The 71,629-nt window shown below is 47.3% G+C and overlaps 2 protein-coding genes across 2 annotated transcripts; one reads left to right on the plus strand and one right to left on the minus strand.

Moving 5' to 3' along the window:
- Positions 1-3,757: 3,757 nt before the first annotated feature.
- Positions 3,758-12,640, plus strand: acaa1 (acetyl-CoA acyltransferase 1). The gene is made up of 12 exons (XM_079489459.1): positions 3,758-4,037; positions 6,081-6,174; positions 6,600-6,657; positions 6,784-6,863; positions 7,068-7,110; positions 7,667-7,765; positions 8,926-9,006; positions 9,127-9,317; positions 9,718-9,897; positions 10,173-10,228; positions 10,426-10,571; positions 11,659-12,640. The coding sequence occupies exons 1-12, from the start codon at positions 3,876-3,878 to the stop codon at positions 11,732-11,734; spliced, it is 1,266 nt and encodes a 421-aa protein (XP_079345585.1). The 5' UTR covers positions 3,758-3,875; the 3' UTR covers positions 11,735-12,640.
- A 358-nt stretch (positions 12,641-12,998) lies between these two features.
- On the minus strand, positions 12,999-35,707 carry dlec1 (DLEC1 cilia and flagella associated protein). Its single transcript, XM_079489152.1, has 19 exons — positions 35,595-35,707; positions 34,880-35,030; positions 34,383-34,499; positions 33,377-33,495; positions 29,847-30,047; positions 29,272-29,333; positions 29,020-29,171; positions 27,935-28,050; positions 26,936-27,006; positions 26,381-26,613; positions 25,155-25,316; positions 23,194-23,316; positions 22,453-22,547; positions 22,179-22,266; positions 18,510-18,719; positions 15,988-16,152; positions 14,612-14,762; positions 13,688-13,802; positions 12,999-13,158 (listed from the first exon to the last, which is right to left on the minus strand). Exons 1-19 carry the CDS (start codon positions 35,687-35,689, stop codon positions 13,023-13,025), a joined length of 2,562 nt encoding a protein of 853 aa, XP_079345278.1. The 5' UTR covers positions 35,690-35,707; the 3' UTR covers positions 12,999-13,022.
- Positions 35,708-71,629: the final 35,922 nt, after the last annotated feature.

Below are 71,629 nucleotides of genomic sequence, written 5' to 3' on the forward strand. Positions count from 1 at the left end.
TCACATTACTGATAGGGGGGGTTGTTTTCCCTGTGTGGGTCTGTTACACGGAAAAGTGTGTCCCAGTATTAATCTGTGTCCGACGTGTCCGTCCCAACATGCATTTCACTGGTGACCCGGAAGCCGTCCCAACATGCATTTCACTGGTGACCCGGAAGTGGACAGACAGACAGACAGCGATCGCTAAATTATTAGATAGATATACGGATGGTGTGTCAGCAAAGTGTGGTACTGCAGCCTCAAGGCCCGGACCACGGGACCACTGGACCACGGGCCCACGGGACCAGTACAGGCAACTGGACAGCTTTTTCCATCAGGCTAATGAACAATGGAGAATGGACCCCAACGGCCTATTGCTTTATGCAGGTTATTACTGTCTCACACCCATTTTAACATTTAGGTCCATAATATATAATTAACAAGTATCAAAATAGTGCTGTTCATTTATTTCCAGTGCTTTCTTGGCTATACATTCTCACACACACACACACACACACACACACACACACACACACACACACACACACACACACACACACACACACACAGAGCAGATTATTATTATTAATAAGGCAGCACCCTACACCACACATTCAGGGATCATTGGTCCCTGAATTGGCCAATGCTGGGCTGATGATTCTATTATTTAAAATATATATTGTGTGTGTGTGTGTGTGTGTGTGTGTGTGTGTGTGTGTGTGTGTGTGTGTGTGTGTGTGTGTGTGTGTGTGGTAGGTTATTACAGTAAAATTGATGTAATAATGAAGTATATATTGCTTCTTAAATATCCAATCTGGTGAGTTGCTTCAGGCATACATACATTATGAGAGGCTAGCCTCAGTGGGACCTGGATGAAGTTCACCCGAATCCCCCCCCCTCTACCACCATGGAATCAATACTCCAAGAACAATGGCCTCCGGTTTGTTTTGTGGTAGATTCTCTGGTGGGAAACTACTAGTAATTGCCTTGGAATACATAAGTGAGCATAAGAAAGACATGTCTAGGAGGAGAAAGAAGGAATACATCACAAAGGCCACACGTAACGCTGCAAGGTCTGTTCCTCCTCCTTCCAATGAAAGGTCTGTTCCTCCTCCTTCCAATGAAACTAAAGCCCTGTTTAACTTCACCAATAGTATTTGGATCACGTGCGAACTAGAAGACTGACGGTGTGAGAAAAGGAGATGTTTTCTCACACAGGCGATGTGAGAGTAGACAGACTTCATACCACTCACAACCAAACAACCAATGTATACATATTGTACACAAACTCAACACACACACACACACACACACACACACACACACACACACACACACACCCCACACAGGGTGCATACTTAGTTTAGACTAGTCATTGGTTAGACATGGGTTAAGGTTAGGTTTAGGTGTGCTGCCCCGTGGGAGGTTAGGGTTAGAGATAGGTTGTAGTTGTAGGACTAATGACTGGTCTAACCAATGACTACACAGGCCAACAGTGAAACTAGACAGAGACAGACTCCATACCACTCACAACCAAAGTATACATATTTTACACACACACACACACACACACACACACACACACACACACACACACACACACACACACACACACACACACACACACACACACACACACACACACACACACACACACACACACACACACACACTTTGTTTGGAGTTAACTCAACCATAAACAAGTGCAAAGTCTCTTATCTAAAAATAGCATCTTATAGTGTGCTAACAACTAACATTCTGATGCTGGCTGGTGTGGACTGTGGAGCCTGGGGACATCGTCACATAAATTAGGAAACTTACTGTGTGTGTGTGTGTGTGTGTGTGTGTGTGTGTGTGTGTGTGTGTGTGTGTGTGTGTGTGTGTGTGTGTGTGTGTGAGTGTGTGTGTGTGTGTGTGTGTGTGTGTGTGTGTGTGTGTGTGTGTGTGTGTGTGTGTGTGTGATATATAGCATAGATTCTCATTTTTAAACTGTAGTTAAATAAACAAAATAAATCACAGTATTTCTGTGCAATGAGGAAGTCTGTTCTACGCATTGCAGTGTTGCAATGTAACTGTACAAACTGTACAAATCAATTGGAAAGTGGGAAATGAAACAACAAGTCGTGGTTATTAATGTTCAATATTAATTTCGTACAATAAACAAAGCATGTATTTACCTTGTTACCTGCTGGGTGCCTTCATTCTTTGGTAAACACACAAGCCGTGCCTGCACTATACAGTACTGTATTGGGTACTAATATAGTGCAGTTATTAATAATCAAACTGGGACGAAAAAAAAGGCAAAAAAAAAAAATCCAGTAGATGCAGCTTTCCAAAAAAACACTATCCCGGAAACTGCGCTCGGCTCAGTTGTGGTACGTGGAGCGCAAAAACAATAGCAAAATAAATGAAATAAAAATGTTGTTGTTCAACCTCCGTACTGCATTTATCTTACCATCTCCTCCCAGGTGCATAAATATAATCCAGGTATATGCCAGCAGCTATAGTCGCCAAGTACAAAGATGAAAAAGATTTGCAATGGCTGCTGTTCTTCTCGCTCAGAGTAAAGTTTCTAATCGTCTGCTTGTCTTCTCTCACTACACTGAGAGGAGGATCTGCTGGGGTTTTTTTTTTTTTTTTTTTTTCCATGGAAGCGTTTGGTTCTGATGTCAGCAAGAACGTGAGCTTCAGGAAATGGTGACGCGCTCGGTTCTAAGGCCGATCTACAAGCTCACACCACCTTAGAGCGCTGAGACTGGTGTGGGCTTGTAGATCTGCTGTTTTCGGGCGCGCGACACGAAAGGCGCGGGGGCGGACCCATACCAGTCTGTCTAGCTCAGCAGGCTCGAGCTGGCATAGGGTAGTATTTACCGCCCTCTGCTGGACGCCATGATGAATGATGATGAATTCCTGTTCTGTTCTTTGACTATATAGAAGTGTCTATCTAACTGGCGGAGTCAGGTTAGTGTCTAATCTATCTGTACGTCTCTAAATGTTTTGATGAATTGAACAAGGTGGACCCTCTTGTAAACAAGTGTAATGCTTAATTGTCTTTGTATTGAGTTTGTGCTGCAAACTGTTAATACATATTTCAATCAATCAATCAAACCATGAGACAATTGCATTTGTTTTTGGTTGATTGATTGATTGATTGATTGATTGAAAATGGTAGTTTGCAGAATGAGTACATTTCGAATGAAAGCACACGTCAATACAAAAACTGTTACTATGGACGACAGACACCATGATAAAGCATTACACTTGTTTACAACAGGGTTTTCAATACAACCATTTTTTCAATGCATCATCAGAATACTTTATGTAATAAAAGTAAACTTTGTGAATTAGTTTGTAAATAGTAGAGTTGTACGATTTTACAATGATCGTTAAAAGGATAACCCAAAAGGGTTTGAATTATTATATTTTTAATTGTTTTACAGTATATTTTAAATGGAGAAAAAAATATAATGAAGCTCTACGCAACGCCATATTTAGTGTATATATCATCTTAGCTTATTCGTGTTTATAGCCCTAATGCCCTTTGCTGCCGTTAGAGCTATATGCGTGTGTGTGTGTGTGTGTGTGTGTGTGTGTGTGTGTGCGCGCGCGCGTGCGTGTGTAACGGACAATTTTATATTCATGAAGACAGTTAATCTAAAAAATTGCGACCACTCATGACAAGACACACAGTCAAGTTCAAGTTCAACCTGTCAAAACATTCGCAAACGTGTCTCGTTCTGGTTCGATTTGTCCCTCCTTACTTCCCGTGGAACACATCACAACAAGGAAATGCACTTTGTAACACGTTCATTATGCGATTGTTACAACACAGTGTTTGGTAATATAGTATTGTACTAAACATTGAGTCTATTAGGTGAACTGCTCAAACCACCACGATGCATAGAGTGAAAGTAATCTTCGGCCATTTGATTCCTTCGAATACAAATGGGTTATTAATAAATGAATGCAGTGCAAGACCAGCCACTTGTCCAGACGACATAGTAGTTGTCCATGGCATGAGGACGGCCATCGGCAAAGCTAAAAGAGGCTCGTTTAAGGTAAGATCTTCAACCTTTTTGTGTGTGTCACTGTGGAGCCCCTATTAGCCCGTCTCCGGACCCCCCGGGTTGAGCTCCTTTGGACCTACCACGTAGGGTCCGGTCTCACCGGATTCAAGCGACATGGGATGCAATCTGATTTCCCCTGACTTAGCCCTGTGCTGCGGTGTGGGTGTCACGCTGACATATTCCAAACGAAGCATATGAACGCTATAGGAGACAACGAACCATCTGACCCCCCCCGCGAACGGCTCAGAAGCCGTTAAGTATTTTTAATGTTTGTACGACCGCTTTGGCAGCTCTGAAATTCTCTCTTCGGTCCCTCCTTGTTGACATCTCGGTTGGCTAGCTGCGCCTACGGTTGGCTAGCTGCGCCTACGAGGCGCGTAGGGAGGCGCTGCTAGCCAACCGAGATGCTGGAGGCGGTACAATGGGATGTCAACAAGAGAGAATTTCAGAGCTGCCAAAACGGTCGTACAAACATTAAAAATACTTAACGGCTTCTGTGCCGTTCGGGGGGGGGGGTGAGAGGGTTCGTTGTATCCTATAGCGTCCATATGCTTCTTTTGGAATATGTCAGCGTGACACCCACACCGCAGCACTGGGGTAAGTCAGGGGAAATCAGATTGCATCCCATGTCGCTTGAATCCGGTGAGAAGGAACCCTACATAAAGTCATCAAAATGTCAGAAACTTTAACGTAGGGTTCCGAAAGGAGCTAAGCCCCTATTAGCGCCGGGGAAATATGAAGCAGGGAGTGTTGCAGATTTTCATAAGTTTCATAGATAGCTTCATCATAGACTTGTTTGACAGAACCTCTTTGACAGAACTATCATCAGTGGATTCATGTCATGTTGATTGAATTGATTGATTGCAGAAAATACATTTACAGTTCAATACTTGAGCCTCAATGTTACTACAGGGAACATTAAAGGAATGTCCTCAAGGGTAGGGTATAATATAATAAGTTCAAGGTAGCTGTGGAAGATTGTCAGGTGTGTGTGTGTGTGTGTGTGTGTGTGTGTGTGTGTGCGTGTGTGCGCGCATACGAAAGTCAGGATTGATCAAAGTAGTACAGTCTTGGTTGGTCCAAGACTAATTAGAAGATAGACTGTTGATCTGGTGTGGAGTTGAGCAGAATGCAAAGTAGTATAGAAAACAAAAATCACACCCGTGTGAAGCGAGTGGTGCAACTCCGTGTGGGGGTGGGCGGAAGTTCCAGACCAACAGGAACGCACCCAGGGTGCCGGCCCTTTTCCGGCGAGCCGCCCCGCGTCCGAAACGGTTGAGAAATGACAGTTACCGTGTGGGGGTCCCTCTACTGTACCCTCTACTGTACTGTACTGTACTGTCACTGTACTGACCCACAGGAACGCACCCAGGGTGCCGGCCCAATTCCGGCGAGCCGCCCCGCGTTCGAAACGGTTGAGAAATGACAGTTACCGTGTGGGGGTCCCTCTACTGTACCCTCTACTGTACTGTACTGTCACTGTACTGTACTGGTACACCCAAAATCACCATACAGTATATAGTTAATATATGCGTGTGTTAGGTTGCGCACAGGTGGTGAAAAACAACCATGCTGTTTCCGTGCTCAGACACACCCACCCACCCACCCAGCCACACGCATAGCTCCGTAAGGGAGTGGTTGCACCACTCAAAATACCCCAACTATTAGCTTGTAACACAAGCACATGCCTCGAATCTTTGCTTTTAATGTTAATCATAACATAAGTAAGCCTTGCAGAGGCCCATATGGCAGGAGTAGCCTATCTCCTGATCCTGTAGCATGAGACAGCTTGATGTACAAGTACACCCCCTGGACATGACGCTAGTATGTGACTTACCCCCAATCCAACCCTTGATGCTGAGTGCCAAGCAGAGAGACATTGGGTCCCATTTTTAGGAGTCTGTAATATGACCAGGCTGGGGGGAATCGAACCCTGACCTCACAAACTCGGGGCGGACACTCTAAACGCAAGCCAAGTCCACTGTCTGAAACGGATCGTAACACACCATAATGACATGTATTATTTCTTGCTAGGAAACCACCCCTGATGAGCTGTTGAGTGCAGTGATGACAGCTGTCCTTTCACATGTGGGGTTGTCTCCTGAGAAGCTGGGTGACATCTGTGTGGGTGGGAACATGCTTTGGATATTCTTTTATTAGTCTTTACATTTATAGTATTTAATAATAAATACTTTGTTGTTGTCAGAGATATCTTTCTTAGGCTGGTGCAGTAGGTTGGCAGGTTTGTCATTGGCCTAAAAAGGTCTTTAACCCATTTTGGGCGGGAACCCCTTTTGGTGTTAGCATTATGTTATGCTTTAGCTATTGAAAAATAGCAGATCTACAAGCTCATAGCGCGCCACCGAGTGGCGCGCTACGAGCTTGTGGGTCTGCTATTTTTGAAAAATCGATGAACGACTGACATAGAAACATAGCTTTTTCAGAAAACGGTCAGGATGTAGGCACCCGCTTCGACTGTTATCAATGGACAAGACGTTTTTAGAATCTGATCTCATGTCAAAATGGGTTAATATCACACATGACTCCCTACAGGTAATGTGCTTCAGCCAGGGGCAGGTGCACTGGTGGCAAGAGTGGCACAGTTCCTCAGGTTTGTAATCTATGGTTTACAAATTTGAAGTAATGCCTCTAGTAAAGATTAAAACAAAACAAATTCCTTAATGCATTTTGTCAAGGCATACTGTCTTTGACAGCTGTACTGAATATTCCTTTCCAGTGGAGTTCCAGAGACTGTGCCTGTCTACACTGTCAACAGACAATGCTCCTCTGGTTTGCAGGCACTGTTTAACATAGCAGGTAAAAAAATCTCTGCTGCCCAATATTGTATTATAGAGGGTAACACGCCACACACACACAACACGGTTGCCAGGTCTATGAAAGTGTCAGCCCTTCGGTCGCCGTCGCCTTAAGGCGTCTTACTGGTGGTACTACTAAGGGATGCATGTCCATTGTCCACCCTTGATTCAAACAACTGTTCTGCTGTCCATGTTGTGTCCACAGGATCCATTAGGAGTGGGTCAATTGACATGGGCCTTGCCTGTGGGTAAGTAGTGAGTGAGTGAACCTGCTACTTATTTTTAGACAGCACAGGCTCCTGTAATACACTGTAGTATGACATATCACATCACACATTCTCAGCTTAAAAATTAGCTCTTGTCTGCGACAGTTGTGAATGAATTAAACCATTTTGGGCGGGAACCCCTTTTGGTGTTTTAAGCATTGTGTTATACTTTAGATAATTGAAAAATAGCAGATCTACAAGCTTGTAGCGCGCCACCAAGTGGCGCGCTACGAGCTTGTAGGTCTGCTATTTTTGAAAAATCGTGAAAATGTGGCACAAATCTTTGAATATATATTCTTTCAGAGCCAAGGTTTTCAACTCAAATCTTTGCTTCTGGGAGGTTCCTGAAACAACATATTTTCAGATGGGGGTCGGCAGCCAATTACATATAATTTTTGGGGTCCTTGACATGAAATATTGAGAACCACTGATATAGAAACATTATTTCAGAAAACTGTCAGCATTTAGAAGACATTCTTTTATTTAGACGTCAGGTCTCTAAATGTGTTAACCTTCTGTGTTTCTCTGTTGATGTCAGTGTGGAGAGCATGTCATTGCAGTCCGTTGGTGTCCCAGGCGATGTGAGCTCCAGGCTAATGGACTATGAAAAGGCCAGAGACTGCATTATTCCAATGGGGTGAGTGACTTCTGTCCTGTGTTAACCTCATCGCATCGCCAGGCTTTCCACACGGACGAAAGCCTGGTTTTCTTTCTAAAAACAGAGCCATGTGATACGGTTGTTGCTGCATACTGTTTCCCCTCACAGGTCTGTAACTCTTTATAATGTACAAGCCTTACGGTTCCATTTGGTCCCATTTGTTCACTCTCAGAGTTCTGGGGGTCCTTGAAATAAAAAAAGCAGCTTTTCCGATACTGGTATCGGAAATATTCAAGAAAATAGCCGATCTACAATCTCACAATGCATCACAATTTGACATGTTGGGTACACCGGTCAACTAAGTACAGTATACTGTATAGGGTTTAAGTGGTTAACATGTTTTATTTATAGCCTACAACCCCCACAATTCTAAAGTAACTAGTGTAATTTATTTTAGCTTGTTTGACGTTTTCAGAATACCGAGCCATTGCAGGATACTGGCTGTACAACTGCAATAGATATATAAATAAGCTTATCTGGGTACACGGAGTGTTTAATGCTAATTCTGTTGAGCTCTTTTCAGCTTATTAGTGCAGGGCACACGAATAATAAACAGCTTGATGCCCTTGGACCCAGCACAGTTCTCTTTAACCCATTTTGGCCTGACGTAAAAATAAAAAAAACGTTCGCTCTGAAAGAATATATATTCAAAGATAGCAGACCTACAAGCTCGTAGATCTGCTATTTTTCAATAGCTAAAGTATAACATAATGCTTAGTTAAAACACAAAGGGGTTCCCGCCCAGAATGGGTTAAGCCTAATTTTATGCTTATTACACGGCGGTGTCAACCACGAGCGTCAAAAAAAGCAGACCTACAAGCTCACAGCGCGTCACGGATACGACACGTTAGCTTGTAGGTCTGCTATTTTCTGTGTGACAACAAACCGCCATGCGGCGAAGTATGTATCAGGCGTTGGGTTTGTTCCACACAGCAGAGCTTCACTGTGATCAGACATGCCTCAGCACAGAGACAAAACACTTGACTGAATGCCATGAATATCAATTGGCCATTTGCAACTCTCGGTGGGTTTTCCACAATTTGTAGATGTCTGTGTGGTTCTGAACTGGCCTGCAGACCGACTGTGTGTGTGTGTGTGTGTGTGTGTGTGTGTGTGTGTGTGTGTGTGCACCCACGCAGCATCACCTCGGAGAACGTGGCAGAGAGATTCGGGGTCTCGAGGGAAAAGCAGGATGCCTTCGCTCTCAGTTCTCATCAGAAGTAATCAAAAAGCATTTGATTCTGCAGCATTATTGGTCCTCAACAACACAGTCTTTCATAGTTTGGTCACGTATACCGACTCCACAACTACCTGTACTCCCAATTGTTTTCTTCCGACAGGGCGAGCAGAGCACAGCAGATGGGACTGTTCGATCAGGAGATCGTTCCAGTCACCACCAAGCTGGTGGACGCCGAGGACAAAGAACGTGTTGTGACCGTGACCCAGGACGAAGGGATCAGACCCGGGACGACCTTAGCAGGCCTGGCTAAACTCCGGCCCGCCTTCAAACCCGACGGCACCACTACGGCAGGTATACTGTGCTACGTGTTCAAGAATGTACAGTTCACTAGAGGTGACGCCTGACGTGGTGCTCAATATTTCATGTCAAGGACCCCAAAAATTATACGTAATATGCCGCCGACCCCCATCTGAAAATATGTTGTTCCAGGAACCCCTCAGAAGCAAAGTTATGCTTGGTTGTGTGCGGGTGTCGCACTCCTAAAATAGCCGATCTATTTTTGCTAGCCCGTCTACAAAATCATCACGACGACGGCATCAAGGCCTAGCAAAACAAATGTTATCCTGAAATCTAGTCAACTAAAATACACCCAAAGATGACGAAGAATTTGACTGAAACTAAATGGATTTTTTTTTATTCAAACGACTGACTAAAACTAAATAAAGATTTGCTGTCAAAATGAACCCTGTAGGGAACTCCAGCCAGGTCAGTGACGGAGCAGCAGCGGTGCTGCTGGGTCGGAGGTCTACGGTGGAGGCCTGTGGACTGCCCGTTCTGGGGGTCCTGAGGGCCAGCGCAGTGGTCGGGGTCCCGCCCGATGTCATGGGCATTGGACCAGCCTATGCTATCCCTGCAGCACTGGAACAAGCTGGTATGTCATACATGTGCACCCCATTCGACCCTTATCTGTTATCAATAGTTGGAAATGACACGTCCACCAGGGGGAAACCTTGACCAGGCTATGTTCAGCCAAGGGTGAGTACGGTATGCCAGTATGGCCATACTGGCCTCATTCTAAGGTGCTGATAACGGATGATTTTGCAGATTCAATGAAGAGATAACGGTCGAATGTGTGCGTGTGCATCCTCTGTCATCCTTTTGACCTTTGTGTAACATTGTTTTAAGAACGGTAATTTCTCCCTGCAGGGCTGACTGTAGCGGATATCGACGTGTTTGAAATCAACGAGGCCTTTGCCAGCCAGGTAAGACCCACAGGGACAAAGCAAGCTTCAAAAAAGACTTAATTCCTTTAAATCATCAGATTATACTTTGCGTTTGATAGTGATGGACTTTCTACCTTTAGTCCAACTCTGTTGCATGTTCTGGTAAATTAGAGGCTTATACAATATTAATATCCAGAACCAAGAATGTGCGCGTCATTGGTATTCTGTCTCATCAGGCTGTGTACTGTGTGGAGAAACTGGGCATTCCAGAGGAGAAGGTGAACCCGAACGGAGGAGCCATCGCTCTGGGTCATCCTCTGGGCTGCACCGGCGCTCGTCAGGTGGTCACCCTGCTCAACGAGCTCAAACGCAGGGGCAAAAGGTTAGCCCTCACCACCACCAAGCTATGAGCAACAGTTTATTACTGAACCTGTCCACTGGAGGGCACTATAACACTGTTTATTACTGAACCCGTCACACGCATGCAAAGGTGGAACAAATACTCCCGTTTTACTTAACCCATTTTGGACTGAGGTCGATTTAAAAAAAAAGGCTTCTAAATCCTAACATTTTTCTGAAAAACCCTATGTTTCTATGTCAGTGGTGCTCAACCTTTTTCATATCAAGGATTCCCAGAATTATCTCTATTGGGCCACGGACCCCCATCTCAAAATATGTAGGGACCCCCCAGAAGCCAATATTTTAGTTAAAAATGTTCGCTCTGAAATATATATTCAATGATTTGCGCCACATTTTAACGATTTTTCAAAAATAGCAGATCTACAAGCTCATAGCGCGCCACGAGCTTGTAGATTGCTATTTTTCAATAGCTAAGTTATAACATGTTTAAAACCCCAAAATGGGTTAAATAAAATCATCAATACTACAGTGTATAAATACGGAATGTCCCATTTCAGAAGTTTTCAAAACGCATAGTATACTGTACAAACAAGTTTGAAAATAGCCGATCTACAAGCTCACACTGTGACACATTGTAAGCTTGTAGTCCTGCTGTTTTCAAATAGCAGCCCTATCAAGTATAGGGCTGAAGTGGTTACGGTATGTTTTGTAACTAGAACTATAAACCTGTCAAATAATTGTAGTTAGTTTATTTCGGTCATTTGTTAAAAACAATACAGTTGATAGGCATACAGTAGCCTACAAGGTGACTAAGTTGTAGGCTGTAAGTTTGGGCTGAAAAGGTTAGGGCTGAAGCCGAAGCTTATATTGCCACCTTATCACAAAAAAGGTATATATAAAATAGAATAGAAATACACAGTTAATGTATAAACAAAGCAAATGAGCTTCAAATATTAGTAGTGCCTCTGCCCTCCGAGATGTAATGGAGTAGTAGTAACTATTGGAAATACTCAAGTAAAGCTCAAAATTGTACTTTAAACCACTGCAATTATGCTATGGAATGTCTTGTGACTTCCTGCTCTGAATGCTTGTCAATGTTGTGTCTGTAGGGGCTACGGCGTGGTGTCCATGTGCATTGGGACTGGAATGGGAGCTGCTGCAGTCTTTGAATACCCCGGACCATGAGAGGGAGGGAAGCAATTCATCACCAGAAATTCCTATTTTGACATTTCACAAGTCCCACTGCATGTCAGTGACTACAGTGCCTTGCGATATTGATTTCTACTACCCGTGTATAATCTGTATAAATTAATTCCACTAACGCTAATGTTACTGTAGCGTAACTGGTACAGTAGCTACTCAAATGTGAGTAATCTTAAGTGCCTTGAATTTCACATGGCTTATTCACTTTGATATTTCAATGTACAAATCATGCATTGTGTACATATAATATACGTATGTTACGTCGTTTGGTCAGTATCTTTTGAACATGGACCAACCTGAGATGTTAGTTTTTGTCTTTGATCTCCGTCTGCAATGAATCAGACTGAAGTGTAAATGTTCCAAACAGAAAAAAACAGTAATGGTTTCTGCTCATTCTTCACACTGCAGCTTTGTATAATAACCGATTTATGCTTAATAAAATGGCTGAAAACAGACAAATGAAGGTGGCATTTGGGCTGCATGGGCAACAGATCCATGATGTCAATTCCTCGTTCACATTCCCAGTGTTTAATCGACCCCTCAGGCTCTGAGTGGAAAAACAAAACCAACAGCAAAACAGAAGGAATGCATTTTGCACCATACAACAAGTACCGTTTGGGTATATTTATTGTCATTCACCTCTTCGTTCCCTTCTAGTTGGAACTCATTCAGGGGTGTTGAAGTGGTACAACTACAGGTTTTTGATTGATTGAAATATTTATTAACAGTTTGCAGAATTACAGTACATTTCCAGCACAACTCAATACAAAGACTGTTAACTGTGAGTGGACGACCCAATTAAGCATTACACTTGTTTACAAGAGGGTCCACCATGTTCAATTCATCAAAACATTTAGAGACATACAAATAGACCCTTCTATATAGCCAAAGAACAGAACAGGAATTCATCATAAAGGAGGTAAAAAGGGAAAAGAAAAATTCAGTGAGGGGAAAAAGGGGTGGGGGGGGGGTGTTCATTAGATGGTAAATGGTGCATTTATATAGCGCCTTTATCCAAGGCGCTTTACATAGATTGTGCATTACGTGCATTACATTCACCCATTCATACACAGATTGCAGCGGAAGCCATGCAAGGTACCAACCAGCACATCGGGAGCAATTTGGGGTTCAGTGTCTTGCCCAAGGACACTTCGACATGTAGACAGGAGGAGCCGGGATTCGAACCACCAACCCACGGATCATTGGACGACCTGCTCTACCTCCTGAGCCACAGTCGCCCCATTGACTTTGTTCAAAGTGACCAGCAGGGTCAGTTGTGTTCCATTGAAACCAGACTGGCCCTGAATACCTCGTCGAAGGAGCCTCTCCCCTTGACCTGCAGGGTGAGAGGCAGCTCCACCAGCACTCCCTGGATCTTCACCGTGGCCCTGAAGTCCCTCGCCACACTGTAAAGCACCGTAGATAATATCCAAGCTAGACTGATTATGTTTGATATTATTCATGTTTAATAATATCAACATACCTGGCACTGCACTCCCTGTGGGGGTGTGGGACGCGTGTGTCGAATGTGAAGTCGGTGGATCAAACGGTTCTCGAGTTACGTGCATTACAACCGGACACACACGCACACAGAGACGTGGCGCATTTATAGTAGGATACTGTAGTGTAGGCCCTATAATGTAGGCTGTAGGGCTTATGCTGCATTCACATGGAATCAGGCAAAAACCTGCTGGACGGCACGGAACGGTAAAAAGATTAAATATTTTAACATTGATGCCCGTCTGCTGTTACCGTCAGCGGTTCAACTTCTGGCTGCCGTGCCGTCCTGCTCCCCGTCCACTAAAATGAAGTCCGGTTTTGCCGTCTACCGCTTGCCTGAGTCCATGTGAATGCAGCATAAATTGGTTATGAAAATGGCTCGGTTTTACGAGTCAAACCCTATAGATATGTCAGTGAAAGGCTGAGGTGTACTACCTGGCTTTGAAGCTGATTTGCAGAGGCTGTCTGCTGCTGTTGGCTGGAGCCTCCAGAGGCCTCAGGACCCCAGAGTCTGGGGTCACTGTGAACACACCGGGTTCCTCATCTGATTCTACAAACACACACAGGCAGGCATTAGGGAGCATTGAGTGTTGGGTGTGTGCGTGCCACTCTGTCTGCAGTGACTCAATACACATCAAACCACAACAGAAATCCAAGGACTATCTAAAGAGGACGAGAAGCGAAGACCGTACGGTGGACGCCATGTTGCTCCCTGGAAGGAAAGAAACATGCGCAGTTGAGACCAGGAAGTTGTACATGCACAAATTTAGGCATGTACAACTTCCTGGTCTCAACTGCGCATGTTTCTTTCCTTACATGGAGCAACATGGCGTCCGCCGTACGGTCTTCGCTTCTCGTCCTCTTTAGATAGTCCTTGCAGAATTCCAGGACACTAGATCTCTAACTTAATCTGAGAATGAGATTGGTTGTCACGTACAGTACTGTCAGAGGTCAATGATTGACCCTTCATTAGATTATGGAGTACAACCTGTGAATTATACACAATAGAAAGATGAGACATATTACTTATGAAAGCTAGTTCACCTCCCTGTACCGGGTCAGTTCCCTCCAACTGCGCCTTGGTCTGCCCCAGGGTCTCCTCCCAGTGGGACGTGCGTCGAGGACCTCCCTAGGGAGGCGCCCTAGAGGCATCCTAACCAGATGCCCGAACCACCTCAGCTGAGTCTAAATCTTAGGCTAAATTGATGTCAAAGTTTGGCATTTTGCAGCTTGGCTATGTACACCACTACATTAGATAACCCTTGTTCAGAACTGCAAAGAAATCCCAGAGACAAGTTCTACTGAAAGCAATGGGTGTATGAAGAACATACACAAACTTATGACCTCCATAATAAGTACCTATTACTGTTCTCCAGAAGGTAGCCGCCCCGTCGCTGTAGAGATGAACCTCTATCGCCCGTGTTTGCCCCACATAGCAGGTGCCAAAGTCAATGCTGTCAGTGGACAGCCAGTGGGTCGTCAGATACAGGTGGGCACAGAGAGGCACCGTCTGCACAGACACAAGAGATACAGGTGGGCACAGAGAGGCACCGTCTGCACAGACACAGAGATACAGGTGGGCACAGAGAGGCACCGTCTGCACAGACACAGAGATACAGGTGGGCACAGAGAGGCACCGTCTGCACAGACACAAGAGATACAGGTGGGCACAGAGAGGCACCGTCTGCACAGACACAAGAGATACAGGTGGGCACAGAGAGGCACCGTCTGCACAGACACAAGAGATACAGGTGGGCACAGAGAGGCACCGTCTGCACAGACACAAGAGATACAGGTGGGCACAGAGAGGCACCGTCTGCACAGACACAAGAGATACAGGTGGGCACAGAGAGGCACCGTCTGCACAGACACAGAGATACAGGTGGGCACAGAGAGGCACCGTCTGCACAGACACAAGAGATACAGGTGGGCACAGAGAGGCACCGTCTGCACAGACACAAGAGATACAGGTGGGCACAGAGAGGCACCGTCTGCACAGACACAAGAGATACAGGTGGGCACAGAGAGGCACCGTCTGCACAGACACAAGAGATACAGGTGGGCACAGAGAGGCACCGTCTGCACAGACACAAGAGATGGAGTACATTACATTTATTTTAGCCCATTAAAACCTGATTCTATAAATGTCTTCTAAAACGGTTTTCTGAAAAACGTATTCCACTTCGTCAAGGACCACCCAAAATTGTGTTTGGGATGCATACCCCCCCCACCCCCATCTCAAAATATTTTGTTCCAGGGACCCCCAGAAGCAAAGATGCAAGTTTAAAATGTTCGCTTTAAATATATACATTTAAATTTGAATGACTTTTTCAAGATTTAAGGAAGGATGAGAGACCCGCACACCGCCACTTGCTGGTTCAAGAAGTTTATTTTGTTAAGAGTCGTAGCAACGTTTCGGCCTTCTTCAGGCATGATGATGATTGATGCCTGAAGGCCGAAACGTTGCTACAACTCTTAACAAAATAAACTTCTTGAACCAGCAAGTGGCGGTGTGCGGGTCTCTCCTCCTTCCTCATAACGTTTGCTGTTCTGCCAGGACCTATATGCACCTGCTATAAAATTGAACCGGGTGTGCGGAAGTCATCTCTCGAATACATTTTCAAGATTAAAAACAAAACAAAAAGCAGATCTACAAGCTCATATATCACATGTATTACACACACACAAACCTGCCCCTGTAGCCCTCCTTACATAAAACACCTGAAAAAACTGACCTGAAGACTATTTTCGCTATAATGCAGCAGCAGATTCCGTCGGAACGTCAGCTTCCTCGGCCCACCGACGCTGGGCTCCAGCATCGCTGTTTGCGTAACTCCCTCGCCATTGGGTTTTGCATCGTGGTCCAGGAGGGACAGAGAGCAGTGGAAGGCCACCTTCACCTGTCAATCGCAACACAAATGGACGTCAAACAGTGTTCAGTTAGATTAGAACAACATGGACAACAGTGGGACCAGGGGTCTTCTTCTGACGTTTTTCAACCCAAGGACCCCCCTAGCAGATGAAGCAGGGGCCCCCACTATATACGTATTATTGTGTTGCACTTGCAGATTTAACTTTTTTACTGTTTTCATAGACTTGTTTGATAGCATGAGTGTTGTGTTGGATTCATGTTGTATTTTCATGAATTAACCACTTAAAGGAGAATTCCATGCTAGAAGGCTTTCTTACCTTTCTTTGTAGTTGTTACGTCCCCACAAAGGTGTTATTTTGTGCAAAAGCGCAGTGTTGGCTATTTCCCCTACCATAAGCCCTCAATGAATTGCATTGAATTGCATTGCATTGCATTGAATTGGGCTATGTGTTGGGTTGTGCCGATTCGCTTATTTCCATCACTCAATTTTGTTTTGTATATATCCTCTCTTCATAATGTAAATAGTATCCCAAGCGGCACACTTTACTACTTATTTCGATGGAAATGAGCGAATTTGGACAAAACCCAACCCCCATTGAGGGCTTATATTAGGGGAAATATAACACCTGGACCTCTTTGGTGGGGACGTAACAACTACAAATAAAGGTAAGAAAGCCTTCTAGCATGGAATTCTCCTTTAAAGCGTCAATACTTAGTAAACTTGACCTTCACTCTGCTCTTGGTTTCCCTCTACAAACCTATTTTACAAACCTAAAGTTCTCCTTAGAATAGGGTGCTAGGGTTTAAGTGGTTAATGTAAAAAAAAAAAAGGAAAAACAAAACCCATCACAAAGATTTGGTGGCCTCCCTGTAGTAACTCTGAGGACCCCCCCCCCCCCCCCCCCCCCCCCAGGGGTCCCGGACCCCCTGTTGAAGACTCCTGACTTAGACGAATGGCTTATATTTTGTGTAGTGTACTTAGTAAGCAGCTGTACCCACTGTTGGAATAACTTTCCGTTGAGATATCCTTTGCTTATATTCTCTTCAATTATATTGTTGTCTAATCATATCCATTAATCTTTAAAAAAAAAGTGCCAAGTAGTTATGGCATAGTATAGTTTTGCTGAATATTATGAGTATATTATGTTATTTTGTGTCTATGCTTGAACACTTGACCCACATTATTAGTTGTAGGTTGTCTTCCCAACAGAATACCACATGAAGCAGTTCATTCAATCAAGGCCACCCTTATAGCTCTCACCTCTATAGGAGGTGAGAGGAGGCTCTGTAGAGAGCTCCTATAGAGCGTCGCAGTCCCGCCTCCTACCCTGGACCAGGAAATGAAACCCAATGCATTTTCCTCATAGACATTTCTTAAGGTATTTATTTAAAGACGGTTACGCCGCGGACAAAGCCAACTCGAGTCGTGACAACTCATTACAACACAAACAATATTTTGGATCAAACAAATAATTAGAAAGAAGAAAAAAACGGCAGGTTACAACACTTTTTTTGTTGTTTTTCTTCTTTGTAATTATTTGTTTGGTCCAAAATATTGTTTGTGTTGTCATGAGTTGTCACAACTCGAGTTGGCTTTGTCCGCGGCGTAACCGTCTTTAAATAAATACTTTTCGAAATGTCTATGGGAAAAATACATTGGGATTCATTTCCTGGTCCATGGTAGGGGGCGGGACTGTGACGCTCTATACTCAGACATGTTGTACATACTGTGACAATGTATAGTATCCTCTCACAGGGCAAAACGCCCCATGCTGTCACACCAGGCCAGAGATAGGCACCTCTCAGGAAGTATTGAGAAACGAACATATACATCCACAGCAACTCAAGTGTTCAAGCGATGACTGACTGTTAACCCATTAATTCCCATAATTGTCTTCTTTCCTCTTTAGGTTGAAAATGGCTTAATGTGACCAATATATCACCCCAAGGAAAAGCAGAAGTCTCCCAGAAGGGGACGCACAGAGAGGATTCAGTCGAAATAACCATTTGCATTGTTAACGTATAAATGGGCGAGGGAAAGTTAGGAGAGTGCGCCAGACTTCATGTACTGCCACTCGGTGATTTTGTATTGCTGAGAGGAAGAGCATTTTGGACGCCCAGAGATCTCTCTAACTCATTCTATTACTCAATCTGTAATATTTTATCTTTATGCAATTTGATTAAATACATGTTAAACCTTAATACCTTTGTCCGTTCTTAAACTTCACCAATTAAAGGACGCGCAGAGATAGCGTGCTCCATGAGGGTTTTCTAAATTGTCTCAATGCACTATTTGTTTGTACTTTGTTGTCATCAAGAGCCTATCTCCATCACCACACAAAAACTATCTGTGACATCAATGGCTGCTACTGTATCTCAACAGACCTGCATGCTGTGCTGGGGCTGGAGGAGCAGCGTTTGGCCCTCGCTGGTCGTGGGGTTGCTGGAACGGCTGGTCTTGGTCCTACGCTGGGTCTGGGGTACTCTGGGGCACACCAAGAATGGAGGCTGGGTCTCTAGCGTGAAGTGCAGGGGCATCTCTGAGGCGTTTCTCAGCTGGAAGGTCTGGGTGACGTCAAACTCCTCCACCGACATCTGTGTGTGGAGCCCAGTTCAATGTTGTTGCATTTTTCATTTGTTTGAATTTCTTTATTCGTGCCAAACTGCCAACTTTTAGATTAGTTAGTTAGTTTAGTAGGGTTTGCTAATTTAGATTAGTAAATAATGTTTTAGCGGCGTTTCTCGGTTTTCCGAAAAACGCGGCCGGTGTGCAACCACCTTAAGAGTCAAGATTCAAAAAGCTCAGAAACAGCAGATCTACAAGCTCACAACACGTTGTAGACCGGCTATTTTCTTTTCTTTTTTTTACCATTTTTGACAACAATGCTTAAAACTGCAGGCACAGATTGTATTGGAATATCCGATTTTATATCCACCCAAAATACTAGACTTATGTACTAAAACTTAGTTAACTCTAATAATAACCCTGGCCCAGACAACCAGTGAGCTGACCACTATCAACAGCCAAATCGCTCAGAACGCTTACGGACTTCATTATGGCCTTTTATTGCCGCATGTGAAATATATGAGCATCAACAAGTTATGCGTATGAAGTGCAGCAGAGCGGGGTTCCGTTTCCGGGTCACGACTGAGTAGACGTGTGCTGCTAAGCTAACGCTCCCACGCACTTCAAATATACCTTTTAAAAACCTCACCGTTGCATTAAACTTCGCTAAAGTGCATCGGTTATATCCTCTACGCTATCTTGCTTCGTTTCATCCGAAAAAGTCGACCTAAAAATGTCCAGAAGGGGAAACAAGAAGACCGACTCGGCGCCACCGGCACCGACACCACAGGCAGCTCCCGTGGACATGGACATGGCCACTATCGCCAAACTGATCGAGGAACTCAAAACTACCCTCACCGTTGAATTTAGGACATCTATCTCATCCCTGGAAGCCAAGCTGGACAACATTCACATCACGCATTCTGACCATGGACAGCGTTTGACTTCGCTAGAAGACGGCGCAAATACATACAGCGACAGAGTGGATGAGCTTGATGCTAGGTGTACGGCTATGGAGGAATCCTACGCTAAAATGAAGACAAAAATGATTGACACCGAGTCACGTGGCCGACGAAACAACATAAGATTAATCGGGCTGGCTGAATCAATTGAAGGAGATCAGCCCAATTCATTTTTCTCTCAGCTGCTGGTCGAAGTCCTGGGCAAAGAATTGCTTCCTACACCACCCGAGCTTGATATTGTTCACAGGGCCTTGACCGCTAAGCCAGCCCCAGGATCCAAGCCTCGAGCGGTAATAGCTCGCGTCCACCACTACAGGGTAAAGGAGATGATCGTTCGGGAAGCTCGGAAGAGAAGGGGGCAGCTAACCTACCTCTAAGAATATTCGATGACCTGCCCCAAGAAATTGTGGAGGAGCGATTAATGTATCGGGACGTAATGTCCACCTTGTACCTACAGGGCCTCAGGCCATCACTTCTCTACCCATCTCGGCTCTTTATCGTTACTAAAGACGAGAAAAAACATCTTAAATCTCCGAAAGAGGCCGCAGACTTCCTGAAGAAGTTTCAGAAGGACAAGGAGCCTTCAGTTCCTGTTCCACCACCCGAACGAGATAAGAGACGGTAGTGGGCTATGTCTGTCCATGCGACTAACGTTTTGCTAACCAGTATATGCTAACATTCTAATCTAGATGCTATGCATCCATCTCCTTTTTGTAGAAGCCCTTTTCTTACTTATTTTTTCGCTTTAATGATGATACTCAATGTTAAAACATAACGCTTAGACCTATCCGTTCTTATTACTACTGATCTGCCCGTTTCTAAGTCTCTGATTCCATGATGTTTGTTTGTTTGATCATTATGCTGTCGCGCTGAGTGTTGTTTTCTTTATTTATTTTATTTCATGAAGGGTTTGTGGAGAATACTGTGTTAGGGAGTGCTCAAATGCTACTTCACTTATCGATGTGTGTTGGTCATTGTTGAGCCTTGATGGCGCATTTTGTTTTGTTTACAAGTAGTAATGTTCGACCGTCACTTATATTGGGTGGTTTTTCAGTGAGTGGCCCCCCCTCCTCTTTGGTCCGTTGGAGTAAACACTGAACACTGAACCTTGAACTGTGAACTGCTTCTGACATCTTGACGATTTTAGGGGCAACAGCGCCCTCTTTGGTCTAGTGGTCACTTACTCTGACAGGACTGATTCACAGACAGTATTATTTTTCTCCGTTGAGGTATGCCACACTTGAAACTATGACATTGTCACATATGTCATTGATGATGAAACGCCACAAGAACTGTATTTCATACTAACCACTTTTATTTTATTACTTTCAATATTAGAGCTGTGATGGTTGGTGATGACACTGATTATTTCCATTGTTGATATTACTACACAAGCGGATGTTTGTATGCACTTGGATATTTACATTAACCTATATTTATATTTATATACAATTTTTTTTATTTTTATTCATCTTTCTATTTACTTGATACCATTTCATTTTGTCCCAAATTTTCTAGAGGCACTATATTTGTGGGGGGGTGGCTGTAAGCTGTCTGCTCTGTTGGGACTTGGTTGGGACCACTATCGGGGCGTCCGGGTGGTGCAGGTTAAAGTTCCTGCCCACCACCATGGAGCTTAGCCTTCATGGTGCATACGGCTTGGCCGGGCGCTCCAACGAACACAATTGGCCGTGTTCGTGGGTGGGAAGCTGAATGGGGAGGGCTCATCTTTGTCGCTGCATTGATGATCCCCACAAGCGGTCAGGGCGCCTGTTCAGGGGAGGGAGGAGGTGGGGGGGATAGCGTGTACCTCCACATGCGTTACGCCCCCCTAGTGAGACCTTTCACTGTCGGGTGTAAAGAAGATGTTGGCTTGATGGCCCGGGTATCGGAGGAGACCCGAGGCTTTCTTCACCCTCCCAATGACTGATTGTGGGGGTTAGCAGAGATGGAGTACTTGTAGAGAGGCTGGGGAATTGGGAATTGGCTATACTAAATTGGGACTTGAAGGGGAGGAAATGTTTTTCTTTTTTCTTGAAGGGGCATGTTTTGCACAGTCTTTTCATTATGTCTGCCCACGATCTCTTTGATTCATACAGTAGGCTACGTTTGTTTACCTCAGTCACTGATACTAAATCTGATATTTTATTTTTATTTTTTCTATGAACCTGTGACACCCATACTGTTAAAAAACGGGAAAACGGAAATAAAAAGATTTTGAAAAGAAAGAAGTGCAGCAGAGCTCCCCGACCCCAGACCCACCCACCTCGCTGGGGGACTCCCCCGACCCAGACCCACCCACCTCGCTGGGGGACTCCCCCGACCCAGACCCACCCACCTCGCTGGGTGACTCCCCCGACCCAGACCCACCCACCTCGCTGGGTGACTCTCCCGACCCAGACCCACCCACCTCGCTGGGTGACTCTCCCGACCCAGACCCACCCACCTCGCTGGGTGACTCTCCCGACCCAGACCCACCCACCTCGCTGGGTGACTCCCCCGACCCAGAGTCCCAGACCCACCCACCTCGCTGGGTGACTCTCCCTTCAGTAAATCACTGGCTGACGCACGAAACTCCAGCACCCCCCCGTCATCCTCCATCTGCACCGACAGCCTGCGGAGAGAGAGAGAGAGAGAGAGAGAGAGAGAGAGAGAGAGAGAGATAGAAAAAACATGTAACTCACTGAGGCCACCCTTGAGCTCCATTTTCCGTGCCTCCGTTGATATTAAAACTGGATGCACTATTTCGCAATTAAAATGTCAAAAGCAACAGTGAGTTGAGAGTGGTATTTTCCCTTACAGTGCTGGTTTAACAGTTGCTCGCAGATCCATTCTGACAGGCTCCAAATCCAGACCCTGAGCCCTCTGAACTCTGCCTGGGATACAGGCAGACATCTATGACACACACACACCACAACCACATTAACAAAACCCTTTCATAAAATTAAGCACCTTGTATGAGGCTAATATATGATAAACTATGCATGTGTAGTGATCCCAAGCCCCAGTAGTCTCCCACTCAGCAAAATGACGCACAACCTATACCATTCTAATAGTACCGTTCTAACAGAGCTGAGCCCAGGAAGGGCGAGATTTGGTAGCGACCAACGACCTGGTCTCGACTAGTTTCTTATTGGTCGTTATTTTCCTCGACCTGGTCCCGACCCATTATAGTCGTCGCAGCTAGTGGTTAAATGGTCGCAACCAGTTGTTTTCTGGTCTCGACCATGTCGACCAGTTGCGACTAGGTTTCGACCAGGTCGTTGTCGTCGCAACCTGGTTGTGGTCGCCTGAGTTGTTGTAGCCGAGTCTCGTCTGAGGCACTACGTCTTTCATGGCCCTCACGCGAGAACCTCCTCCATGTCCTGCCGACTACGCCATAATGTAGTAATTTAGACCCGAGCTCAAACCCCAGTCTTCTACTGGGAAAAACAACGTACCGTGCAAATAGAGCAGTTGAGTTATTGTAGCCGGGTCTTGTCTGGGGCACTACACACACATGCATAGTGTTTTGCTTTTCTAGGTTTACAATCATCGTTACCTTGGAGTCCAGGCTCATGAAGCCCAGAGCCAAGCCCACACACCTGGACTCACAGACCGGACCTGATAGGGTCAAGGGGGTGAAGGACACATGGATAGTGCTGCTGCCATTCTTTGGAATCACCTGCAGTTACAGAGAGTTCAGTACAGTATGTTATCGTAGGAAGACGTAGAGTCAGATATTGTTGCATCTATAGGACCATTTATAGGACCATCTATAGGACCATTTATAGGACCACAGTGGATGCTAGTCCGCGGGATGTTTTTAGTCTTATCCTTTTAGCCTTAATGTCTAATGACTAATAAAGTATTCAATTAAATCAATCAATCAATCTATAAGACGTTGAAGCGCACTGCAGAATGTTGTGACACATACTATTTGCTGTGGAGTGATGCCATAGGGGTAGTCTGAGATGTTACCCCTGTGACATACGTACTATTTGCTGTGGAGTGATGTAGTAGGGGTAGTCTGAGATGTTACCCCTGTAACATACGTACTATTTGCTGTGGAGTGATGCAGTATGGGTAGTCTGAGATGTTACCCCTGTAACATACGTACTATTTGCTGTGGAGTGATGCAGTATGGGTAGTCTGAGATGTTACCCCTGTAACATACGTACTATTTGCTGTGGAGTGATGCCGTAAGGGTAGTCTGAGATGTTACCCCTGTAACATACGTACTATTTGCTGTGGAGTGGTGCAGTATGGGTAGTCTGAGATGTTACCCCTGTAACATACGTACTATTTGCTGTGGAGTGTTGCAGTAGGGGTAGTCTGAGATGTTACCCCTGTAACATACGTACTATTTGCTGTGGAGTGTTGCAGTAGGGGTAGTCTGAGATGTTACCCCTTGTGACATACGTACTATTTGCTGTGGAGTGATGGAGTAGGTAGTCTGAGATGTTACCCCTGTAACATACGTACTATTTGCTGTGGAGTGTTGCAGAAGGGGTAGTCTGAGATGTTACCCCTGTAACATACGTACTATTTGCTGTGGAGTGATGCCGTATGGGTAGTCTGAGATGTTACCCCTGTAACATACGTACTATTTGCTGTGGAGTGATGCAGAAGGGGTAGTCTGAGATGTTACCCCTGTAACATACGTACTATTTGCTGTGGAGTGATGCCGTATGGGTAGTCTGAGATGTTACCCCTGTAACATACGTACTATTTGCTGTGGAGTGTTGCAGTAGGGGTAGTCTGAGATGTTACCCCTGTAACATACGTACTATTTGCTGTGGAGTGATGCAGTAGGGGTAGTCTGAGATGTTACCCCTGTAACATACGTACTATTTGCTGTGGAGTGATGCAGTATGGGTAGTCTGAGATGTTACCCCTGTAACATACGTACTATTTGCTGTGGAGTGATGCAGAAGGGGTAGTCTGAGATGTTACCCCTGTAACATACGTACTATTTGCTGTGGAGTGACGCAGTATGGGTAGTCTGAGATGTTACCCCTGTAACATACGTACTATTTGCTGTGGAGTGATGGAGAAGGGGTAGTCTGAGATGTTACCCCTGTAACATACGTACTATTTGCTGTGGAGTGATGCAGTCGGGGTAGTCTGAGATGTTACCCCTGTAACATACGTACTATTTGCTGTGGAGTGATGCAGTATGGGTAGTCTGAGATGTTACCCCTGTAACATACGTACTATTTGCTGTGGAGTGATGCAGTATGGGTAGTCTGAGATGTTACCCCTGTAACATACGTACTATTTGCTGTGGAGTGATGCAGTAGGGGTAGTCTGAGATGTTACCCCTGTAACATACGTACTATTTGCTGTGGAGTGTTGCAGTAGGGGTAGTCTGAGATGTTACCCCTGTAACATACGTACTATTTGCTGTGGAGTGATGGAGTAGAGGGTAGTCTGAGATGTTACCCCTGTAACATACGTACTATTTGCTGTGGAGTGACGCAGTAGGGGTAGTCTGAGATGTTACCCCTGTAACATACGTACTATTTGCTGTGGAGTGACGCAGTAGGGGTAGTCTGAGATGTTACCCCTGTGAGGTCTGACGTAGACAGAAACTAGCTTTTTGTTTTGATGCCACAGACGAAGCCTTTCATCTTCCTCCTCCTCCTCCTCCTCCTCGGCCACACATTCTTCCCCTTCCATGTCCTGTGGAACAGACAGAGGGATGCAGAGTTACATATACTGTAGGTACTGTATGCTTTGTCAGGGTATTGTTTTTCTTGCGGTACCTTTCATATTTTAACACAATCTTTTTTTTTTTTTAACATAGGTTTATTGATTTTTCTTTACAACAACAATAGTAATTTCAAAACAATTATTAACATATATTTCCCCCCCCCCCCCCCCCCACATCCCCATGGCAGCACAAATACAAACAAAATCTTCGAAGAAACATCAGGAAATGGTTAACACAATCTTAATTTTTTAAAAGGCCGATGCACACCTCAAAGGTTGGTGACTGACAGGGACGGCAAATGTTCATAAGGGGGAGGCAAATGTTTAGAAGAGGATCTCTGATAAACAAATCAAAGACTTGCAAAAAGGATGCTCTTTATTAAGTTAGTCCTTCATCAGGATCAGGACAAACATCTTTTTGCAAGTTCCAGACAGTGTGTGGGGCCTTTTTCTTTGATTTTAGTACAGGAAATCTATGGAAAATACATTGTCAACCTCAATCGAATTGCAAAAAAAACAAACTCAGCTGATTTAGCATCTTCAATATATCCTGAATAACAGAAAAAAAGTTGCCTGGAATTGTCTGAGGGGAAAGTGTTAAATGGCCTGTACAGTATGGCCACCATTGACATCCTATTATAAGGCAATATTTTCTAAATTTCCTTATGCTTTAAGTAGCATGTGACATGTCAAACTATGGGGTTTTCATGATGCTGAATCCATTCCAAGCATTAGTTTTGCACAAAAACGCTCATTGGGCTAAATTTGGCCATAGCAACTTGCCCAAATGTGATGTCAGCACATTTGGGCAAGTTGCTATGGCCAAATTTCCTTCTGAACATATTTCTTATTGAAATATTGTCAGCTTACAGAATAGGATAGACGGTGATAAACTAATTCTAGTTTTTGGCAAATACAAACACACAAGACAAACAAACCCTCCCACCCCCCCTCTCAGAAAGAGGGTGGAAAAATAAAGAAAAGAGCTCAACAAAAATGGAAACATTTTGATGACTTTCAAACTGTAAACTCACGCTCTCGGTTTGGAGGGACAAGGTCGTTCCCTCCGAGGCAGCAACGCTGTGGCTCCCGTCCCACATACGGCACATCGGTGGGATATCGTCATCTAAAGTTGCCGAAACCCCGCCGACTACTTCGTTGCCATCTGCGTCCTTGAGGGAAAAGGCTTCTCCGTACGCCACGACAACATCCAACAGTTTCCTGTCATTTGGATCTATGTTGTAAGTCTCCCAGTCCACACGGATATCTGGAAGACATCGAAGGGGAGAAGCCTGTACCTTTTGACACATACTGTATCACAATCATTTGGATAGATCTGATCAGCTGAGAGGATATTTCATTACATCTTTTCTTCCTGAAAACAACTTTCACCCACTTCTTTACACCTGCAAACCTGTGATGTGAACTAGCTACGAGCTTGTTTGAAATAGCCAAAGTCAAAGTTTTGTAATAATAATCAAAACCATTACAAAGTAACTAGTAACTAAACTAACTAACAAACAAATATTTGACTACATGAACTAGTTTCTTTCCACCACTGGGTGTATTTATGTATCCGTGGTACTCACCGTACGGGCTGGGGTTGTTGATGCGAAGAGAACGAGACACTGTGTCTCCTCCCGATACATGAGTCCCGAACCTAATGAAATAAAAACAATATGAAAACGAGAATAAGAGAACGAGACACTGTGTCTCCTCCCGATACATGAGTCCCGAACCTAATGAAATAAAAACAATATGAAACAGGCCAAAATCTAAGAAATTGCCACCCGACATTGCTCCTATATTTGGAGCTGTTTCTTCTCTAATAGTGGTTTTCATCAACCAGTGGTCCGGGGACCACCAGTGGTCCTTAATTGAGGGGGTTCCAGGTTCCAGGGGGTCCCAGTTAAATGGTGGAGAGGTGGTATATTAGATCTTTAACTCTTTTACGGGTCCATTTTGTTTCATTTTACACTCTCAAGTTAAATAATTGTCAAACAAATTTACAAGATGTGGACAGAACAGAATGTAGAAGAATAGTTATTTTGATCAATGTTTGCCTGTCATCGTTCCTATAATGTTACCGACATCAATATAGCATGGAAATGTGGACACAATCTTAACAAAATGTTCTACGTTTTTGGTTTGAGAGGCTAAATCTGATCAAATGTCTTGTATGGAGAATATAGGTTGCTACCTTCAGGAAGGAGATCTGGTGTACCAGCATACAATAAGGTCAGACTGAAGAGGTCCTTTGTCCACCAGTCGACCTTGAGGCTTAATCGGGAGTCGTAGTAGCCACAGGATAATCTAAGCGGTGGATATTGCTCTTGTCTTCATGTCTTCATGTATGTAAATTGTCTTGTTCTTTGTGTTATGTAAAATGTGTGTATATGTGTTCTGCATACTTGGCTGCTGGGTCGCAAGACACATTTCAGTGTGAACTGACAATAAAGTACTATATCATATATATATATATCATATATCAAATGGTGGTCAAATGGCTCAAATGCTGAATAAATAATGGAACTTGATATGAAAAGGGTTGAAAACCACTGCTCTAATATGATCATTATGGAACGCACTGTGCGGTCGGTCCCTGGTTCTGGTGGTCCGGCTGTGGACCGGTCATCTGGAAGTAGAGTGGACAGCCCCTCACGGTCATCTGCACCGAGATGAGCCTGGGCTCCAGGTCTCCCACCTGAGGCCGGAAAACACTAATAAGGACTCATATATGGAACGATTCACACAATTTCAGTGTTCATCCAACTCCCAAATGGACACTTCCATGTGGGCCTTGTTTTACACACGTTTAAGCGATTTTTACTGTGCATATATGTGAATCTTTATAGCCTGCTTTTAGCCAGGCCAGTGGTTCTCCTGTGGGTCGGAACCCAGAGGGGGGTCCCCAAAGCATTAGCTTAATGTGCAACATACAGTAGTTCTCACTCAACAGTAAACAAACCAACATATACAGTATACAGGGTATCTGCACATTTCCAAAGTGACAATTTAATTACTTTTGTCATTGCGTCAAAACAAATCAACAAACAATCGAATCAACAACAATCACACCTGTGTGAACTGAGGGGCGCTCTTATCATCACACATCATCTCATTCCGGCCAATTAGAATTTGCGTCCTCACCTTTGTCTTCAATGTTTGTGTTTACACAAACACTCAAAACTGGCCATATTCATTGTCAATGGCATTCACTGTTTGTGTGTTAGGACAAACATTGTGTTTACACGCACCCTCAAAGCTGGACATATAGGAGGAGCTAGCGCCCCTAAAAAAAGGTCAAACAATGGCCAAATATTACCTAAGAAAGAGGCAAAAAAGACAAGGTATATTTTCACACTTTTTATCTGTGGAACCAACTCAAACAAAATGTAGTGCGTCAGCTCCTACAATTCCAAGTGCTCATCAGGGTGGGGGTAACCTGACTCCGCCAGATGGGGCAGCAGAGAGTACACTAGGAGGGGGGAACCCAGTGTACTCTCTGCTGCCCCATCTGGCGAAGTCAGGTTAGGGTGGGGGGTCCCCTGTTCACATATTGTATTTTTGGGGGTCGTGGCCTAAAAAAGGTTGAGAACCACTGTTTTAGCCAATAGTACAGTCAAATGTTTTCCATAAGTCGCTACATTCCTCTACAGATCAGCATACGTACCATGCATATGAGATGATCCCTGTATTCGCCCCACATGTCAGAGTAGGCAGTAACGTCTACGGTCTGGGTCTCAAACGGTCCCAGCATCCCATTGTGTGGCTGGACGTAGAACGCTGCACCTTTCCCATGAGCCAGCAGGCTGCTCACAAAGTCTGCCAAACGGATCATCACAGCCAAAAAACATCAGAAACGATAAAAGTTTGCTGCAACAGGAATTCATTTGAAAACATTTGAAAAAACTATTCCATATACCCTCGTATGCTCTCTCTTCTATTTTCCTTGCTTGGACCGAGTGAAGTGGATTCTTACTGTATCTGTGTGATCATTAAAGTGCAGTCAGTTACCTTTAAATTAGCCTGGGCACCATTTCATTTAGGGTTTATGATCCTGTCGGGAGCGGATGATATCGTTACGTCATGTTGTAGTATTGTTTTGTAGTCGACAGGCAGGAACAACGGGGCGGCAACTTCCTTTTCCCTCAAACCGATTTTTCTCAATAAAAGCTCTCGTAGCCTGTAGCTTTTATTGAGAAAAATCGGTTTGAGGGAAAGGGAAGTTGCCGCCCCGTTGTTCCTGCCTGTCGACTACAAAACGATACTACAACATGACGTAACGATATCATCCGCTCCCGACAGGATCATACAGACTTTTGAAACAGAGACCAGGCTTTCCTCCGAGGTGGTGGAAAGCCTGGTGAGGCGAGGTTACCTTTAAATAGCAGTTCAGTAATCATCACACCAAAGATTAACAACATGAATAGTGTAGTAGTGTAGTAACACTAGTAGTGTCTTCGAGACTTCAGCTCAAAGAAGTATAAGAAGGACTACCTTTTCTGGTGCTGCTCCTTTGATTGTGAGTTCGAGGGAGCGTGCCCGGTGAAATATTCTGCCTCTATCGTGAAAGGAGCAGTGATTGCAGTGTGGTTGGTTATCATCATCTGCTTGGTGACGGCTTTCTTCAAGATGACATCGTCCCCAAAGTCCAGCACCGATGGTGAGGAGTCTTGAGCCTCTGTGGCAGAGGCAGAGCTAGAAAGGGAAAGAACAGCAATGAAGGTGAGAATGATTCAGTTCAAGTGGTAGCTCAGTGCTCGCTCGAGCCGCAATAACTCAGCCAATAGGTATGAAGTTTATTTTTCTTGCAGTGGTGGAAAGTGCTGCTTTTTCGCCTGGAAAGGAGCCAGTTTAGGTGGTTCGGGCATCTGGTTAGGATGCCTCTCGGGCGTCTCCCTAGGGAGGTCCTCGACGCAAGTCCCACTGGGAGGAGACCCCGGGGCATCTGGTTAGGATGCCTCTCGGGCGTCTCCCTAGGGAGGTCCTCGACGCAAGTCCCACTGGGAGGAGACCCCGGGGCATCTGGTTAGGATGCCTCTCGGGCGTCTCCCTAGGGAGGTCCTCGACGCAAGTCCCACTGGGAGGAGACCCCGGGGCATCTGGTTAGGATGCCTCTCGGGCGTCTCCCTAGGGAGGTCCTCGACGCAAGTCCCACTGGGAGGAGACCCCGGGGCATCTGGTTAGGATGCCTCTCGGGCGTCTCCCTAGGGAGGTCCTCGACGCAAGTCCCACTGGGAGGAGACCCCGGGGAATCTGGTTAGGATGCCTCTCGGGCGTCTCCCTAGGGAGGTCCTCGACGCAAGTCCCACTGGGAGGAGACCCCGGGGCATCTGGTTAGGATGCCTCTCGGGCGTCTCCCTAGGGAGGTCCTCGACGCAAGTCCCACTGGGAGGAGACCCCGGGGCATCTGGTTAGGATGCCTCTCGGGCGTCTCCCTAGGGAGGTCCTCGACGCAAGTCCCACTGGGAGGAGACCCCGGGGCATCTGGTTAGGATGCCTCTCGGGCGTCTCCCTAGGGAGGTCCTCGACGCAAGTCCCACTGGGAGGAGACCCCGGGGCATCTGGTTAGGATGCCTCTCGGGCGTCTCCCTAGGGAGGTCCTCGACGCAAGTCCCACTGGGAGGAGACCCCGGGGCATCTGGTTAGGATGCCTCTCGGGCGTCTCCCTAGGGAGGTCCTCGACGCAAGTCCCACTGGGAGGAGACCCCGGGGAATCTGGTTAGGATGCCTCTCGGGCGCCTCCCTAGGGAGGTCCTCGACACACGTCCCACTGGGAGGAGACCCCCGGGCATCTGGTTAGGATGCCTCTCGGGCGTCTCCCTAGGGAGGTCCTCGACGCAAGTCCCACTGGGAGGAGACCCCGGGGCATCTGGTTAGGATGCCTCTCGGGCGTCTCCCTAGGGAGGTCCTCGACGCAAGTCCCACTGGGAGGAGACCCCGGGGCATCTGGTTAGGATGCCTCTCGGGCGTCTCCCTAGGGAGGTCCTCGACGCAAGTCCCACTGGGAGGAGACCCCGGGGCAGACCAAGGCGCAGTTGGTGGAAATACATTGACCAATTGGCCTTGGAACGTCTCGGGATCCCCCAGGAGGAAGTCACTAATGTTGCTCTGGAGACGGAAGTCTGGAGCACTCTGGTGGAGCTGTTGACCCCGCGACCCGACTACGGATAAGCGGTTGAAGATGGATGGATGGATGGATGGTGGAAAGTAACTTATACGAACATTTACTCAAGTACTGTACTTAAGTACAATTTTGATGTACTTTAATTACTTTTACTTCACTTGGGTATTTCAATTTTTCAATCTCAGAGGTAAACATTGTACAGTACTTTTTACTCCCCTACAATTATTCAAACTTTAGTTAATAGTTTGTTGATTTTGATTATGAATATAAAACACCCTAAGCACTCATCCTTTCTAAGGTGTGATTTCAACTGATTGTGAACCAGGGACCACCACCCTGACTTAGAATCAACCTGGGGACCACCACCCTGACTTAGAATCAACCTGGGGACCACCACCCTGACTTAGAATCAACCTGGGGACCACCACCCTGACTTAGAATCAACCTGGGGACCACTATTGCGTTGGGTGGGGATATATGGGCTAAGATTAGCGCTTTTGTAAGGTAACACTTGCTATGCATTCCATGTGTATACATCGCACTGTTTCTCAACCGTTGACTACTACTGGTAAAATGTCCTAATAATAATGACTCAACCAGACAATCCGGTGCACTTCCCCCTTCTTGAGATTCTAACTCCCTTTTTCTGTTGAATTTCTTGAACTCCAACTTGTCAGTAAATTACTGCATGAATACACTCATCATAGGTCACCAGGTCATTCAGTTCACGGTTTCTCAACTAGTGGAAAGAACATTTAAAACAAATCAACAAATCCTACATTACTAAATCCATGGTCAGGGACCACCAGTGGTCCACGGACCACCTGTTGAAAACCCATGAATACTTAGATAGAGAGGGGGTGAAATTATGACAGGCAGTTGCTGCTGTCAAAATATGACTGCCCATTCAAAAACACTTGTGTTTGAGGTTACTAGCACTACACTCGGAGGACAGTGGATACAGTATTTGGCTCAGGACCAAATGTTACTGCTCAAGGTGCAGAAGATAAACTCACCGGACGCTGGACAGTGAGTAGGACATAAACTCACCAGACGCTGGACAGTGAGTAAGACATAAACTCACCAGACGCTGGACAGTGAGTAGGACATAAACTCACCGGACGCTGGACAGCGAGTAGGACATAAACTCACCGGACGCTGGACAGCGAGTAGGACATAAACTCACCAGACGCTGGACAGTGAGTAGGACATAAACTCACCAGACGCTGGACAGTGAGTAGGACATAAACTCACCGGACGCTGGACAGTGAGTAGGACATAAACTCACCGGACGCTGGACAGTGAGTAGGACATAAACTCACCAGACGCTGGACAGTGAGTAGGACATAAACTCACCGGACGCTGGACAGTGAGTAGGACATAAACTCACCAGACGCTGGACAGTGAGTAGGACATAAACTCACCAGACGCTGGACAGTGAGTAGGACATAAACTCACCGGACGCTGGACAGTGAGTAGGACATAAACTCACCGGACGCTGGACAGCGAGTAGGACATAAACTCACCGGACGCTGGACAGCGAGTAGGACATAAACTCACCGGACGCTGGACAGTGAGTAGGACATAAACTCACCGGACGCTGGACAGTGAGTAGGACATAAACTCACCGGACGCTGGACAGCGAGTAGGACATAAACTCACCGGACGCTGGACAGCGAGTAGGACATAAACTCACCGGACGCTGGACAGCGAGTAGGACATAAACTCACCGGACGCTGGACAGTGAGTAGGACATAAACTCACCGGACGCTGGACAGTGAGTAGGACATAAACTCACCGGTCGCTGGACAGCGAGTAGGACATAAACTCACCGGACGCTGGACAGCGAGTAGGACATAAACTCACCGGACGCTGGACAGCGAGTAGGACATAAACTCACCGGACGCTGGACAGTGAGTAGGACACACTGAGCCTCTTGGCTTTGGAGTAGAAGCCCAGGACAACGGGAGCGTCCATGCCCTGCACCACACACACAGCTGCCACAGAGGTCAGCTCCAACTGTAGTTCAAGAGCAAAAAGGAGGAACATGGCTAAAACCACAACAACATAGTAGTGGTAAAAACAAAAGTCATCCCATACTGTACGTATCGCCAACAATCCCAGATACTGTGATAGAACCAAACCTATAATGTGCAGTACACAGTACACAGTACACCGTGTACAGCAGGTCACGGACCAATTTGTATGGGTAAATATCTAATTTTTTCTGTTTCTTACATTTCAAAAGGTTAAAAAGATTTAAGCAAAGACTTCATCAATTAAAAACAATTCCAACATTTTTCAAAAGTATTTCATAAATAATCTAATCAAAGTTTGAGTCTCATTTGGGTCTCGAGCTAAAAACGTTAGCATGGGTCTACATAGCATGGGTCTACATCAGATCAGGGGTGCCCAAAAGGTAGATCGTGATCTACCAGTAGATACCTGCACATCGGCTGTGCAGGTAGACCACATGACATGCCCCTAAAATATACAATTTAAATAAAGAAAAAACTATTTTTGGCATTTGCCACTTGAATTAAGGTGACTTCATTGGATTGACATAAAAAAATGACAGCTCAAACCCACAATGCAATAGTTGTCAAAAGCGTTTTGCACAAACATCAGTAGTACTAAAAAGAAAAAAAGTGCATTTGTCTAATACGTAACTACTTTCAGCAATGGGTTATATATATTTTTGGTGGGTAGATCTGGTTGAGCTGGTAATTTTGAAAGTAGCTCTCAAGTCTAAAAAGTGTGGGCATCCCTGGTCTACATGATATGTATAGCACTGTAGCTACAGCACATTGCATACTGTTCATTGTGCACCCATTGGGACTTGTGTGTGTGTGTGAGGGGGTGAGTATTGTCCATGCTGGCATTAGGCCCCAGAGTACCAGACTTACATGTGTGTGAGCAGCGAAGGTAACAGTGATGTCCATGTTGGCATTAGGCCCCAGGGTACCAGAGGATGGCTGGAAGCTAGCTGTACACTGAGAGGCCTGCTTACCCTGGAGATGAGGCTGGTGCAGAAAAAACACAAGACTTATATAAGCAAGTATCTATATGTACAGGGAATACTTTGTTTGAACCCTGCCTGCACGGCGTCCCTCCCCCGAACACGGGCCAATTGTGTTTGTTCTGATGCAACCCCTGGACATGACGCTAGTTTGTTGCAGGCACTTACCCCGATCCGACCCTTATGCTGAATACCAAGCAGGGTCCCATTTTATTAGCCTGTGGTTTCTGGGCTAGAGGGGCGCATTCAAATGTTTTCCAGAAAATAGCTGCTAGCCGGTGGATCCTATTGGTTCACCTATCTGTGTGCCTGCCCCCGCTCTAACCTCATATCAAGGCCACTGAGCTGGCAGAGAAGGCAGTGTGTAAAGCATGAGCAGCGTACCGTCCAGGTGAAGGGTGCAGGGAGCATGGTCTGGTTGAACAGGGTCACCACTCCCTGGGCAGGAACCCCCACGTAGAGCTCAGAGAAGACCAGCTCGCAGCTCAGCAGGCACACCTGGGGACGTTGGACATCTGCCTGCACCGACAAAGCACTACACGGAACAAACAGATTAGGTTAACGGTTCTTCCCTCACGCCGAAGTATATTCCATTTAATACTGATTTTATATCACATTACGTTGACTATTGTAGTATGACATGGGAGTGTGTGTGCGTCGTGTATGCATGGCTGACAACACATCTCAATGGAGGAGTTAGAATTAAATCGAATTATGTGGCCGAATCAAAGGTGAGATATGTATCTGGCTGAAACGGCAAGCTTTTAACTTTTATTTAAAATCTCTTCTGGTTTTCTCCAGAATATATATGAAACTGAATTACTATGACACTACGGCACATTAGGAGTCCACTAGTGGTTCTCAAAGGTTTTATTTACGCCCGTAACTCTACGAGTGTTTAACTCTCTTTGTACACTCTCAGAGTTACGGATCTGTTATGGTCATTTAGGACTAGCTCTTTATGTGTTTCTGGTAATATTGTCCGCTCAATTTGCACGTCCAGGGCAAAAAAAAATACATTTTACAAAAATGTCCTCCACAAGCCAACATGGCGATGATGACCCTCATATCAGTGCTGTGTCCTGAGTGTCCTCCTCACCATCCAGCTCCTTTGTCCACTGACAGCTCCAGCACTGAGTCAAAGTGCTGACAGGAATGTGGCCTGAAGAGGATGTCTACACTGCAGCCGCCCATAGAGGGCAGCACACCTCCACATGGATCCACGGACATCTAGGTAACAACACAGAGCACAGTAGACACAGCATGTAATACTGTAAAGTGGTGGAAAATGTACTCAAACTAGTACGTACAAGAAGTCCGTAATTCAAAATATACTTGAGTAAAAGTACAAGTATTGGCATCAAAGTGTAGTAAAGTAGTAAAGTCTCTTTTATAGCAGACAGCGGCCCCGCGCCGCGCACACACAAGGGAGGGAGAATTACAATGCCCTGCTGTGGTGTTTATTCTAGTTGGGCTGGCCTGCTAAAGGTTAGAAGTGGTATTTGTCAGCAGTACCCAAGTTAGTGCTGCACACGATCTAGTAATATTGTATCATGGCCATTCATAAATGGCGGTTGCTCATTTAGTGTTGCAAAGGAAAAAGCTTACAGCACCTGGTATTCCCAGGCGGTCTCCCATCCAAGTACTAACCAGGCCCGACCCTGCTTAGCTTCCGAGATCGGACGAGATCGGGCGTGTTCAGGGTGGTATGGCCGTAAGCAACAGAATTGGGGCCGGTCGGTCTTTTATAGCTGACAGCGGCCCCGCGCCGCACACACAAGGGAGGGAGAATTACAATGCCCTGCTGTGGTGTTTATTCTAGTTGGGCTGGCCTGCTAAAGGTTAGAAGTGGCATTTGTCAGCAGTACCCAAGTTAGTACCTTTTGATCTGTTCCTGTATTGTACTGTATTGTATTGTGTTTTTGTATTGATATAGTGTTGGGTGCTTGCACATATGGCATCAACGCATGGTGTTGTGTGCTGGCACACTATACACTCTGTCTTTCTTTTATCATTCACTTTTTAAGAGCCTGCCCAAGGACTACAGATGAAATTTAGCTTTGGCTAACTCTGGCCCATTTACATTGAGGTGAAAACTGACATGTTGATTAATGAGCTTTGTCCCTGTCAAATAAATAAATAAAATAAAAATAAATAAGTGCTGCACACGATCTAGTAATATTGTATCATGGCCATTCATAAATGGCGGTTGCTCATTTAGTGTGGCAAAGGAAAAAGCTTACAGCACCTGGTATTCCCAGGCGGTCTCCCATCCAAGTACTAACCAGGCCCGACCCTGCTTAGCTTCCGAGATCGGACGAGATCGGGCGTGTTCAGGGTGGTATGGCCGTAAGCAACAGAATTGGGGCCGGTTGGTCTTTTATAGCCGACAGCGGCCCCGCGCCGCACACAAGGGGAGAATTACAATGCCCTTCTGTGGTGTTTATTCTAGTTGGGCTGGCCTGCTAAAGGTTAGAAGTGGTATTTGTCAGCAGTACCAAAGTTAGTGCTGCACACAATCTACTAAAATTGTATCATGGCCATTCATAAATGGCGGTTGCTCATTTAGCGTGGCAAAGGAAAAAGCTTACAGCACCTGGTATTCCCAGGCGGTCTCCCATCCAAGTACTAACCAGGCCCGACCCTGCTTAGCTTCCGAGATCGGACGAGATCGGGCGTGTTCAGGGTGGTATGGCCGTAAGCAACAGAATTGGGGCCTGTCGGTCTTTTATAGCTGACAGCGGCCCCGCGCCGCGCACACAAGGGAGGGAGAATTACAATGCCCTGCTGTGGTGTTTATTCTAGTTGGGCTGGCCTGCTAAAGGTTAGAAGTGGCATTTGTCAGCAGTACCAAAGTTAGTGCTGCACACGATCTAGTAATATTGTATCATGGCCATTCATAAATGGCGGTTGCTCATTTAGCGTGGCAAAGGAAAAAGCTTACAGCACCTGGTATTCCCAGGCGGTCTCCCATCCAAGTACTAACCAGGCCCGACCCTGCTTAGCTTCCGAGATCGGACGAGATCGGGCGTGTTCAGGGTGGTATGGCCGTAAGCAACAGAATTGGGGCCTGTCGGTCTTTTATAGCTGACAGCGGCCCCGCGCCGCACACACAAGGGAGGGAGAATTACAATGCCCTGCTGTGGTGTTTATTCTAGTTGGGCTGGCCTGCTAAAGGTTAGAAGTGGCATTTGTCAGCAGTACCAAAGTTAGTGCTGCACACGATCTAGTAATATTGTATCATGGCCATTCATAAATGGCGGTTGCTCATTTAGCGTGGCAAAGGAAAAAGCTTACAGCACCTGGTATTCCCAGGCGGTCTCCCATCCAAGTACTAACCAGGCCCGACCCTGCTTAGCTTCCGAGATCAGACGAGATCGGGCGTGTTCAGGGTGGTATGGCCGTAAGCAACAGAATTGGGGACGGTCGGTCTTTTATAGCCGACAGCGGCCCCACGCCGCACACACAAGGGAGGGAGAATTACAATGCCCTGCTGTGGTGTTTATTCTAGTTGGGCTGGCCTGCTAAAGGTTAGAAGTGGCATTTGTCAGCAGTACCCAAGTTAGTACCATGTTGATCTGTTCCTGTATTGTACTGTATTGTATTGTGTTTTTGTATTGATATAGTGTTGGGTGCTTGCACATATGGCATCAACGCATGGTGTTGTGTGCTGGCACACTATACACTCTGTCTTTCTTTTATCATTCACTTTTTAAGAGCCTGCCCAAGGACTACAGATGAAATTTAGCTTTGGCTAACTCTGGCCCATTTACATTGAGGTGAAAACTGACATGTTGATTAATGAGCTTTGTCCCTGTCAAATAAATAAATAAAATAAAAATAAATAAGTGCTGCACACGATCTAGTAATATTGTATCATGGCCATTCATAAATGGCGGTTGCTCATTTAGTGTGGCAAAGGAAAAAGCTTACAGCACCTGGTATTCCCAGGCGGTCTCCCATCCAAGTACTAACCAGGCCCGACCCTGCTTAGCTTCCGAGATCGGACGAGATCGGGCGTGTTCAGGGTGGTATGGCCGTAAGCAACAGAATTGGGGCCGGTTGGTCTTTTATAGCCGACAGCGGCCCCGCGCCGCACACACAAGGGGAGAATTACAATGCCCTTCTGTGGTGTTTATTCTAGTTGGGCTGGCCTGCTAAAGGTTAGAAGTGGTATTTGTCAGCAGTACCAAAGTTAGTGCTGCACACAATCTACTAAAATTGTATCATGGCCATTCATAAATGGCGGTTGCTCATTTAGCGTGGCAAAGGAAAAAGCTTACAGCACCTGGTATTCCCAGGCGGTCTCCCATCCAAGTACTAACCAGGCCCGACCCTGCTTAGCTTCCGAGATCGGACGAGATCGGGCGTGTTCAGGGTGGTATGGCCGTAAGCAACAGAATTGGGGCCTGTCGGTCTTTTATAGCTGACAGCGGCCCCGCGCCGCACACACAAGGGAGGGAGAATTACAATGCCCTGCTGTGGTGTTTATTCTAGTTGGGCTGGCCTGCTAAAGGTTAGAAGTGGCATTTGTCAGCAGTACCAAAGTTAGTGCTGCACACGATCTAGTAATATTGTATCATGGCCATTCATAAATGGCGGTTGCTCATTTAGCGTGGCAAAGGAAAAAGCTTACAGCACCTGGTATTCCCAGGCGGTCTCCCATCCAAGTACTAACCAGGCCCGACCCTGCTTAGCTTCCGAGATCGGACGAGATCGGGCGTGTTCAGGGTGGTATGGCCGTAAGCAACAGAATTGGGGCCTGTCGGTCTTTTATAGCTGACAGCGGCCCCGCGCCGCACACACAAGGGAGGGAGAATTACAATGCCCTGCTGTGGTGTTTATTCTAGTTGGGCTGGCCTGCTAAAGGTTAGAAGTGGCATTTGTCAGCAGTACCCAAGTTAGTACCATGTTGATCTGTTCCTGTATTGTACTGTATTGTATTGTGTTTTTGTATGGATATAGTGTTGGGTGCTTGCACATATGCACACATGGCATCAACGCATGGTGTTGTGTGCTGGCACACTATACACTCTGTCTTTCTTTTATCATTCACTTTTTAAGAGCCTGCCCAAGGACTACAGATGAAATTTAGCTTTGGCTAACTCTGGCCCATTTACATTGAGGTGAAAACTGACATGTTGATTAATGAGCTTTGTCCCTGTCAAATAAATAAATAAAATAAAAATAAAAAAGTGCTGCACACGATCTAGTAATATTGTATCATGGCCATTCATAAATGGCGGTTGCTCATTTAGTGTGGCAAAGGAAAAAGCTTACAGCACCTGGTATTCCCAGGCGGTCTCCCATCCAAGTACTAACCAGGCCCGACCCTGCTTAGCTTCCGAGATCGGACGAGATCGGGCGTGTTCAGGGTGGTATGGCCGTAAGCAACAGAATTGGGGCCGGTCGGTCTTTTATAGCTGACAGCGGCCCCGCGCCGCACACACAAGGGAGGGAGAATTACAATGCCCTGCTGTGGTGTTTATTCTAGTTGGGCTGGCCTGCTAAAGGTTATAAGTGGCATTTGTCAGCAGTACCAAAGTTAGTGCTGCACACGATCTAGTAATATTGTATCATGGCCATTCATAAATGGCGGTTGCTCATTTAGCGTGGCAAAGGAAAAAGCTTACAGCACCTGGTATTCCCAGGCGGTCTCCCATCCAAGTACTAACCAGGCCCGACCCTGCTTAGCTTCCGAGATCGGACGAGATCGGGCGTGTTCAGGGTGGTATGGCCGTAAGCAACAGAATTGGGGCCGGTTGGTCTTTTATAGCCGACAGCGGCCCCGCGCCGCGCACACACAAGGAAGGGAGAATTACAGTGCCCTGCTGTGGTGTTTATTCTAGTTGGGCTGGCCTGCTAAAGGTTAGAAGTGGCATTTGTCAGCAGTACCCAAGTTAGTACCATGTTGATCTGTTCCTGTATTGTACTGTATTGTATTGTGTTTTTGTATGGATATAGTGTTGGGTGCTTGCACATATGCACACATGGCATCAACGCATGGTGTTGTGTGCTGGCACACTATACACTCTGTCTTTCTTTTATCATTCACTTTTTAAGAGCCTGCCCAAGGACTACAGATGAAATTTAGCTTTGGCTAACTCTGGCCCATTTACATTGAGGTGAAAACTGACATGTTGATTAATGAGCTTTGTCCCTGTCAAATAAATAAATAAAATAAAAATAAAAAAGTGCTGCACACGATCTAGTAATATTGTATCATGGCCATTCATAAATGGCGGTTGCTCATTTAGTGTGGCAAAGGAAAAAGCTTACAGCACCTGGTATTCCCAGGCGGTCTCCCATCCAAGTACTAACCAGGCCCGACCCTGCTTAGCTTCCGAGATCGGACGAGATCGGGCGTGTTCAGGGTGGTATGGCCGTAAGCAACAGAATTGGGGCCGGTCGGTCTTTTATAGCTGACAGCGGCCCCGCGCCGCACACACAAGGGAGGGAGAATTACAATGCCCTGCTGTGGTGTTTATTCTAGTTGGGCTGGCCTGCTAAAGGTTAGAAGTGGCATTTGTCAGCCGTACCAAAGTTAGTGCTGCACACGATCTAGTAATATTGTATCATGGCCATTCATAAATGGCGGTTGCTCATTTAGCGTGGCAAAGGAAAAAGCTTACAGCACCTGGTATTCCCAGGCGGTCTCCCATCCAAGTACTAACCAGGCCCGACCCTGCTTAGCTTCCGAGATCGGACGAGATCGGGCGTGTTCAGGGTGGTATGGCCGTAAGCAACAGAATTGGGGCCTGTCGGTCTTTTATAGCTGACAGCGGCCCCGCGCTGCACACACAAGGGAGGGAGAATTACAATGCCCTGCTGTGGTGTTTATTCTAGTTGGGCTGGCCTGCTAAAGGTTAGAAGTGGCATTTGTCAGCAGTACCCAAGTTAGTACCATGTTGATCTGTTCCTGTATTGTACTGTATTGTATTGTGTTTTTGTATGGATATAGTGTTGGGTGCTTGCACATATGCACACATGGCATCAACGCATGGTGTTGTGTGCTGGCACACTATACACTGTCTTTCTTTTATCATTCACTTTTTAAGAGCCTGCCCAAGGACTACAGATGAAATTTAGCTTTGGCTAACTCTGGCCCATTTACATTGAGGTGAAAACTGACATGTTGATTAATGAGCTTTGTCCCTGTCAAATAAATAAATAAAATAAAAATAAAAAAGTGCTGCACACGATCTAGTAATATTGTATCATGGCCATTCATAAATGGCGGTTGCTCATTTAGTGTGGCAAAGGAAAAAGCTTACAGCACCTGGTATTCCCAGGCGGTCTCCCATCCAAGTACTAACCAGGCCCGACCCTGCTTAGCTTCCGAGATCGGACGAGATCGGGCGTGTTCAGGGTGGTATGGCCGTAAGCAACAGAATTGGGGCCGGTCGGTCTTTTATAGCTGACAGCGGCCCCGCGCCGCACACACAAGGGAGGGAGAATTACAATGCCCTGCTGTGGTGTTTATTCTAGTTGGGCTGGCCTGCTAAAGGTTAGAAGTGGCATTTGTCAGCCGTACCAAAGTTAGTGCTGCACACGATCTAGTAATATTGTATCATGGCCATTCATAAATGGCGGTTGCTCATTTAGCGTGGCAAAGGAAAAAGCTTACAGCACCTGGTATTCCCAGGCGGTCTCCCATCCAAGTACTAACCAGGCCCGACCCTGCTTAGCTTCCGAGATCGGACGAGATCGGGCGTGTTCAGGGTGGTATGGCCGTAAGCAACAGAATTGGGGCCGGTTGGTCTTTTATAGCCGACAGCGGCCCCGCGCCGCACACACAAGGGGAGAATTACAATGCCCTTCTGTGGTGTTTATTCTAGTTGGGCTGGCCTGCTAAAGGTTAGAAGTGGTATTTGTCAGCAGTACCAAAGTTAGTGCTGCACACAATCTACTAAAATTGTATCATGGCCATTCATAAATGGCGGTTGCTCATTTAGCGTGGCAAAGGAAAAAGCTTACAGCACCTGGTATTCCCAGGCGGTCTCCCATCCAAGTACTAACCAGGCCCGACCCTGCTTAGCTTCCGAGATCGGACGAGATCGGGCGTGTTCAGGGTGGTATGGCCGTAAGCAACAGAATTGGGGCCTGTCGGTCTTTTATAGCTGACAGCGGCCCCGCGCCGCACACACAAGGGAGGGAGAATTACAATGCCCTGCTGTGGTGTTTATTCTAGTTGGGCTGGCCTGCTAAAGGTTAGAAGTGGCATTTGTCAGCAGTACCAAAGTTAGTGCTGCACACGATCTAGTAATATTGTATCATGGCCATTCATAAATGGCGGTTGCTCATTTAGCGTGGCAAAGGAAAAAGCTTACAGCACCTGGTATTCCCAGGCGGTCTCCCATCCAAGTACTAACCAGGCCCGACCCTGCTTAGCTTCCGAGATCGGACGAGATCGGGCGTGTTCAGGGTGGTATGGCCGTAAGCAACAGAATTGGGGCCTGTCGGTCTTTTATAGCTGACAGCGGCCCCGCGCCGCACACACAAGGGAGGGAGAATTACAATGCCCTGCTGTGGTGTTTATTCTAGTTGGGCTGGCCTGCTAAAGGTTAGAAGTGGCATTTGTCAGCAGTACCCAAGTTAGTACCATGTTGATCTGTTCCTGTATTGTACTGTATTGTATTGTGTTTTTGTATGGATATAGTGTTGGGTGCTTGCACATATGCACACATGGCATCAACGCATGGTGTTGTGTGCTGGCACACTATACACTCTGTCTTTCTTTTATCATTCACTTTTTAAGAGCCTGCCCAAGGACTACAGATGAAATTTAGCTTTGGCTAACTCTGGCCCATTTACATTGAGGTGAAAACTGACATGTTGATTAATGAGCTTTGTCCCTGTCAAATAAATAAATAAAATAAAAATAAAAAAGTGCTGCACACGATCTAGTAATATTGTATCATGGCCATTCATAAATGGCGGTTGCTCATTTAGTGTGGCAAAGGAAAAAGCTTACAGCACCTGGTATTCCCAGGCGGTCTCCCATCCAAGTACTAACCAGGCCCGACCCTGCTTAGCTTCCGAGATCGGACGAGATCGGGCGTGTTCAGGGTGGTATGGCCGTAAGCAACAGAATTGGGGCCGGTCGGTCTTTTATAGCTGACAGCGGCCCCGCGCCGCACACACAAGGGAGGGAGAATTACAATGCCCTGCTGTGGTGTTTATTCTAGTTGGGCTGGCCTGCTAAAGGTTATAAGTGGCATTTGTCAGCAGTACCAAAGTTAGTGCTGCACACGATCTAGTAATATTGTATCATGGCCATTCATAAATGGCGGTTGCTCATTTAGCGTGGCAAAGGAAAAAGCTTACAGCACCTGGTATTCCCAGGCGGTCTCCCATCCAAGTACTAACCAGGCCCGACCCTGCTTAGCTTCCGAGATCGGACGAGATCGGGCGTGTTCAGGGTGGTATGGCCGTAAGCAACAGAATTGGGGCCTGTCGGTCTTTTATAGCTGACAGCGGCCCCGCGCTGCACACACAAGGGAGGGAGAATTACAATGCCCTGCTGTGGTGTTTATTCTAGTTGGGCTGGCCTGCTAAAGGTTAGAAGTGGCATTTGTCAGCAGTACCCAAGTTAGTACCATGTTGATCTGTTCCTGTATTGTACTGTATTGTATTGTGTTTTTGTATGGATATAGTGTTGGGTGCTTGCACATATGCACACATGGCATCAACGCATGGTGTTGTGTGCTGGCACACTATACACTGTCTTTCTTTTATCATTCACTTTTTAAGAGCCTGCCCAAGGACTACAGATGAAATTTAGCTTTGGCTAACTCTGGCCCATTTACATTGAGGTGAAAACTGACATGTTGATTAATGAGCTTTGTCCCTGTCAAATAAATAAATAAAATAAAAATAAAAAAGTGCTGCACACGATCTAGTAATATTGTATCATGGCCATTCATAAATGGCGGTTGCTCATTTAGTGTGGCAAAGGAAAAAGCTTACAGCACCTGGTATTCCCAGGCGGTCTCCCATCCAAGTACTAACCAGGCCCGACCCTGCTTAGCTTCCGAGATCGGACGAGATCGGGCGTGTTCAGGGTGGTATGGCCGTAAGCAACAGAATTGGGGCCGGTCGGTCTTTTATAGCTGACAGCGGCCCCGCGCCGCACACACAAGGGAGGGAGAATTACAATGCCCTGCTGTGGTGTTTATTCTAGTTGGGCTGGCCTGCTAAAGGTTAGAAGTGGCATTTGTCAGCCGTACCAAAGTTAGTGCTGCACACGATCTAGTAATATTGTATCATGGCCATTCATAAATGGCGGTTGCTCATTTAGCGTGGCAAAGGAAAAAGCTTACAGCACCTGGTATTCCCAGGCGGTCTCCCATCCAAGTACTAACCAGGCCCGACCCTGCTTAGCTTCCGAGATCGGAGGAGATCGGGCGTGTTCAGGGTGGTATGGCCGTAAGCAACAGAATTGGGGCCTGTCGGTCTTTTATAGCTGACAGCGGCCCCGCGCCGCACACACAAGGGAGGGAGAATTACAATGCCCTGCTGTGGTGTTTATTCTAGTTGGGCTGGCCTGCTAAAGGTTAGAAGTGGCATTTGTCAGCAGTACCCAAGTTAGTACCATGTTGATCTGTTCCTGTATTGTACTGTATTGTATTGTGTTTTTGTATGGATATAGTGTTGGGTGCTTGCACATATGCACACATGGCATCAACGCATGGTGTTGTGTGCTGGCACACTATACACTCTGTCTTTCTTTTATCATTCACTTTTTAAGAGCCTGCCCAAGGACTACAGATGAAATTTAGCTTTGGCTAACTCTGGCCCATTTACATTGAGGTGAAAACTGACATGTTGATTAATGAGCTTTGTCCCTGTCAAATAAATAAATAAAATAAAAATAAAAAAGTGCTGCACACGATCTAGTAATATTGTATCATGGCCATTCATAAATGGCGGTTGCTCATTTAGTGTGGCAAAGGAAAAAGCTTACAGCACCTGGTATTCCCAGGCGGTCTCCCATCCAAGTACTAACCAGGCCCGACCCTTTTTAGCTTCCGAGATCGGACGAGATCGGGCGTGTTCAGGGTGGTATGGCCGTAAGCAACAGAATTGGGGCCGGTCGGTCTTTTATAGCTGACAGCGGCCCCGCGCCGCACACACAAGGGAGGGAGAATTACAATGCCCTGCTGTGGTGTTTATTCTAGTTGGGCTGGCCTGCTAAAGGTTAGAAGTGGCATTTGTCAGCAGTACCAAAGTTAGTGCTGCACACGATCTAGTAATATTGTATCATGGCCATTCATAAATGGCGGTTGCTCATTTAGCGTGGCAAAGGAAAAAGCTTACAGCACCTGGTATTCCCAGGCGGTCTCCCATCCAAGTACTAACCAGGCCCGACCCTGCTTAGCTTCCGAGATCGGACGAGATCGGGCGTGTTCAGGGTGGTATGGCCGTAAGCAACAGAATTGGGGCCTGTCGGTCTTTTATAGCTGACAGCGGCCCCGCGCCGCACACACAAGGGAGGGAGAATTACAATGCCCTGCTGTGGTGTTTATTCTAGTTGGGCTGGCCTGCTAAAGGTTAGAAGTGGCATTTGTCAGCAGTACCAAAGTTAGTGCTGCACACGATCTAGTAATATTGTATCATGGCCATTCATAAATGGCGGTTGCTCATTTAGCGTGGCAAAGGAAAAAGCTTACAGCACCTGGTATTCCCAGGCGGTCTCCCATCCAAGTACTAACCAGGCCCGACCCTGCTTAGCTTCCGAGATCGGACGAGATCGGGCGTGTTCAGGGTGGTATGGCCGTAAGCAACAGAATTGGGGCCGGTCGGTCTTTTATAGCTGACAGCGGCCCCGCGCCGCACACACAAGGGAGGGAGAATTACAATGCCCTGCTGTGGTGTTTATTCTAGTTGGGCTGGCCTGCTAAAGGTTAGAAGTGGCATTTGTCAGCCGTACCAAAGTTAGTGCTGCACACGATCTAGTAATATTGTATCATGGCCATTCATAAATGGCGGTTGCTCATTTAGCGTGGCAAAGGAAAAAGCTTACAGCACCTGGTATTCCCAGGCGGTCTCCCATCCAAGTACTAACCAGGCCCGACCCTGCTTAGCTTCCGAGATCGGACGAGATCGGGCGTGTTCAGGGTGGTATGGCCGTAAGCAACAGAATTGGGGCCGGTTGGTCTTTTATAGCCGACAGCGGCCCCGCGCCGCACACACAAGGGGAGAATTACAATGCCCTTCTGTGGTGTTTATTCTAGTTGGGCTGGCCTGCTAAAGGTTAGAAGTGGTATTTGTCAGCAGTACCAAAGTTAGTGCTGCACACAATCTACTAAAATTGTATCATGGCCATTCATAAATGGCGGTTGCTCATTTAGCGTGGCAAAGGAAAAAGCTTACAGCACCTGGTATTCCCAGGCGGTCTCCCATCCAAGTACTAACCAGGCCCGACCCTGCTTAGCTTCCGAGATCGGACGAGATCGGGCGTGTTCAGGGTGGTATGGCCGTAAGCAACAGAATTGGGGCCTGTCGGTCTTTTATAGCTGACAGCGGCCCCGCGCCGCACACACAAGGGAGGGAGAATTACAATGCCCTGCTGTGGTGTTTATTCTAGTTGGGCTGGCCTGCTAAAGGTTAGAAGTGGCATTTGTCAGCAGTACCAAAGTTAGTGCTGCACACGATCTAGTAATATTGTATCATGGCCATTCATAAATGGCGGTTGCTCATTTAGCGTGGCAAAGGAAAAAGCTTACAGCACCTGGTATTCCCAGGCGGTCTCCCATCCAAGTACTAACCAGGCCCGACCCTGCTTAGCTTCCGAGATCGGACGAGATCGGGCGTGTTCAGGGTGGTATGGCCGTAAGCAACAGAATTGGGGCCTGTCGGTCTTTTATAGCTGACAGCGGCCCCGCGCCGCACACACAAGGGAGGGAGAATTACAATGCCCTGCTGTGGTGTTTATTCTAGTTGGGCTGGCCTGCTAAAGGTTAGAAGTGGCATTTGTCAGCAGTACCCAAGTTAGTACCATGTTGATCTGTTCCTGTATTGTACTGTATTGTATTGTGTTTTTGTATGGATATAGTGTTGGGTGCTTGCACATATGCACACATGGCATCAACGCATGGTGTTGTGTGCTGGCACACTATACACTCTGTCTTTCTTTTATCATTCACTTTTTAAGAGCCTGCCCAAGGACTACAGATGAAATTTAGCTTTGGCTAACTCTGGCCCATTTACATTGAGGTGAAAACTGACATGTTGATTAATGAGCTTTGTCCCTGTCAAATAAATAAATAAAATAAAAATAAAAAAGTGCTGCACACGATCTAGTAATATTGTATCATGGCCATTCATAAATGGCGGTTGCTCATTTAGTGTGGCAAAGGAAAAAGCTTACAGCACCTGGTATTCCCAGGCGGTCTCCCATCCAAGTACTAACCAGGCCCGACCCTGCTTAGCTTCCGAGATCGGACGAGATCGGGCGTGTTCAGGGTGGTATGGCCGTAAGCAACAGAATTGGGGCCGGTCGGTCTTTTATAGCTGACAGCGGCCCCGCGCCGCACACACAAGGGAGGGAGAATTACAATGCCCTGCTGTGGTGTTTATTCTAGTTGGGCTGGCCTGCTAAAGGTTATAAGTGGCATTTGTCAGCAGTACCAAAGTTAGTGCTGCACACGATCTAGTAATATTGTATCATGGCCATTCATAAATGGCGGTTGCTCATTTAGCGTGGCAAAGGAAAAAGCTTACAGCACCTGGTATTCCCAGGCGGTCTCCCATCCAAGTACTAACCAGGCCCGACCCTGCTTAGCTTCCGAGATCGGACGAGATCGGGCGTGTTCAGGGTGGTATGGCCGTAAGCAACAGAATTGGGGCCTGTCGGTCTTTTATAGCTGACAGCGGCCCCGCGCTGCACACACAAGGGAGGGAGAATTACAATGCCCTGCTGTGGTGTTTATTCTAGTTGGGCTGGCCTGCTAAAGGTTAGAAGTGGCATTTGTCAGCAGTACCCAAGTTAGTACCATGTTGATCTGTTCCTGTATTGTACTGTATTGTATTGTGTTTTTGTATGGATATAGTGTTGGGTGCTTGCACATATGCACACATGGCATCAACGCATGGTGTTGTGTGCTGGCACACTATACACTGTCTTTCTTTTATCATTCACTTTTTAAGAGCCTGCCCAAGGACTACAGATGAAATTTAGCTTTGGCTAACTCTGGCCCATTTACATTGAGGTGAAAACTGACATGTTGATTAATGAGCTTTGTCCCTGTCAAATAAATAAATAAAATAAAAATAAAAAAGTGCTGCACACGATCTAGTAATATTGTATCATGGCCATTCATAAATGGCGGTTGCTCATTTAGTGTGGCAAAGGAAAAAGCTTACAGCACCTGGTATTCCCAGGCGGTCTCCCATCCAAGTACTAACCAGGCCCGACCCTGCTTAGCTTCCGAGATCGGACGAGATCGGGCGTGTTCAGGGTGGTATGGCCGTAAGCAACAGAATTGGGGCCGGTCGGTCTTTTATAGCTGACAGCGGCCCCGCGCCGCACACACAAGGGAGGGAGAATTACAATGCCCTGCTGTGGTGTTTATTCTAGTTGGGCTGGCCTGCTAAAGGTTAGAAGTGGCATTTGTCAGCCGTACCAAAGTTAGTGCTGCACACGATCTAGTAATATTGTATCATGGCCATTCATAAATGGCGGTTGCTCATTTAGCGTGGCAAAGGAAAAAGCTTACAGCACCTGGTATTCCCAGGCGGTCTCCCATCCAAGTACTAACCAGGCCCGACCCTGCTTAGCTTCCGAGATCGGACGAGATCGGGCGTGTTCAGGGTGGTATGGCCGTAAGCAACAGAATTGGGGCCTGTCGGTCTTTTATAGCTGACAGCGGCCCCGCGCCGCACACACAAGGGAGGGAGAATTACAATGCCCTGCTGTGGTGTTTATTCTAGTTGGGCTGGCCTGCTAAAGGTTAGAAGTGGCATTTGTCAGCAGTACCCAAGTTAGTACCATGTTGATCTGTTCCTGTATTGTACTGTATTGTATTGTGTTTTTGTATGGATATAGTGTTGGGTGCTTGCACATATGCACACATGGCATCAACGCATGGTGTTGTGTGCTGGCACACTATACACTCTGTCTTTCTTTTATCATTCACTTTTTAAGAGCCTGCCCAAGGACTACAGATGAAATTTAGCTTTGGCTAACTCTGGCCCATTTACATTGAGGTGAAAACTGACATGTTGATTAATGAGCTTTGTCCCTGTCAAATAAATAAATAAAATAAAAATAAAAAAGTGCTGCACACGATCTAGTAATATTGTATCATGGCCATTCATAAATGGCGGTTGCTCATTTAGTGTGGCAAAGGAAAAAGCTTACAGCACCTGGTATTCCCAGGCGGTCTCCCATCCAAGTACTAACCAGGCCCGACCCTTTTTAGCTTCCGAGATCGGACGAGATCGGGCGTGTTCAGGGTGGTATGGCCGTAAGCAACAGAATTGGGGCCGGTCGGTCTTTTATAGCTGACAGCGGCCCCGCGCCGCACACACAAGGGAGGGAGAATTACAATGCCCTGCTGTGGTGTTTATTCTAGTTGGGCTGGCCTGCTAAAGGTTAGAAGTGGCATTTGTCAGCAGTACCAAAGTTAGTGCTGCACACGATCTAGTAATATTGTATCATGGCCATTCATAAATGGCGGTTGCTCATTTAGCGTGGCAAAGGAAAAAGCTTACAGCACCTGGTATTCCCAGGCGGTCTCCCATCCAAGTACTAACCAGGCCCGACCCTGCTTAGCTTCCGAGATCGGACGAGATCGGGCGTGTTCAGGGTGGTATGGCCGTAAGCAACAGAATTGGGGCCTGTCGGTCTTTTATAGCTGACAGCGGCCCCGCGCCGCACACACAAGGGAGGGAGAATTACAATGCCCTGCTGTGGTGTTTATTCTAGTTGGGCTGGCCTGCTAAAGGTTAGAAGTGGCATTTGTCAGCAGTACCAAAGTTAGTGCTGCACACGATCTAGTAATATTGTATCATGGCCATTCATAAATGGCGGTTGCTCATTTAGCGTGGCAAAGGAAAAAGCTTACAGCACCTGGTATTCCCAGGCGGTCTCCCATCCAAGTACTAACCAGGCCCGACCCTGCTTAGCTTCCGAGATCGGACGAGATCGGGCGTGTTCAGGGTGGTATGGCCGTAAGCAACAGAATTGGGGCCTGTCGGTCTTTTATAGCTGACAGCGGCCCCGCGCCGCACACACAAGGGAGGGAGAATTACAATGCCCTGCTGTGGTGTTTATTCTAGTTGGGCTGGCCTGCTAAAGGTTAGAAGTGGCATTTGTCAGCAGTACCCAAGTTAGTACCTTTTGATCTGTTCCTGTATTGTACTGTATTGTATTGTGTTTTTGTATTGATATAGTGTTGGGTGCTTGCACATATGGCATCAACGCATGGTGTTGTGTGCTGGCACACTATACACTCTGTCTTTCTTTTATAATTCACTTTTTAAGAGCCTGCCCAAGGACTACAGATGAAATTTAGCTTTGGCTAACTCTGGCCCATTTACATTGAGGTGAAAACTGACATGTTGATTAATGAGCTTTGTCCCTGTCAAATAAATAAATAAAATAAAAATAAATAAGTGCTGCACACGATCTAGTAATATTGTATCATGGCCATTCATAAATGGCGGTTGCTCATTTAGTGTGGCAAAGGAAAAAGCTTACAGCACCTGGTATTCCCAGGCGGTCTCCCATCCAAGTACTAACCAGGCCCGACCCTGCTTAGCTTCCGAGATCGGACGAGATCGGGCGTGTTCAGGGTGGTATGGCCGTAAGCAACAGAATTGGGGCCGGTTGGTCTTTTATAGCCGACAGCGGCCCCGCGCCGCACACACAAGGGGAGAATTACAATGCCCTTCTGTGGTGTTTATTCTAGTTGGGCTGGCCTGCTAAAGGTTAGAAGTGGTATTTGTCAGCAGTACCAAAGTTAGTGCTGCACACAATCTACTAAAATTGTATCATGGCCATTCATAAATGGCGGTTGCTCATTTAGCGTGGCAAAGGAAAAAGCTTACAGCACCTGGTATTCCCAGGCGGTCTCCCATCCAAGTACTAACCAGGCCCGACCCTGCTTAGCTTCCGAGATCGGACGAGATCGGGCGTGTTCAGGGTGGTATGGCCGTAAGCAACAGAATTGGGGCCTGTCGGTCTTTTATAGCTGACAGCGGCCCCGCGCCGCGCACACAAGGGAGGGAGAATTACAATGCCCTGCTGTGGTGTTTATTCTAGTTGGGCTGGCCTGCTAAAGGTTAGAAGTGGCATTTGTCAGCAGTACCAAAGTTAGTGCTGCACACGATCTAGTAATATTGTATCATGGCCATTCATAAATGGCGGTTGCTCATTTAGCGTGGCAAAGGAAAAAGCTTACAGCACCTGGTATTCCCAGGCGGTCTCCCATCCAAGTACTAACCAGGCCCGACCCTGCTTAGCTTCCGAGATCGGACGAGATCGGGCGTGTTCAGGGTGGTATGGCCGTAAGCAACAGAATTGGGGCCTGTCGGTCTTTTATAGCTGACAGCGGCCCCGCGCCGCACACACAAGGGAGGGAGAATTACAATGCCCTGCTGTGGTGTTTATTCTAGTTGGGCTGGCCTGCTAAAGGTTAGAAGTGGCATTTGTCAGCAGTACCAAAGTTAGTGCTGCACACGATCTAGTAATATTGTATCATGGCCATTCATAAATGGCGGTTGCTCATTTAGCGTGGCAAAGGAAAAAGCTTACAGCACCTGGTATTCCCAGGCGGTCTCCCATCCAAGTACTAACCAGGCCCGACCCTGCTTAGCTTCCGAGATCAGACGAGATCGGGCGTGTTCAGGGTGGTATGGCCGTAAGCAACAGAATTGGGGACGGTCGGTCTTTTATAGCCGACAGCGGCCCCGCGCCGCGCACACACAAGGAAGGGAGAATTACAGTGCCCTGCTGTGGTGTTTATTCTAGTTGGGCTGGCCTGCTAAAGGTTAGAAGTGGTATTTGTCAGCAGTACCAAAGTTAGTGCTGCACACGATCTACTAAAATTGTATCATGGCCATTCATAAATGGCGGTTGCTCATTTAGCGTGGCAAAGGAAAAAGCTTACAGCACCTGGTATTCCCAGGCGGTCTCCCATCCAAGTACTAACCAGGCCCGACCCTGCTTAGCTTCCGAGATCGGACGAGATCGGGCGTGTTCAGGGTGGTATGGCCGTAAGCAACAGAATTGGGGCCTGTCGGTCTTTTATAGCTGACAGCGGCCCCGCGCCGCACACACAAGGGAGGGAGAATTACAATGCCCTGCTGTGGTGTTTATTCTAGTTGGGCTGGCCTGCTAAAGGTTAGAAGTGGCATTTGTCAGCAGTACCAAAGTTAGTGCTGCACACGATCTAGTAATATTGTATCATGGCCATTCATAAATGGCGGTTGCTCATTTAGCGTGGCAAAGGAAAAAGCTTACAGCACCTGGTATTCCCAGGCGGTCTCCCATCCAAGTACTAACCAGGCCCGACCCTGCTTAGCTTCCGAGATTGGACGAGATCGGGCGTGTTCAGGGTGGTATGGCCGTAAGCAACAGAATTGGGGCCTGTCGGTCTTTTATAGCTGACAGCGGCCCCGCGCCGCACACACAAGGGAGGGAGAATTACAATGCCCTGCTGTGGTGTTTATTCTAGTTGGGCTGGCCTGCTAAAGGTTAGAAGTGGCATTTGTCAGCAGTACCCAAGTTAGTACCATGTTGATCTGTTCCTGTATTGTACTGTATTGTATTGTGTTTTTGTATTGATATAGTGTTGGGTGCTTGCACATATGGCATCAACGCATGGTGTTGTGTGCTGGCACACTATACACTCTGTCTTTCTTTTATCATTCACTTTTTAAGAGCCTGCCCAAGGACTACAGATGAAATTTAGCTTTGGCTAACTCTGGCCCATTTACATTGAGGTGAAAACTGACATGTTGATTAATGAGCTTTGTCCCTGTCAAATAAATAAATAAAATAAAAATAAATAAGTGCTGCACACGATCTAGTAATATTGTATCATGGCCATTCATAAATGGCGGTTGCTCATTTAGTGTGGCAAAGGAAAAAGCTTACAGCACCTGGTATTCCCAGGCGGTCTCCCATCCAAGTACTAACCAGGCCCGACCCTGCTTAGCTTCCGAGATCGGACGAGATCGGGCGTGTTCAGGGTGGTATGGCCGTAAGCAACAGAATTGGGGCCGGTTGGTCTTTTATAGCCGACAGCGGCCCCGCGCCGCACACACAAGGGGAGAATTACAATGCCCTTCTGTGGTGTTTATTCTAGTTGGGCTGGCCTGCTAAAGGTTAGAAGTGGTATTTGTCAGCAGTACCAAAGTTAGTGCTGCACACAATCTACTAAAATTGTATCATGGCCATTCATAAATGGCGGTTGCTCATTTAGCGTGGCAAAGGAAAAAGCTTACAGCACCTGGTATTCCCAGGCGGTCTCCCATCCAAGTACTAACCAGGCCCGACCCTGCTTAGCTTCCGAGATCGGACGAGATCGGGCGTGTTCAGGGTGGTATGGCCGTAAGCAACAGAATTGGGGCCTGTCGGTCTTTTATAGCTGACAGCGGCCCCGCGCCGCACACACAAGGGAGGGAGAATTACAATGCCCTGCTGTGGTGTTTATTCTAGTTGGGCTGGCCTGCTAAAGGTTAGAAGTGGCATTTGTCAGCAGTACCAAAGTTAGTGCTGCACACGATCTAGTAATATTGTATCATGGCCATTCATAAATGGCGGTTGCTCATTTAGCGTGGCAAAGGAAAAAGCTTACAGCACCTGGTATTCCCAGGCGGTCTCCCATCCAAGTACTAACCAGGCCCGACCCTGCTTAGCTTCCGAGATCGGACGAGATCGGGCGTGTTCAGGGTGGTATGGCCGTAAGCAACAGAATTGGGGCCTGTCGGTCTTTTATAGCTGACAGCGGCCCCGCGCCGCACACACAAGGGAGGGAGAATTACAATGCCCTGCTGTGGTGTTTATTCTAGTTGGGCTGGCCTGCTAAAGGTTAGAAGTGGCATTTGTCAGCAGTACCCAAGTTAGTACCATGTTGATCTGTTCCTGTATTGTACTGTATTGTATTGTGTTTTTGTATGGATATAGTGTTGGGTGCTTGCACATATGCACACATGGCATCAACGCATGGTGTTGTGTGCTGGCACACTATACACTCTGTCTTTCTTTTATCATTCACTTTTTAAGAGCCTGCCCAAGGACTACAGATGAAATTTAGCTTTGGCTAACTCTGGCCCATTTACATTGAGGTGAAAACTGACATGTTGATTAATGAGCTTTGTCCCTGTCAAATAAATAAATAAAATAAAAATAAAAAAGTGCTGCACACGATCTAGTAATATTGTATCATGGCCATTCATAAATGGCGGTTGCTCATTTAGTGTGGCAAAGGAAAAAGCTTACAGCACCTGGTATTCCCAGGCGGTCTCCCATCCAAGTACTAACCAGGCCCGACCCTGCTTAGCTTCCGAGATCGGACGAGATCGGGCGTGTTCAGGGTGGTATGGCCGTAAGCAACAGAATTGGGGCCGGTCGGTCTTTTATAGCTGACAGCGGCCCCGCGCCGCACACACAAGGGAGGGAGAATTACAATGCCCTGCTGTGGTGTTTATTCTAGTTGGGCTGGCCTGCTAAAGGTTAGAAGTGGCATTTGTCAGCCGTACCAAAGTTAGTGCTGCACACGATCTAGTAATATTGTATCATGGCCATTCATAAATGGCGGTTGCTCATTTAGCGTGGCAAAGGAAAAAGCTTACAGCACCTGGTATTCCCAGGCGGTCTCCCATCCAAGTACTAACCAGGCCCGACCCTGCTTAGCTTCCGAGATCGGACGAGATCGGGCGTGTTCAGGGTGGTATGGCCGTAAGCAACAGAATTGGGGCCTGTCGGTCTTTTATAGCTGACAGCGGCCCCGCGCCGCACACACAAGGGAGGGAGAATTACAATGCCCTGCTGTGGTGTTTATTCTAGTTGGGCTGGCCTGCTAAAGGTTAGAAGTGGCATTTGTCAGCAGTACCCAAGTTAGTACCATGTTGATCTGTTCCTGTATTGTACTGTATTGTATTGTGTTTTTGTATGGATATAGTGTTGGGTGCTTGCACATATGCACACATGGCATCAACGCATGGTGTTGTGTGCTGGCACACTATACACTCTGTCTTTCTTTTATCATTCACTTTTTAAGAGCCTGCCCAAGGACTACAGATGAAATTTAGCTTTGGCTAACTCTGGCCCATTTACATTGAGGTGAAAACTGACATGTTGATTAATGAGCTTTGTCCCTGTCAAATAAATAAATAAAATAAAAATAAAAAAGTGCTGCACACGATCTAGTAATATTGTATCATGGCCATTCATAAATGGCGGTTGCTCATTTAGTGTGGCAAAGGAAAAAGCTTACAGCACCTGGTATTCCCAGGCGGTCTCCCATCCAAGTACTAACCAGGCCCGACCCTTTTTAGCTTCCGAGATCGGACGAGATCGGGCGTGTTCAGGGTGGTATGGCCGTAAGCAACAGAATTGGGGCCGGTCGGTCTTTTATAGCTGACAGCGGCCCCGCGCCGCACACACAAGGGAGGGAGAATTACAATGCCCTGCTGTGGTGTTTATTCTAGTTGGGCTGGCCTGCTAAAGGTTAGAAGTGGCATTTGTCAGCAGTACCAAAGTTAGTGCTGCACACGATCTAGTAATATTGTATCATGGCCATTCATAAATGGCGGTTGCTCATTTAGCGTGGCAAAGGAAAAAGCTTACAGCACCTGGTATTCCCAGGCGGTCTCCCATCCAAGTACTAACCAGGCCCGACCCTGCTTAGCTTCCGAGATCGGACGAGATCGGGCGTGTTCAGGGTGGTATGGCCGTAAGCAACAGAATTGGGGCCTGTCGGTCTTTTATAGCTGACAGCGGCCCCGCGCCGCACACACAAGGGAGGGAGAATTACAATGCCCTGCTGTGGTGTTTATTCTAGTTGGGCTGGCCTGCTAAAGGTTAGAAGTGGCATTTGTCAGCAGTACCAAAGTTAGTGCTGCACACGATCTAGTAATATTGTATCATGGCCATTCATAAATGGCGGTTGCTCATTTAGCGTGGCAAAGGAAAAAGCTTACAGCACCTGGTATTCCCAGGCGGTCTCCCATCCAAGTACTAACCAGGCCCGACCCTGCTTAGCTTCCGAGATCGGACGAGATCGGGCGTGTTCAGGGTGGTATGGCCGTAAGCAACAGAATTGGGGCCTGTCGGTCTTTTATAGCTGACAGCGGCCCCGCGCCGCACACACAAGGGAGGGAGAATTACAATGCCCTGCTGTGGTGTTTATTCTAGTTGGGCTGGCCTGCTAAAGGTTAGAAGTGGCATTTGTCAGCAGTACCCAAGTTAGTACCTTTTGATCTGTTCCTGTATTGTACTGTATTGTATTGTGTTTTTGTATTGATATAGTGTTGGGTGCTTGCACATATGGCATCAACGCATGGTGTTGTGTGCTGGCACACTATACACTCTGTCTTTCTTTTATAATTCACTTTTTAAGAGCCTGCCCAAGGACTACAGATGAAATTTAGCTTTGGCTAACTCTGGCCCATTTACATTGAGGTGAAAACTGACATGTTGATTAATGAGCTTTGTCCCTGTCAAATAAATAAATAAAATAAAAATAAATAAGTGCTGCACACGATCTAGTAATATTGTATCATGGCCATTCATAAATGGCGGTTGCTCATTTAGTGTGGCAAAGGAAAAAGCTTACAGCACCTGGTATTCCCAGGCGGTCTCCCATCCAAGTACTAACCAGGCCCGACCCTGCTTAGCTTCCGAGATCGGACGAGATCGGGCGTGTTCAGGGTGGTATGGCCGTAAGCAACAGAATTGGGGCCGGTTGGTCTTTTATAGCCGACAGCGGCCCCGCGCCGCACACACAAGGGGAGAATTACAATGCCCTTCTGTGGTGTTTATTCTAGTTGGGCTGGCCTGCTAAAGGTTAGAAGTGGTATTTGTCAGCAGTACCAAAGTTAGTGCTGCACACAATCTACTAAAATTGTATCATGGCCATTCATAAATGGCGGTTGCTCATTTAGCGTGGCAAAGGAAAAAGCTTACAGCACCTGGTATTCCCAGGCGGTCTCCCATCCAAGTACTAACCAGGCCCGACCCTGCTTAGCTTCCGAGATCGGACGAGATCGGGCGTGTTCAGGGTGGTATGGCCGTAAGCAACAGAATTGGGGCCTGTCGGTCTTTTATAGCTGACAGCGGCCCCGCGCCGCGCACACAAGGGAGGGAGAATTACAATGCCCTGCTGTGGTGTTTATTCTAGTTGGGCTGGCCTGCTAAAGGTTAGAAGTGGCATTTGTCAGCAGTACCAAAGTTAGTGCTGCACACGATCTAGTAATATTGTATCATGGCCATTCATAAATGGCGGTTGCTCATTTAGCGTGGCAAAGGAAAAAGCTTACAGCACCTGGTATTCCCAGGCGGTCTCCCATCCAAGTACTAACCAGGCCCGACCCTGCTTAGCTTCCGAGATCGGACGAGATCGGGCGTGTTCAGGGTGGTATGGCCGTAAGCAACAGAATTGGGGCCTGTCGGTCTTTTATAGCTGACAGCGGCCCCGCGCCGCACACACAAGGGAGGGAGAATTACAATGCCCTGCTGTGGTGTTTATTCTAGTTGGGCTGGCCTGCTAAAGGTTAGAAGTGGCATTTGTCAGCAGTACCAAAGTTAGTGCTGCACACGATCTAGTAATATTGTATCATGGCCATTCATAAATGGCGGTTGCTCATTTAGCGTGGCAAAGGAAAAAGCTTACAGCACCTGGTATTCCCAGGCGGTCTCCCATCCAAGTACTAACCAGGCCCGACCCTGCTTAGCTTCCGAGATCAGACGAGATCGGGCGTGTTCAGGGTGGTATGGCCGTAAGCAACAGAATTGGGGACGGTCGGTCTTTTATAGCCGACAGCGGCCCCGCGCCGCGCACACACAAGGAAGGGAGAATTACAGTGCCCTGCTGTGGTGTTTATTCTAGTTGGGCTGGCCTGCTAAAGGTTAGAAGTGGTATTTGTCAGCAGTACCAAAGTTAGTGCTGCACACGATCTACTAAAATTGTATCATGGCCATTCATAAATGGCGGTTGCTCATTTAGCGTGGCAAAGGAAAAAGCTTACAGCACCTGGTATTCCCAGGCGGTCTCCCATCCAAGTACTAACCAGGCCCGACCCTGCTTAGCTTCCGAGATCGGACGAGATCGGGCGTGTTCAGGGTGGTATGGCCGTAAGCAACAGAATTGGGGCCTGTCGGTCTTTTATAGCTGACAGCGGCCCCGCGCCGCACACACAAGGGAGGGAGAATTACAATGCCCTGCTGTGGTGTTTATTCTAGTTGGGCTGGCCTGCTAAAGGTTAGAAGTGGCATTTGTCAGCAGTACCAAAGTTAGTGCTGCACACGATCTAGTAATATTGTATCATGGCCATTCATAAATGGCGGTTGCTCATTTAGCGTGGCAAAGGAAAAAGCTTACAGCACCTGGTATTCCCAGGCGGTCTCCCATCCAAGTACTAACCAGGCCCGACCCTGCTTAGCTTCCGAGATTGGACGAGATCGGGCGTGTTCAGGGTGGTATGGCCGTAAGCAACAGAATTGGGGCCTGTCGGTCTTTTATAGCTGACAGCGGCCCCGCGCCGCACACACAAGGGAGGGAGAATTACAATGCCCTGCTGTGGTGTTTATTCTAGTTGGGCTGGCCTGCTAAAGGTTAGAAGTGGCATTTGTCAGCAGTACCCAAGTTAGTACCATGTTGATCTGTTCCTGTATTGTACTGTATTGTATTGTGTTTTTGTATTGATATAGTGTTGGGTGCTTGCACATATGGCATCAACGCATGGTGTTGTGTGCTGGCACACTATACACTCTGTCTTTCTTTTATCATTCACTTTTTAAGAGCCTGCCCAAGGACTACAGATGAAATTTAGCTTTGGCTAACTCTGGCCCATTTACATTGAGGTGAAAACTGACATGTTGATTAATGAGCTTTGTCCCTGTCAAATAAATAAATAAAATAAAAATAAATAAGTGCTGCACACGATCTAGTAATATTGTATCATGGCCATTCATAAATGGCGGTTGCTCATTTAGTGTGGCAAAGGAAAAAGCTTACAGCACCTGGTATTCCCAGGCGGTCTCCCATCCAAGTACTAACCAGGCCCGACCCTGCTTAGCTTCCGAGATCGGACGAGATCGGGCGTGTTCAGGGTGGTATGGCCGTAAGCAACAGAATTGGGGCCGGTTGGTCTTTTATAGCCGACAGCGGCCCCGCGCCGCACACACAAGGGGAGAATTACAATGCCCTTCTGTGGTGTTTATTCTAGTTGGGCTGGCCTGCTAAAGGTTAGAAGTGGTATTTGTCAGCAGTACCAAAGTTAGTGCTGCACACAATCTACTAAAATTGTATCATGGCCATTCATAAATGGCGGTTGCTCATTTAGCGTGGCAAAGGAAAAAGCTTACAGCACCTGGTATTCCCAGGCGGTCTCCCATCCAAGTACTAACCAGGCCCGACCCTGCTTAGCTTCCGAGATCGGACGAGATCGGGCGTGTTCAGGGTGGTATGGCCGTAAGCAACAGAATTGGGGCCTGTCGGTCTTTTATAGCTGACAGCGGCCCCGCGCCGCACACACAAGGGAGGGAGAATTACAATGCCCTGCTGTGGTGTTTATTCTAGTTGGGCTGGCCTGCTAAAGGTTAGAAGTGGCATTTGTCAGCAGTACCAAAGTTAGTGCTGCACACGATCTAGTAATATTGTATCATGGCCATTCATAAATGGCGGTTGCTCATTTAGCGTGGCAAAGGAAAAAGCTTACAGCACCTGGTATTCCCAGGCGGTCTCCCATCCAAGTACTAACCAGGCCCGACCCTGCTTAGCTTCCGAGATCGGACGAGATCGGGCGTGTTCAGGGTGGTATGGCCGTAAGCAACAGAATTGGGGCCTGTCGGTCTTTTATAGCTGACAGCGGCCCCGCGCCGCACACACAAGGGAGGGAGAATTACAATGCCCTGCTGTGGTGTTTATTCTAGTTGGGCTGGCCTGCTAAAGGTTAGAAGTGGCATTTGTCAGCAGTACCCAAGTTAGTACCATGTTGATCTGTTCCTGTATTGTACTGTATTGTATTGTGTTTTTGTATGGATATAGTGTTGGGTGCTTGCACATATGCACACATGGCATCAACGCATGGTGTTGTGTGCTGGCACACTATACACTCTGTCTTTCTTTTATCATTCACTTTTTAAGAGCCTGCCCAAGGACTACAGATGAAATTTAGCTTTGGCTAACTCTGGCCCATTTACATTGAGGTGAAAACTGACATGTTGATTAATGAGCTTTGTCCCTGTCAAATAAATAAATAAAATAAAAATAAAAAAGTGCTGCACACGATCTAGTAATATTGTATCATGGCCATTCATAAATGGCGGTTGCTCATTTAGTGTGGCAAAGGAAAAAGCTTACAGCACCTGGTATTCCCAGGCGGTCTCCCATCCAAGTACTAACCAGGCCCGACCCTGCTTAGCTTCCGAGATCGGACGAGATCGGGCGTGTTCAGGGTGGTATGGCCGTAAGCAACAGAATTGGGGCCGGTCGGTCTTTTATAGCTGACAGCGGCCCCGCGCCGCACACACAAGGGAGGGAGAATTACAATGCCCTGCTGTGGTGTTTATTCTAGTTGGGCTGGCCTGCTAAAGGTTATAAGTGGCATTTGTCAGCAGTACCAAAGTTAGTGCTGCACACGATCTAGTAATATTGTATCATGGCCATTCATAAATGGCGGTTGCTCATTTAGCGTGGCAAAGGAAAAAGCTTACAGCACCTGGTATTCCCAGGCGGTCTCCCATCCAAGTACTAACCAGGCCCGACCCTGCTTAGCTTCCGAGATCGGACGAGATCGGGCGTGTTCAGGGTGGTATGGCCGTAAGCAACAGAATTGGGGCCGGTTGGTCTTTTATAGCCGACAGCGGCCCCGCGCCGCACACACAAGGGAGGGAGAATTACAATGCCCTGCTGTGGTGTTTATTCTAGTTGGGCTGGCCTGCTAAAGGTTAGAAGTGGTATTTGTCAGCAGTACCAAAGTTAGTGCTGCACACGATCTACTAAAATTGTATCATGGCCATTCATAAAGTGCGGTTGCTCATTTAGCGTGGCAAAGGAAAAAGCTTACAGCACCTGGTATTCCCAGGCGGTCTCCCATCCAAGTACTAACCAGGCCCGACCCTGCTTAGCTTCCGAGATCGGACGAGATCGGGCGTGTTCAGGGTGGTATGGCCGTAAGCAACAGAATTGGGGCCTGTCGGTCTTTTATAGCTGACAGCGGCCCCGCGCTGCACACACAAGGGAGGGAGAATTACAATGCCCTGCTGTGGTGTTTATTCTAGTTGGGCTGGCCTGCTAAAGGTTAGAAGTGGCATTTGTCAGCAGTACCCAAGTTAGTACCATGTTGATCTGTTCCTGTATTGTACTGTATTGTATTGTGTTTTTGTATGGATATAGTGTTGGGTGCTTGCACATATGCACACATGGCATCAACGCATGGTGTTGTGTGCTGGCACACTATACACTGTCTTTCTTTTATCATTCACTTTTTAAGAGCCTGCCCAAGGACTACAGATGAAATTTAGCTTTGGCTAACTCTGGCCCATTTACATTGAGGTGAAAACTGACATGTTGATTAATGAGCTTTGTCCCTGTCAAATAAATAAATAAAATAAAAATAAAAAAGTGCTGCACACGATCTAGTAATATTGTATCATGGCCATTCATAAATGGCGGTTGCTCATTTAGTGTGGCAAAGGAAAAAGCTTACAGCACCTGGTATTCCCAGGCGGTCTCCCATCCAAGTACTAACCAGGCCCGACCCTGCTTAGCTTCCGAGATCGGACGAGATCGGGCGTGTTCAGGGTGGTATGGCCGTAAGCAACAGAATTGGGGCTGGTCGGCCTTTTAAGCTGACAGCGGCCCCGCGCCGTGCACACACAAGGAAGGGAGAATTACAATGTCCTGCTGTGGTGTTTATTCTAGTTGGGCTGGCCTGCTAAAGGTTAGAAGTGGTATTTGTCAGCAATACCAAAGTTAGTGCTGCACACGATCTAGTAATATTGTATCATGGCCATTCATAAATGGAGGTTGCTCATTTTGTGTGGCAAAGGAAAAAGCTTACAGCACCTGGTATTCCCAGGCGGTCTCCCATCCAAGTACTAACCAGGCCCGACCCTGCTTAGCTTCCGAGATCGGACGAGATCGGGCGTGTTCAGGGTGGTATGGCCGTAAGCAACAGAATTGGGGCCGGTCGGCCTTTTATAGCTGACAGCGGCCCCACACCGCACACACAAGGGAGGGAGAATTACAATGCCCTGCTGTGGTGTTTATTCTAGTTGGACTGGCCTGCTAAAGGTTAGAAGTGGTATTTGTCAGCAGTACCAAAGTTAGTGCTGCACACGATCTAGTAATATTGTATCATGGCCATTCATAAATGGAGGTTGCTCATTTTGTGTGGCAAAGGAAAAAGCTTACAGCACCTGGTATTCCCAGGCGGTCTCCCATCCAAGTACTAACCAGGCCCGACCCTGCTTAGCTTCCGAGATCGGACGAGATCGGGCGTGTTCAGGGTGGTATGGCCGTAAGCAACAGAATTGGGGCCTGTCGGTCTTTTATAGCTGACAGCGGCCCCACGCCGCACACAAGGGAGGGAGAATTACAATGCCCTGCTGTGGTGTTTATTCTAGTTGGACTGGCCTGCTAAAGGTTAGAAGTGGCATTTGTCAGCAGTACCCAAGTTAGTGCTGCACACAATGTAGTAATATTGTATCAAGACCATTCATAAATGGCGGTTGCTCATTTTGTGTGGCAAAGGAAAAAGCTTACAGCACCTGGTATTCCCAGGCGGTCTCCCATCCAAGTACTAACCAGGCCCGACCCTGCTTAGCTTCCGAGATCGGACGAGATCGGGCGTGTTCAGGGTGGTATGGCCGTAAGCAACAGAATTGGGGCTGGTCGGCCTTTTATAGCTGACAGTGGCCCCGCGCCGCGCACACACAAGGAAGGGAGAATTACAATGTCCTGCTGTGGTGTTTATTCTAGTTGGGCTGGCCTGCTAAAGGTTAGAAGTGGTATTTGTCAGCAATACCAAAGTTAGTGCTGCACACGATCTAGTAATATTGTATCATGGCCATTCATAAATGGAGGTTGCTCATTTTGTGTGGCAAAGGAAAAAGCTTACAGCACCTGGTATTCCCAGGCGGTCTCCCATCCAAGTACTAACCAGGCCCGACCCTGCTTAGCTTCCGAGATCGGACGAGATCGGGCGTGTTCAGGGTGGTATGGCCGTAAGCAACAGAATTGGGGCCGGTCGGCCTTTTATAGCTGACAGCGGCCCCACACCGTACACACAAGGGAGGGAGAATTACAATGCCCTGCTGTGGTGTTTATTCTAGTTGGACTGGCCTGCTAAAGGTTAGAAGTGGTATTTGTCAGCAGTACCAAAGTTAGTGCTGCACACGATCTAGTAATATTGTATCATGGCCATTCATAAATGGAGGTTGCTCATTTTGTGTGGCAAAGGAAAAAGCTTACAGCACCTGGTATTCCCAGGCGGTCTCCCATCCAAGTACTAACCAGGCCCGACCCTGCTTAGCTTCCGAGATCGGACGAGATCGGGCGTGTTCAGGGTGGTATGGCCGTAAGCAACAGAATTGGGGCCTGTCGGTCTTTTATAGCTGACAGCGGCCCCACGCCGCACACAAGGGAGGGAGAATTGGGGCTGGTCGGCCTTTTATAGCTGACAGCGGCCCCGCGCCGCGCACACACAAGGAAGGGAGAATTACAATGCCCTGCTGTGGTGTTTATTCCAGTTGGACTGGCCTGCTAAAGGTTAAAAGTGGTATTTGTCAGCAGTACCAAAGTTAGTGCTGCACACGATCTAGTAATATTGTATCATGGCCATTCATAAATAGAGGTTGCTCATTTTGTGTGGCAAAGGAAAAAGCTTACAGCACCTGGTATTCCCAGGCGGTCTCCCATCCAAGTACTAACCAGGCCCGACCCTGCTTAGCTTCCGAGATCGGGCGTGTTCAGGGTGGTATGGCCGTAAGCAACAGAATTGGGGCTGGTCGGCCTTTTATAGCTGACAGCAGCCCCGCGCCGCGCGCACACACAAGGAAGGGAGAATTACAATGCCCTGCTGTGGTGTTTATTCTAGTTGGGCTGGCCTGCTAAAAGGTTAGAAGTGGCATTTGTCAGCAGTACCCAAGTTAGTGCTGCACACAAGGTAGTAATATTGTATCATGACCATTCATAAATGGCGGTTGCTCATTTTGTGTGGCAAAGGAAAAAGCTTACAGCACCTGGTATTCCCAGGCGGTCTCCCATCCAAGTACTAACCAGGCCCGACCCTGCTTAGCTTCCGAGATCGGACGAGATCGGGCGTGTTCAGGGTGGTATGGCCGTAAGCAACAGAATTGGGGCCTGTCGGTCTTTTATAGCTGACAGCGGCCCCACGCCGCACACAAGGGAGGGAGAATTGGGGCTGGTCGGCCTTTTATAGCTGACAGCGGCCCCGCGCCGCGCACACAAGGAAGGGAGAATTACAATGCCCTGCTGTGGTGTTTATTCCAGTTGGACTGGCCTGCTAAAGGTTAGAAGTGGTATTTGTCAGCAGTACCAAAGTTAGTGCTACACACGATCTAGTAATATTGTATCATGGCCATTCATAAATGGAGGTTGCTCATTTTGTGTGGCAAAGGAAAAAGCTTACAGCACCTGGTATTCCCAGGCGGTCTCCCATCCAAGTACTAACCAGGCCCGACCCTGCTTAGCTTCCGAGATCGGACGAGATCGGGCGTGTTCAGGGTGGTATGGCCGTAAGCAACAGAATTGGGGCCTGTCGGTCTTTTATAGCTGACAGCGGCCCCACGCCGCACACAAGGGATGGGAGAATTACAATGCCCTGCTGTGGTGTTTATTCTAGTTGGGCTGGCCTGCTAAAAGGTTAGAAGTGGCATTTGTCAGCAGTACCCAAGTTAGTGCTGCACACAAGGTAGTAATATTGTATCATGACCATTCATAAATGGCGGTTGCTCATTTTGTGTGGCAAAGGAAAAAGCTTACAGCACCTGGTATTCCCAGGCGGTCTCCCATCCAAGTACTAACCAGGCCCGACCCTGCTTAGCTTCCGAGATCGGACGAGATCGGGCGTGTTCAGGGTGGTATGGCCGTAAGCAACAGAATTGGGGCTGGTCGGCCTTTTATAGCTGACAGCGGCCCCGCGCCGTGCACACAAGGAAGGGAGAATTACAATGTCCTGCTGTGGTGTTTATTCTAGTTGGGCTGGCCTGCTAAAGGTTAGAAGTGGTATTTGTCAGCAATACCAAAGTTAGTGCTGCACACGATCTAGTAATATTGTATCATGGCCATTCATAAATGGAGGTTGCTCATTTTGTGTGGCAAAGGAAAAAGCTTACAGCACCTGGTATTCCCAGGCGGTCTCCCATCCAAGTACTAACCAGGCCCGACCCTGCTTAGCTTCCGAGATCGGACGAGATCGGGCGTGTTCAGGGTGGTATGGCCGTAAGCAACAGAATTGGGGCCGGTCGGCCTTTTATAGCTGACAGCGGCCCCACACCGTACACACAAGGGAGGGAGAATTACAATGCCCTGCTGTGGTGTTTATTCTAGTTGGACTGGCCTGCTAAAAGGTTAGAAGTGGTATTTGTCAGCAGTACCAAAGTTAGTGCTGCACACGATCTAGTAATATTGTATCATGGCCATTCATAAATGGAGGTTGCTCATTTTGTGTGGCAAAGGAAAAAGCTTACAGCACCTGGTATTCCCAGGCGGTCTCCCATCCAAGTACTAACCAGGCCCGACCCTGCTTAGCTTCCGAGATCGGACGAGATCGGGCGTGTTCAGGGTGGTATGGCCGTAAGCAACATAATTGGGGCCTGTCGGTCTTTTATAGCTGACAGCGGCCCCACGCCGCACACAAGGGAGGGAGAATTACAATGCCCTGCTGTGGTGTTTATTCTAGTTGGACTGGCCTGCTAAAGGTTAGAAGTGGTATTTGTCAGCAGTACCAAAGTTAGTGCTGCACACGATCTAGTAATATTGTATCATGGCCATTCATAAATGGAGGTTGCTCATTTTGTGTGGCAAAGGAAAAAGCTTACAGCACCTGGTATTCCCAGGCGGTCTCCCATCCAAGTACTAACCAGGCCCGACCCTGCTTAGCTTCCGAGATCGGACGAGATCGGGCGTGTTCAGGGTGGTATGGCCGTAAGCAACAGAATTGGGGCCTGTCGGTCTTTTATAGCTGACAGCGGCCCCACGCCGCACACAAGGGAGGGAGAATTACAATGCCCTGCTGTGGTGTTTATTCTAGTTGGACTGGCCTGCTAAAGGTTAGAAGTGGTATTTGTCAGCAGTACCAAAGTTAGTGCTGCACACGATCTAGTAATATTGTATCATGGCCATTCATAAATGGAGGTTGCTCATTTTGTGTGGCAAAGGAAAAAGCTTACAGCACCTGGTATTCCCAGGCGGTCTCCCATCCAAGTACTAACCAGGCCCGACCCTGCTTAGCTTCCGAGATCGGACGAGATCGGGCGTGTTCAGGGTGGTATGGCCGTAAGCAACAGAATTGGGGCTGGTCGGCCTTTTATAGCTGACAGCGGCCCCGCGCCGCGCACACACAAGGAAGGGAGAATTACAATGCCCTGCTGTGGTGTTTATTCCAGTTGGACTGGCCTGCTAAAGGTTAAAAGTGGTATTTGTCAGCAGTACCAAAGTTAGTGCTGCACACGATCTAGTAATATTGTATCATGGCCATTCATAAATAGAGGTTGCTCATTTTGTGTGGCAAAGGAAAAAGCTTACAGCACCTGGTATTCCCAGGCGGTCTCCCATCCAAGTACTAACCAGGCCCGACCCTGCTTAGCTTCCGAGATCGGACGAGATCGGGCGTGTTCAGGGTGGTATGGCCGTAAGCAACAGAATTGGGGCTGGTCGGCCTTTTATAGCTGACAGCGGCCCCGCGCCGCGCGCACACACAAGGAAGGGAGAATTACAATGCCCTGCTGTGGTGTTTATTCTAGTTGGGCTGGCCTGCTAAAAGGTTAGAAGTGGCATTTGTCAGCAGTACCCAAGTTAGTGCTGCACACAAGGTAGTAATATTGTATCATGACCATTCATAAATGGCGGTTGCTCATTTTGTGTGGCAAAGGAAAAAGCTTACAGCACCTGGTATTCCCAGGCGGTCTCCCATCCAAGTACTAACCAGGCCCGACCCTGCTTAGCTTCCGAGATCGGACGAGATCGGGCGTGTTCAGGGTGGTATGGCCGTAAGCAACAGAATTGGGGCCTGTCGGTCTTTTATAGCTGACAGCGGCCCCACGCCGCACACAAGGGAGGGAGAATTGGGGCTGGTCGGCCTTTTATAGCTGACAGCGGCCCCGCGCCGCGCACACAAGGAAGGGAGAATTACAATGCCCTGCTGTGGTGTTTATTCCAGTTGGACTGGCCTGCTAAAGGTTAGAAGTGGTATTTGTCAGCAGTACCAAAGTTAGTGCTACACACGATCTAGTAATATTGTATCATGGCCATTCATAAATGGAGGTTGCTCATTTTGTGTGGCAAAGGAAAAAGCTTACAGCACCTGGTATTCCCAGGCGGTCTCCCATCCAAGTACTAACCAGGCCCGACCCTGCTTAGCTTCCGAGATCGGACGAGATCGGGCGTGTTCAGGGTGGTATGGCCGTAAGCAACAGAATTGGGGCCTGTCGGTCTTTTATAGCTGACAGCGGCCCCACGCCGCACACAAGGGATGGGAGAATTACAATGCCCTGCTGTGGTGTTTATTCTAGTTGGGCTGGCCTGCTAAAAGGTTAGAAGTGGCATTTGTCAGCAGTACCCAAGTTAGTGCTGCACACAAGGTAGTAATATTGTATCATGACCATTCATAAATGGCGGTTGCTCATTTTGTGTGGCAAAGGAAAAAGCTTACAGCACCTGGTATTCCCAGGCGGTCTCCCATCCAAGTACTAACCAGGCCCGACCCTGCTTAGCTTCCGAGATCGGACGAGATCGGGCGTGTTCAGGGTGGTATGGCCGTAAGCAACAGAATTGGGGCTGGTCGGCCTTTTATAGCTGACAGCGGCCCCGCGCCGTGCACACAAGGAAGGGAGAATTACAATGTCCTGCTGTGGTGTTTATTCTAGTTGGGCTGGCCTGCTAAAGGTTAGAAGTGGTATTTGTCAGCAATACCAAAGTTAGTGCTGCACACGATCTAGTAATATTGTATCATGGCCATTCATAAATGGAGGTTGCTCATTTTGTGTGGCAAAGGAAAAAGCTTACAGCACCTGGTATTCCCAGGCGGTCTCCCATCCAAGTACTAACCAGGCCCGACCCTGCTTAGCTTCCGAGATCGGACGAGATCGGGCGTGTTCAGGGTGGTATGGCCGTAAGCAACAGAATTGGGGCCGGTCGGCCTTTTATAGCTGACAGCGGCCCCACACCGTACACACAAGGGAGGGAGAATTACAATGCCCTGCTGTGGTGTTTATTCTAGTTGGACTGGCCTGCTAAAAGGTTAGAAGTGGTATTTGTCAGCAGTACCAAAGTTAGTGCTGCACACGATCTAGTAATATTGTATCATGGCCATTCATAAATGGAGGTTGCTCATTTTGTGTGGCAAAGGAAAAAGCTTACAGCACCTGGTATTCCCAGGCGGTCTCCCATCCAAGTACTAACCAGGCCCGACCCTGCTTAGCTTCCGAGATCGGACGAGATTGGGCGTGTTCAGGGTGGTATGGCCGTAAGCAACATAATTGGGGCCTGTCGGTCTTTTATAGCTGACAGCGGCCCCACGCCGCACACAAGGGAGGGAGAATTACAATGCCCTGCTGTGGTGTTTATTCTAGTTGGACTGGCCTGCTAAAGGTTAGAAGTGGTATTTGTCAGCAGTACCAAAGTTAGTGCTGCACACGATCTAGTAATATTGTATCATGGCCATTCATAAATGGAGGTTGCTCATTTTGTGTGGCAAAGGAAAAAGCTTACAGCACCTGGTATTCCCAGGCGGTCTCCCATCCAAGTACTAACCAGGCCCGACCCTGCTTAGCTTCCGAGATCGGACGAGATCGGGCGTGTTCAGGGTGGTATGGCCGTAAGCAACAGAATTGGGGCCTGTCGGTCTTTTATAGCTGACAGCGGCCCCACGCCGCACACAAGGGAGGGAGAATTGGGGCTGGTCGGCCTTTTATAGCTGACAGCGGCCCCGCGCCGCGCACACAAGGAAGGGAGAATTACAATGCCCTGCTGTGGTGTTTATTCCAGTTGGACTGGCCTGCTAAAGGTTAGAAGTGGTATTTGTCAGCAGTACCAAAGTTAGTGCTACACACGATCTAGTAATATTGTATCATGGCCATTCATAAATGGAGGTTGCTCATTTTGTGTGGCAAAGGAAAAAGCTTACAGCACCTGGTATTCCCAGGCGGTCTCCCATCCAAGTACTAACCAGGCCCGACCCTGCTTAGCTTCCGAGATCGGACGAGATCGGGCGTGTTCAGGGTGGTATGGCCGTAAGCAACAGAATTGGGGCCTGTCGGTCTTTTATAGCTGACAGCGGCCCCACGCCGCACACAAGGGATGGGAGAATTACAATGCCCTGCTGTGGTGTTTATTCTAGTTGGGCTGGCCTGCTAAAAGGTTAGAAGTGGCATTTGTCAGCAGTACCCAAGTTAGTGCTGCACACAAGGTAGTAATATTGTATCATGACCATTCATAAATGGCGGTTGCTCATTTTGTGTGGCAAAGGAAAAAGCTTACAGCACCTGGTATTCCCAGGCGGTCTCCCATCCAAGTACTAACCAGGCCCGACCCTGCTTAGCTTCCGAGATCGGACGAGATCGGGCGTGTTCAGGGTGGTATGGCCGTAAGCAACAGAATTGGGGCTGGTCGGCCTTTTATAGCTGACAGCGGCCCCGCGCCGTGCACACAAGGAAGGGAGAATTACAATGTCCTGCTGTGGTGTTTATTCTAGTTGGGCTGGCCTGCTAAAGGTTAGAAGTGGTATTTGTCAGCAATACCAAAGTTAGTGCTGCACACGATCTAGTAATATTGTATCATGGCCATTCATAAATGGAGGTTGCTCATTTTGTGTGGCAAAGGAAAAAGCTTACAGCACCTGGTATTCCCAGGCGGTCTCCCATCCAAGTACTAACCAGGCCCGACCCTGCTTAGCTTCCGAGATCGGACGAGATCGGGCGTGTTCAGGGTGGTATGGCCGTAAGCAACAGAATTGGGGCCGGTCGGCCTTTTATAGCTGACAGCGGCCCCACACCGTACACACAAGGGAGGGAGAATTACAATGCCCTGCTGTGGTGTTTATTCTAGTTGGACTGGCCTGCTAAAAGGTTAGAAGTGGTATTTGTCAGCAGTACCAAAGTTAGTGCTGCACACGATCTAGTAATATTGTATCATGGCCATTCATAAATGGAGGTTGCTCATTTTGTGTGGCAAAGGAAAAAGCTTACAGCACCTGGTATTCCCAGGCGGTCTCCCATCCAAGTACTAACCAGGCCCGACCCTGCTTAGCTTCCGAGATCGGACGAGATCGGGCGTGTTCAGGGTGGTATGGCCGTAAGCAACATAATTGGGGCCTGTCGGTCTTTTATAGCTGACAGCGGCCCCACGCCGCACACAAGGGAGGGAGAATTACAATGCCCTGCTGTGGTGTTTATTCTAGTTGGACTGGCCTGCTAAAGGTTAGAAGTGGTATTTGTCAGCAGTACCAAAGTTAGTGCTGCACACGATCTAGTAATATTGTATCATGGTCATTCATAAATGGAGGTTGCTCATTTTGTGTGGCAAAGGAAAAAGCTTACAGCACCTGGTATTCCCAGGCGGTCTCCCATCCAAGTACTAACCAGGCCCGACCCTGCTTAGCTTCCGAGATCGGACGAGATCGGGCGTGTTCAGGGTGGTATGGCCGTAAGCAACAGAATTGGGGCCTGTCGGTCTTTTATAGCTGACAGCGGCCCCACGCCGCACACAAGGGATG

This window comes from Electrona antarctica (genome assembly GCF_951216825.1).
Source record: "Electrona antarctica genome assembly, chromosome: 20".
In the NCBI taxonomy this organism is placed as follows: domain Eukaryota; kingdom Metazoa; phylum Chordata; class Actinopteri; order Myctophiformes; family Myctophidae; genus Electrona; species Electrona antarctica.

Excerpts from the sequence above, each read along its gene's own strand:
- acaa1 (XM_079489459.1), top strand. The coding sequence starts at position 3,876 with ATGCATAGAGTGAAAGTAATCTTCGGCCATTTGATTCCTTCGAATACA. Across the intron at positions 6,658-6,783 it reads AGAGTGGCACAGTTCCTCAG|TGGAGTTCCAGAGACTGTGC; the intron begins GTTTGTAATCTA and ends ATTCCTTTCCAG. Across the intron at positions 9,318-9,717 it reads CGACGGCACCACTACGGCAG|GGAACTCCAGCCAGGTCAGT; the intron begins GTATACTGTGCT and ends TGAACCCTGTAG.
- dlec1 (XM_079489152.1), bottom strand. The coding sequence starts at position 35,689 with ATGGGCGGCTGCAGTGTAGACATCCTCTTCAGGCCACATTCCTGTCAG. Across the intron at positions 25,317-26,380 it reads TGTCCCTCCAAACCGAGAGC|GACATGGAAGGGGAAGAATG; the intron begins GTGAGTTTACAG and ends TCTGTTCCACAG. Across the intron at positions 13,159-13,687 it reads CAAATCAGCTTCAAAGCCAG|TGTGGCGAGGGACTTCAGGG; the intron begins GTAGTACACCTC and ends GGTGCTTTACAG.